We start from the raw sequence: 64,342 nt of genomic DNA, 5'->3' as shown, positions 1-64,342 counted from the left end.
AACAAGTTCTGAATATTTAACTTCCCTGTAGACAAAAAATATTATCCACATAGGTTGTTAACTATAAACACAGGTGAACTTAATAAGGTGAAGAAGAGTAAATTTAATAGAGAAAAAAGAAACAATGTAATGTTAGAATGAAAAGACTGGTGATGGGAAGTAAGGAAAAGAGGAAATGAAAGACAGACTCTTTCAAAACCTTTGCTGTAGTGAAAAGAGTGAGATAGTTCTCTAGATTTCTTTTGGTTTCAATAGATGACATTTTTCAAGACTGAACATACTTATCTGTTTAGGGAAGGGACAGATAGAGAGGGATACTTGAAGCTACACAACAGAAGAAAAATGATGGATCCCTAATCGTGAAGTAATTGATAAAGAGAGAAGAAGAAAAAAATGCTTAACAATGGCTGTGTACCACAAAGGGACAAAATGAAGAAGGCCAGATATTTGCAGAATAGATTTTAAAAGATGAGTAGAAAGGAAAACAGACGTGATCAATTTTGAAGCCTATTTGTGGAGAAATTGCTTAGACATAGATCTAGAAGGGGGAAAAAAAACAATAAAAAGTAAGGAAGAAAAAGCTATCTCTTAATTATAGTGAATATTGAGTGTGTAAGGTATATATTGTTCTGGGACACACAGTCATCAGTTTCTTACACAGTCCTATGAGTTTAATCCTAGAACTAACAAATGAAAACATTACCTGATGGTTGAGGTTAAGGAATTGGTTCATCCTTAGTTACAACCTTAAGTGTAATTCATTACAGATTATGTAACATCATGTTTCAGCTGACACACCAGGTCCTGCATCTAAGAGTAAAGAAGAAAACGCTAAATAAATCAAAACAATATTGCACACAACTAATCGATTCAATGGCAAAGGAATATATCACAATAAATTTAGGGTTATAAAACTAACATTGTATTTGAAGTATTACCCGAAATTCTCTGAAACTCATCACCTAGAGATCTTGAGCAGAATACTTTGATGGTAGAGTTGCATAAATGGTCACTTCAAAGTTTCACAAATATTGCCAAAGAGAGGGTGCAAAGTGGTGTCAAAAATGGAACAAAGCAGAGAATGATGCATTCGCAAATTGGACTAAATCGTATTAATAAATGTGATTTTAAAAACCTTGCAAAGTGCTATGATGATTTCAAATAATTTTAGTGGTAATAATAGTGGTATTAATGGTAATAGTAGTAGTTGTAAGCTATATGAGTTGCAGCTGTCGTATCATTATATTTGCAAACAGAAAAGGTACTATTTTGTTTCCTTACATTATAAACCTTGCCATAGGCCAGAAAGTTGACCAAATGACTGTCTTCTGCATTTCCAGTTTACAAATTCTCCATTTCTCAGATATTTTTCCCACACTTCAAATGATCCTATGATTTGATATTTCCTGGTTCCTATTCCTTGGAAACAGCTTCTTGCTATGTGCTTTTAAGCAATAGATATCTTTCTGACACAAGGTAAGGTTGAGTTTCAGAAAGGTAATGACCTCTCTAGGGGCAAGGTCAGCATCATCATCCTGGGATCAGCTCAGACTTTAAGAAAATCCAGGAAGATAAACAGTTAAGGGCAGATGATGAAAGACACTTAGTTATTCATTCATATCTTTCCAAATCCAAAATCTGGTAGGAAAGAGCTGTTTAATCCATTGTCTTCACGTTTCAACTAGCTGTCTATTTATCTGGGTGAGTTTGTTCTCCTTGCTTTGGGACCTGTTTATTGCTAAGAGTTTCTCATTGTAGCAAATTTTAAGAGGAAGTGGGAGGATTATTGAGTCAGATTAACTTTATCCTGTACCTCTCAACAACAAACCTTTCTTTGGTATGGCCATCTTCTTTCTCTTCTCCCCTGCCCACAGGCAGTGTCTTGGTTTGTTTTATAAACAATATGAGAGATGAACTAGATTCATGTCATTTAAAGATGGAAGAGATGCAAAGGTAATTTAGTACCATATTATTAATTGCATGTGGAGGAAATGTAATGGACACACTCCGGTTAATTAGTAGCAACAACAGGGTATGAATAAGGTTTCCAGCATCCCCTTCCAAATTTTATATACAACGTAGTTACATACACATTGATTGGCTTATTAAAATTTTTTAATAAAAAGATAATTTGTGGTTTGAAAAGTATGCATGGAGGGATGGGTCTGTGTGTCTCTGTGTAGTTTGAGCAGAGGAGTTTCAAAATGTCAAGAGAACTTCAAAGATAGGAGCATCCTATTGTTTTTGGTAGCTTTGTTGTCTGGTCCTACTGCCACATTGATCACAGCTCATGTTCCATCTCCTGAAATTCAAATTTCTCTGTATCAGAGACATTAACACCTTGTGTTTTTGTCTTTTGTCTTATACTTCACTCCACCTCCATTTAAGAAATCCTCTTATTTCTTTCTCCTTCTCTTTCCTTCTAAGCCCAGGAATGAACATTTTCTGATCTGATTATTATAGAAATCTAAATTGCACAAAATGCATACCTTTGCTGTTACAGAAGAAATTTTTAACATAAACTCTTTTTTAAAAATGGTGTGCATGTACGTACTTTTCCCATCTACTTAAAAAAAGGTGTGCATGTACGTACCTTTCCCATCTACTTAGTGAAACCTTTAAGGAGGATATGATTATTCCTCAGATGAAATGACCAAATTAGTTTAAATTAGTAGAGTGTATTGACTCCATCGAGGTCTGTACATGATTGGGACGTCAGTTTTCTATTGTGACAGTGATCATTTGTTCCACTTACATGAATATACAGTCTAAGAGATCTAACTAAGAAAAGCCATTAAGCTTTAGGAAATTCATTTTCTAGTGGCACTTTCTTACTTTTATCAACTCTTTATTCAAAAAAATGTTCTCATTTCTCTATCTGGTTTTACATTCCCTCAAGAAGCCAGTAGTATGTCTTCCTCCTCAGAGAAGTTTATCACAGGCTCTGACAAGCACTAGCTAGCAGACATTGAATAGTTACTCTTTTCCATGAAATTTGTGCTGAGAATTTCATATATAATCTTATTTAGTTCTCCCAATAATTTAGTGGGATAAGTAATATTATCCCCCCTCCATTTATAGTAAGATAAATAGTAGAACCTGCATTAGATGATATTTTATATTTCTAAATTTATATTGCATCATTTAACATACTATACTACATAGAATAAAATTAATTTGATGAATGCATTATCATATATTACAGTGAACCTGGAGCTAATGTTTACTCTATCCTTACATCACCAGGCAATGTAAACATAATTATATAGGATGTATTATCTTTGTAGCTCCTGTAGGCTCTGCCTTTAACAACTTGTTCCACTTCAACAACACATATTTATGTTTATCCACAATCACTTTTAGGCAATCTACCACTCTTCACCTGACATCATTTTATATGGGCATCAAGGGAAATTTCTTTTTATAAAATTTCTAATTGTTTTAATCTATATCTCTTTATTTCCTTGGACACAGCCTACTGATATGTGTGGCTACAGAAGATTGTATAACAAGATTTCCTTCTCTTCATTAACTATTAAGACATTTTATATTTTATTACATTGGGGGCTTTCTAGTTATGTTCACATATGTATTCATATAAACTATGAACCATTCAATTTTTTTTCTATTATTTTACAGAAGCAATCACCTCACTTTTCTTTCAAAGAAAAAAATGTATAAAAATGTGATTCAGAGTGATGCTTCTCATTCAGTCAATATATTTGGCTATGACACAATCATAAGGAAGATAAAATTAAACTGTTGTGTGATGTTAAGCTTGTAAAAAGTTAATGAAAAGGAAAAAAAGAGAGAGGATGTAAGGTTGTTTTAAGCTGTAAGTAGAGGGTTACCAAAGAAATAGAGCAGGCACATTGTTCGAAGATCAGAAGGTGGGTGCACGTGAAGGTAAACAATATATTCAAAGGTGTCAGAAATTATTTTCACTGACAACAGGTATTGATAAAGTAAAAAAGGCACATAGATTGAGCCCCATTATAAACAACAGAACTCCATCCTTTTACATCTGAGACATATTAATATTATCAAAAAATTTAAGTTATAGGGATTATACAACAGGCCAGGATTTGTGGCCTGTTTCCTATCCCAACTTATGGTTTCTTTTAATCCAATTGACCTCTTATCTATCTTCTCAATTTTCTGTCTCCTCTAAGATCTGTGACTTCTTACATCTCCTTCCATCTCATTCTGCTTACACATCAACTTTGAAAACTCACGGGCCAGGTTTAACTCCGTGAGTCAAATATGCCCAGCCACTACTTGTAAAAGAATAGCATGTACTTATCACTTTGAAGAACCTGAATAATTGGCCTGCACATAGGTAATTAAAGCAATATTTATTGGAAGAACAAGCCTCTCACTTCCCCATGTGGAGGCAATTCCTAAGATGTGATGGGAAGAATTGTACTCCCTAAACTAAAGAAAATGGAAAAGACTGGGAAAAGCATGCACTATCGGAAGATTCTGAGCTTTCAACTAAGACAGGGATATGGATTGAGGATTTGTGTTATGACTTCAAGTGTCACAGAGGAATTCCACCTAATCCAAGATGTGTCTGGAGTTTGGAGATGAATATGGACAAAAAAGTTAATGTTGCCGTTTATGAGACCACTTGAGAAGACACTGAAGACTAGCATAATCAATGCTCTTAGAATTATAGCTTCCATTTCTACAATTTCTAGGTGATCAACACTGAATCATATTCCTCATTCACAAATACAAACACTAGCTTTGGGAAAGGCCAAGAGCTCCATTCTGAAATAAACCTAAATTTATACCCAAAGATTCAGTCACATGATCACATTTCCATCCACGTCTTTCGTGTTCTGAGAGGAAATGTGAGGAAAGTGTTCCTCCTTCCCATTCGTAATTTTTCTCTGAATCTGTGTCAGAATTAGTGGTGAGTAAAAGATTTACCAGACTCATGGGATCCACCAACATGTCATATTTGAACCCAAAGACAGTGACCCTGATTGGGATCCCTGGACTAGAGCATGTGCAATTTTGGATTGGGTTTGCCTTCTTTGGCGTGTGCCTGGTGGCCCTGCTGGGGAACAGCTTTTTGCTAATCATTATCTCTATAGAACGCAGTCTACACAAACACTTGTACATCTTTCTGGCAGTATTGGCAGCCACTGACCTAGGTCTCTGTGTAGCCATTGCTCCTAAGATGTTGGCCATCTTCTGGTTTGATTCTTATTCCATGGCTTTTGATGCCTGCCTCACCCAACTCTTCTTCATTCATGCCTTGCAGGGCATGGAATCTGGCATCCTGTTGGTGATGGCCTTGATCGCTATGTGGCCATCTGTGATCCATTGAGGCACACATCCATCCTCACACCTTTCTATTTCGGGTGGTGCTGATGGTGGCAATCCGCACAACAATGCTTGTTGGAATTCTACTCAAACGGCTGCAACTTTTCCACTCTGTGGTTATTGCCCATTCTTACTGTGAACACATGGCTGTAGTCAAGCTGGCTAAAGAAGATGTCCATATTAACAAATCATCTGGGCTCTTTGTGGCTTTTGCAATTCTAGGTTTTGACGTGATCTTTGTCTTCATCTCCTACTTTCTAATTTTTCAGACTATTTTTCGTCTTCCCCAAAAAGAGGCACGACTGAAAGCATTTAACACTTGTACAGCTCATATTACTGTCTTTCTGGAGTTTTATATCCTTGCTTTTTTTTCCTTCTTCAGCCATCGTTTTGGTCTTGTATCAGTCTATGCCCACATTCTCTTGTCTACCGTCTATCTGCTTGTGCCCCCTGCCCTTAACCCCATTGTCTATGGAATGAAGACCATGGAGATTCACATGTGGGTTGCTCAGATTCTCATTATAAAGCCAGACACCCAGAAATGATCCAGCAAGTGATGTGTCAGAGGAAAAACATGCATTTACCTATTTAAACTTAAGTTTAAGCTGAAAATTCCTTGTATTATGTGTGGCTATTTTGGTGAGATATTTACATTACAATGATCTCCCCTAAAGAACATATATTCCTTCAACAAGAGCAGTGAAAACATGAGATAAATCTGGAGAGAGAGAGATATATATATAAATAAAATACAATTCCTGGCCGGGCGCGGTGGCTCAAGCCTGTAATCCTTTGGGAGGCCGAGACATGCGGATCACGAGGTCAGGACATTGAGATCATCCTATCCTGGCTAACACGGTGAAACCCCGTCTCTACTAAAAAATACAAAAACAAACAAACAAACAAACAAAAAACTGGCCGGGCGAGGTGGCGGGCGCCTGTAGTCCCAGCTACTCGGGGGGCTGAGACAGGAGAATGGCGTAAACCCGGGAGGTGGAGCTTGCAGTGAGCTGAGATCCGGTCACTGCACTCCAGCCTGGGCAACAGAGCGAGACTCTGTCTCAAAAAAAAAAAAAAAAAAAAAAAAAAAAGAAAGAAAAGAAAAAAAAACAATTCCTAACATCCCTCCATTCCTTCTCCCTTAATCTTTTATTTTTGGCTTTTTTTCTTCCCTTTTCTTTACTTTTTTTCTTCCTTCATATAAACATATCCGTTGTCCAAGCTGCAGTTTACTCTTTGGATGTACAGCAATGACAAGGATATATTTCATGATTTCAAAGGTTCACAGTATACTGACGCTATAAAAATATTGAGCAGACTGGATGTGGTGGCTCATACCTGTAATCCCAGCACTTTGGGATGCCGAGGCTGGCAGATCACGAGGTCAGGAGTTTGAGACCAGCCTGACCAACATGGTGAAGCCCTGTTTCTACTAAAAACACAAAAATTAGCTGGGCGTGGTGGCGGGTGCCTGTAATCCCAGCTACTCGGAAGGCTGAGGCAGGAGAATCACTTGAACCCAGAAAGGCGGAGGTTACAGTGAGCCGAGAAAGCGCCACTTCACACCAACCTGGGCAACAGAGCTAGATTCCGTCTCAAAAAAAAAAAAAGTAAATATAATTTAATGTTATCTAGGCTATCATAAGATAAAAACAATGGATTTAGTTTCACATGTGAGAAGCAACTAATCTAGATTTTAGAAGGAATGAAAGAAGGCCTCATAAAGGAAATCATGGCATATGTGATATTTGAATAATAAATTTTACTTCAGCCAATGAAATGCTATTTGCCATAATTTTAATTCAGTCTTAAAGCACTTAGTATCATTATGACTCTTGTAAATGTGAGAAGATATGTGCAGGTGTGTGTGAATCTGACATCCTTGAGCACCCAAGTTATGAAAAGCAAGCTCATCTCTGATCAGTGATCAAAATATACAAATCATCCTGCAGAAGGAGATTATGGATTATGTATCAATATAGCGATCTTCTATTATTTAGTTTTACTTAACTGCACAAATATAGTTCTTTTGTTGTATAAGCAACAATTCAACTTTTCAGAGTTGTCATTTAATGGCATAGTTCATAATGTCCTTGAAAAGTGCCCATTCTCTGTTTATGTAGTGTTACAACTCATGATGCACTTATATTTTTGCTAAAATATCATTAGGAGATACTTTGAAAAGTTTTGAAGTGTAATATATTAGATTGATAAAACACTGTGATGAAGGACATGTTAACAGTGTCTTTTCTCCTAGTATCCTCACAGCTCGAAAGGACTTACAAATTAGTGAAAAAAAGTCAAGACATTGAAATTCAACTACATATTCCTTAGTCTCCTTTTCGTGTCAGACTTCCCTTTCCAGGGCCTCTAGGGCTTGATAGCATATACACCACCACAACTACCACCACGTGAGCATCAATAATCTTAGTAAATTTGTCTCTCCTCTTACTGGAGTGGTTTGTCTCCCTCTTTGTGATAGTCTTGTCAATCACTTATACTGTTATTTAGAGTAGAGAATTAATATCAAAAGGTATCTTATGATAGTCTCAATCTACAAATGGGAGCTTATAGCAAAGGGCATCTTAATAAGAGTTCTCAGAAAATCAAATCAAGCCAAGAACTTTAGTGTAAGTGGTATGTTTTGGAACTGATCCAAGGAAAAAGAAAACATGTAGGAGAGGGAGCAAGTAAGACAGTGAAGGGAAAAAAAAAACAATAAAATGTACAAAACTAAACAAGTTATTGCTGTTAATTATCAGTCTTCTTGCATGCTAGCAGTCCTTGAAAAAATTGTAAAAAGCACACCTACAAGTTGTTCCAATTAATGGCTAGAAATATGGGGTGTTTAATCCATTGATCTCTATCCCTTGTTCAGTCAAAACTCCATAACTCCTGAAATATTGCATTCCCAATATTTGTCACACGTTTCATTCATGGACAGACTATGCTTCCCAAGCAAGAGGAAGGTCTTAGACAAAGTCATGACAACCCACTGTTGTGAATAGGAACTGTCTACAGGCAACTTTTGGAGCACTGTGAAGGTATACGGGGAATCTTTTAAAATGCAGCTAAAACTGAAAACAATGTTTTCTGAAGAAAATTGGCAAGAGAAGCCATATTTTCCTGCTTCTTCAAGGAAGAAGAAAATGACAGGATCATCAAGAAAATGACAGGATCTAGGACACTGCTGGATGAATCATGGACTGTGTTCTAGGGAAATAATCCCCATTCCCTATGAAATTAGTTTTGTAAGAGAAATAATATATTGGCATCAGATATTAAGCAGTCTAAGATTTATGGTAGGTATTTGAAAATAAAATGCCAGCTGTTTAGAATAATAATAGGAAACACCAGCTTTCCAAAATGCGGAGACCTTGCAGCTCACCTGGTTGAGTGGGAAGCTGAGTTTGGTTACAGGTTTTTTGTTTTCCTGCTGAAAGGTAGAGGATATCCTTAGATTTCCAGGGAGATGATATCCTTATTCATATAATCCTGTCTGCCTTTACCAGAAGTACTGAGAAATATTGGATCAAATTCTCATTCTAGACTAAAATATATTTATAATAAAATTGTTTTGTATACTTTGTGAATTTAGGATTCCGTCTATAGACTTTTAGCAGAAAGATACATGATGAATACACTAAAGGAGTTAATTCTCCAAACAATATAAAGTAGTGCGCTTTAAGCAAAAAATGGAATATACTAGTGGAGAACATTTTCAGCTCTCCTACCCCACCTGCCCTAGATCCAAAGAAGATATGAGATCTGTTTATGTATTTATCCATTTGTCTATTTGTTCATTTTACTTTAACTCAATACTTGTAATGTATCCATAGTATGGAAGCTGTAGGCTTGACTTTTGATTCGATTATTAGCTGAATGTTATAAAAAGATTAATAAAAATGTTTAAATTACCTGAACCTAATTTTCCTCATGTTTGAATGGAGACAGAAAGAATTACCTTAAAGCAGGATTGTATGGACATAACATAAACTAACAGACACACGCACACACACATACACACACAGAACATGAAGAATTTTTGGAAGTGAGGGGCATGTTTACTACCTTCATTTTGATGATGGTATCACAGATATATGCAAATGTCCAAACTCATCAAAATGTATATATTAAATATGTGCAAATTTTTATATGAATTATACTGCAATGAAACTTTAAAAATTCATTTTAATCCTAGCCTATAAAAATAAAGTGCTTAAAATGATGTTTGTTATCTGGTTGTTACATAAACTTGATTGCATAGTTGCTTTATATTTCCTATAGGTTATATGTGTAAGTGTGCTTTTGTGGTAACAGGTGTTCTTTCAAATCCATATTAGCACTTCATTAAGGACCTCTTGTAAAGCCTGTCTAGTTGAAATATATTTCATCACCAGATGCCAACGTGGTTATAATTATTTCTAGTAGATGGGAATGTGAACTGATAAATGAATGGTTGTTGGGAGTATTTAATTAGAAAAAATATCTGAAGTTCTTTAGTTTAATGAGATCCCATTTGTCAATTTTGGCTTTTGCTGCTGTTGCTTTTGGTGTTTTAGACATGAAGTCTTTGCCCATGCCTATGTCCTGAATGGTACTACCTAAGTTTTCTTCTAGGGTTTTTATGGTGTTAGGTCTAACATTTAAGTCTCTAATCCATCTTGAATTAATTTTCATATAAGGAGTAAGGAAAGGATCCAGTTTCAGCTTTCTACTTATGGCTAGCCAATTTTCCCAGGACCATTTATTATACACCATGGAATACTATGCAGCCATAAAAAAGGATGAGTTTGTGTCCTTTGTAGGGACATGGATGCAGCTGGAAACCATCATTCTTAGCAAACTATCACAAGAACAGAAAACCAAACACCGCATGTTCTCACTCATAGGTGGGAACTGAACAATGAGATCACTTGGACTTGGGAAGGGGAACATCACACACCGGGGCCTATCATGGGGAGGGGGGAAAGGGGAGGGATTGCATTGGGAGTTATACCTGATGTAAATGATGAGTTGATGGGTGCTGACAAGTTGATGGGTGCAGCACACCAACATGGCACAAGTATACATATGTAACAAACCTGCACGTTATGCACATGTACCCTAGAACTTAAAGTATTAAAAAAAAAAAAAAGACAGGATAAATACCAAAAAAAAAAAAAAAAAAAGAAAAAAAAAAGAAAAAATATCTGAGCACGTATTTTCTCTTTGTGTCTTACAGTTTCAACCTGTGTCCAATCTACCTTTGATTTTGGAAAAGTGTCTGGATTGGATTAAGAATTGTTTCAAAATAGAGCAAGAGGCAGCAGAAAAGCTGGTTTTTTAAAAATTATGTGAGAAAATTGCTGTTTGTGTAGAACAAGGAATATTGTCTTGGAAAGTAAGCAATGCCTGATGGTGTGTCCTGGATGTCAAGCATCCCTAAAAGTCTCTCTCTATTCAAGCCAAAGTGTATTGAAACTTTTAGATATACTAAATTAATTCACAAAATTTACAGTAGATCAATAATATGCAAGCTATGGTAACCCAGAAAAATATTCATTGGTGAGGAGTGGTAGAGATGGTTGGAGGCATAGTATTGAACCCTAGAGGGGAGGTATGAATTAAAGAATTATTTATGATGAAATAGAGAGGAAGTTGAGTGACAAACTGCACTTTTTCTTTTTTTAATGGAGTCTTGCTCTGTCACCCAGGCTGGAGTGCAGTGGTGCCATCTCGGCTCACAGCAACCATTGCCTCCTGGGTTCAAACGATTCTTCTGCCTCAACCTCCCAAGTAGCTGGGATTATAGGCACATGCCACCATGCCTGGCTAATTTTTGTATTTTTAGTAAAGACAGGGTTTTACCATATTGGTCAGGCTGGTCTTGAACTCCCGACCTCGTGATCCACCTGCCTCGGCCTCCCAAAGTGCTGGGATTACAGGCATGAGCCACCACACCTGGCCAAACTGTACTTTCCAACCGAGCTATAACTGTATCTATCATTTCACAGGCTCTTCTACTATATGGCTCTCCCACTCCCCTCAAGAATCCACCCTTCTCTTTATTTTTCCATTAAAGTTGAGAGGTGCAACTGCTATGAATACAAAGCCAGGTTGGACAGTTCTTAGAAGAGTCCATAACTTATATCTGTTTCTATTATCATGCCATCATCTTGAGAGATTCCAAGTGAGAACGACACAGTGGAGTTCAGGCAATGTACAGATTGTTGTGAAAAAAAAATCATAAATTGCTATGAAAAGCTGCCACTAAGTCTGAATGTGTCATATTACATGCAATATTTACATGTAAGAAAAAAATGTTATCAGTTTAATCCTGAAGTAACAGAAGTTTAAAACACGCAGCATTGGCTTTGAGAGTGGGTAGCGGGCAGACACTTGATGGGCACAACAAAGCTGTTAATGAAGACCTTAAATAGAGAGACAAAATTGTTATTGTGTACCAGACAATAAAGGATTCAGTGCTTTGTGATGGTGGAACAATAAACAAAACTCTCGCCTTTGTGAAAGTAGGAAAAAAATACACACACACACACACACACACACACACAGATATACACATGCACACATAAACCAACGGATTCCCAATGGATTTGATGAAGATTTCCAGGGACAATTCTGATAAGATGTGTATAGAAAAATATGACTTTTAAAACCCAGTGTTTAATTTTTAAGTAGAATTCATACAATTCATAAATACTACAGGGATTTGTGAGTTTGAACACAACATCTTTTGTCATTCAATTTTTCTGCACCTATCATCGATTCTTAAAGTAGGACATAGACTTTGGATAAAAGCTTGCATTTTTAAGACTACTTGTTAGTCAGCAGCACTGTCAGGTTAAACTGAAAAGGACAGAAACAGCTAACATGAGAAGAATCCTTGGTATATAATACTGTATTGTTAACTGTAAATGCTCTTCTATGTAGTAGATCTCTAGGACTTATTCATCTTACCCTTCGACTAATACCTCCCCATTTCACTCTCTCTCCATCCTCTGGCAACCACCATTCTACTCTCTGCTTCTACATGTTTGGCTCCATTAGATTTCTCATTTAAGTGACATCATGTAGTATTTGTTCTTCTGTGTCTGAATTATTTCACTTAGCATAATGTCCTCCAGGTTCATACGCATTGTCAGAAATGGAAGAATTCAACTCTTTTTTGAGGGCTGAATAATATTTTATAAACCACATTTTTTTATCTATTTATAGACATATAAAAAATTTATTTATTGACATATAAAAATGAAAAAATAGAAATCGCAGAAATAAACCAACATATCTAGGATTTTCTTATTTATTTTAATTCATACATAATATGTGTACATATTTATGAGATACATATGGTAATCTGACACATGAATACAATATGCAACGATTAAATCAGCATATTGAGTTAGTTCATCACCTTGAACATTTGTCATTTCTTTGTGTTGGGAACATTTAAAAACTTCTAGCTATTTTGAAATACACTATAAAATGTTGTTAACTATAGTCACTCCACTATGCTATCAAACACCAGTGTTTATTCCTTCTATTTAACTGTATGTTTGTACCCACTAAACAACTTCTCTTCATCTCCATCTCCCCCTTTCTATCCTCTACTAGCCACCATTTTACTCTCTGACAAAAGTGCCAAAAACATACAATGGGGAAAGGACAGTTTCTTCAATAAATGGTGTTGGTAACACTGGATATTCACATGCAGAACTAAATTGGTCCCTCATCTCACCCTCCCTCAGTACCTGCAAGAGATTCATTCCGGGAACTACTGTGGATACCAAAATCTGTGTATACCCAAGTCCCTCAGTAGGCCCTACCAATCCACAGGATTTGCATCTTGAAAATACTACATTTTTGATGCACTTATCATTGTGGATATGGAACCTGCTGATATGGAGGCCTGACTGTATCTATTGAAAACTAAATGTGTGCATAAGTGGAGGCATGCTGTTCAAATCTGTGTTGTTCAAGGGTCAACTGTATACCATGTTTTTAATCCAATTATCCCTCAATGAACAGTTAAGTTGCTTCCATGTCTTGGCTATTCTGACTAATGCTGCAATGAACAATAGAGTGTAGATGTCTCTTCAAGATAATGACTTTATTTCCTTTGGGTATATACCCAGTAGTGGGACTGCTGGGTCACAGGGGAGTTTTATTTTTAATTTTTTTGAGAAACCCTCATGTTTTTTAATAATGGCTATACCAGTTTACATTCCCTTTTCTCCATATCCTTGCCAATATTCGTTATATTTCACTTTTTGATAATAGCCATTCTAACTTTTGATTTGCATTTCCCTGAAGTTAGTGACATTGAGCAATTTTTCATATACTTGTTCACTATTTGTCTTCTTTGGAGAAATGTCAATTCAGTTACTTGGTCCATTTCTTTTAAGGGAGGTTATTTGTGTTTTTCTTCTGTTGCACTACATAAATTCCTTATGTAGTTTGGATATTGACCTTATGTCAGATATATGATTTACAAATATTTTCCCCCATTCCTTGGGTTGTGTTTTCATTTGTTAATTGTTTCCTTTGCTGTGCAGAAGCTTTTCTTTTCTTTTCTTCCTTTTTTATTTTTATTTTTCTGATGGAATTTCACTCTTGTTTCCAAGGCCGGAGTACAATTCCTTGGTCTCGGCTCACTGCAGTCTCCTCCTCCCAGGTTCAAGCGATTCTCCTGCCTCAGTCTCCCACGTAGCTGGAATTTCAGGCACCTGCCACTGTGCCCGGCTAATTACTTTTGTTTTTAGTAGAGACAGGGTTTCACCATGTTAGCCGGGCTGGTCTCGAACTCCTGACCTCAGGTGATCCGCCCGCCTCAGACTCCCAAAGTACTGGGATTACAGGCGTGAGCCACCATGCCCGGCCACGCTGTGCAGAAGCTTTTTATATTGTCTTCTTATAATGCAATAATAAAGAGGATAGGAAGAAACTTTTGGACAAGGTAAATATTCTTATGGTATAGATTTGGGGTGGTTTAATGGATATATACTTATCTCCAAATTAATCAGGTTGTATACATTAAATATGCACAGCTTTTTGTATGTCAATCATACCTCCATAATATGGTTAAAAATATCGCTTGCTTTTGGATGGATACAGATTAAATTTTATTTTATATTCTTACATGCAGCAAAAATTAGTAATTCTATTCCTTATTCTTCATTCTGTTAATACTTCCACTTCCAAGGCCTAATTATATGTTTTGTAAAGCCCTTTTGCCACTGTGCATGACAATTATATGGCTTTTTATTCGTAATCCCTAGGATAAAAGAGTTTACAATAGCATATCTATTCAAAGTGAAAGTTGGGTTTGTCAGTTTGCTACTTGCTCTTCCATGTGAGGGTCAACCAAGATATTTATCTGGACATGTATGGAAATGTAATAATTAAACTACATGATATTATTATTTATTTTTTAGAAAGGAAAGAAAAAGTAAAGGATCCTTGAAGTGTGGCCAACCTATAGACTTAGAATGATGAGTGGAAAACTTGCCACTTCTTTTAAAAATAATCATGAATCAGACTGCAGATCCTAGATCCCGAAGGGTAAAGCCAAGAACCACAGAAAAACAGAATTATCTTTGTGAAGCAGAAGGGGGCCTTAATTTGAAAGCTGGCACCATGTGCCTACCTATATTTTAGTATGCTATGTACCAGTAATTATCAGATTGCATCTTTATCCCTCTTTTGAAATGTAAGTGTTTTCCCCATCAATATATTGACATTGTATGTTGACAGTGTTGGGGGAAGATGACTTGTCTGTTTAGTTAAAAGCGATTCAGGAAAGAGGAACCATGTTCCAGGAACTAACACACCCATGAAGCCTCACCTACATCTGACTATAATTTGCATGATGAAATTCTAGACAAATGTCATAATGGCTTGAGACCTAGAAGTTTGAGGGAGCTATGAGTTATGTTGCATATGAAAGTAATATGAATTGGTGTAAGCAAAGAGCAAAATATGACAGGTTGAATTACACAAGACGGTCATTACAATATCTTTCAAACTATGTAGTATTCTACAGTTTAACAATCAGGAAGTGAATCTATTTCCCAGCCTCTGAAATTTGAACAGATCCTTTGACTGCCTTGAGCAGTGGATAAGTTTTGGATGTAGATTGTATCTGATCCGGTAGCTTCTGGTTTTCATTTATTAAAGCCCTGAAATACTGTGTGAGAAGACCTGGCTAATTTAATGGAGATAGAGAGCCCACAGGGAACAGCACTAAGGCACAGTGAAGAAGCCATCCTGGTTGTCTATCCTGCTGAACACTCATGGGACTCAAGCTCCAGCCCCTTTCTGTCATGCAGCCATTTGAGGGACATCAGGTGCGAACAGTAAGCTGAGTCCAGTGAACCTCAAACTCTACATTTTGGGATTGGTTTTAATTCAGCAAAAGACCCCTATAATAATGGAGAAGAGGAATCATACTTTAGGTAATACATTGGACCACTGAAGGTGAAAGGATATATCCTAAATTATTTTCAGAAATGAAGTTGAGGAGATTTCACTGAAAAGGATTCTCAGTGGAGAGGAATGTCAGCTGGGACAACAAAATGCGTCTTTCTTCCTTCCCTCTCAAATCTCTCTCCTTTCTTCTCTCCCTGCCTGTATCCATTTATTTTATTCTTCTCTCTTCTTATTCATCTTATTTTTTTTAAGTGGATTGGCTGAAGGTTTAAATGTATGCATTGTTTTATGATCCCTGTTGTCTCATCAGAGAGGCTATTTGAAATGGGACTTACTTATTCAACAAATATTTATTAAACTTACATATAATGAAAATTCTAGATTCTTTGAAAATAAGCATAAATAAAATGCTCATTTTAGTGTAGAAAATGATCATCCTAAAAAGGCAATTTTCATACTGTGTGACATGTTTTGTGACTATGAAAAGACTGGGTGGCACTGGAGACCACTGAAAAGGAAACTGATACAGAGTGGAGAAAAAATAGGGGGTGAGATCAAGGAAGGCTGGCAGAAGGAAGTATTGCATAAGATGTGTTCAAAAAGTTGAATAAGAGAATGTGGAAGCAGCACTCTGAGATGGATCTTAATTTATCTGAGAAAATTTATGTCTTTGAAAACTGGCAGATAAACTGTGAGAAGATTAACAGTGGTTTTTGCGTATCTATTAATAAAATTGAATTTGTGCATCCAGTATATGCACACATACACATTCTTTTGAATGTATGCATATTTCAGATAAGGTGTATGAATGTCATAAATATAAGTATGATAGCATTAGAAAGTGAGAGAGACAAGTAGAGAGATAGAATAAACTAGCTATTTATAGACAAAATGATTGGAAGTATGTATTTGAAAGAAGTGTGTATATTTGTACATGTTTGTGTAAATAAATATCTGTGTGTATGTTTATTAATAACATGGGTGTGATTTACATATATCTGTCTCTTGTTTTACAAGTTGATATTTAATAAAAACCCTGGAACACAACCTAGGCAATACTATCCTGGGCATAGAAATGGGGAAAGATTTCATGACATTGATAACAAAAGCAATCACAACAAAAGCAAAAATTGACAAAAGGGATCTATTTAAACTCAAGAGCTCTGCACAGCAAAAGAAACTGTGAACAGAATAAACAGACAACCTACAGAATGGGGGAAATTATTTGCAAACTATGCATCTGACAAAGGTCTAATATCCAGCATCTTGAGGAACTTAAATTCACAAGAAAAAAACAAATGACCTGATTGAAAAGGCGGCAAAGGACATAAACAGACATGATTCAAAAGAAGGCATCCATGTGGCCAAAAGCAGGTAGAAAAAGTCTCAATATCACTGATCATCAGGGAAATACAAATTAAAATCACAATGAGATACCATCTCACACTAGTCAGAATGGCAATTATTAAAAAGTCAAAAAATAATGAATCCTGGCCAAGTTCTGGATAAAAGGGAACACTTACACGCTGTTGGCGGGAGTGCAAGCTAGTCCAACCATTGTGGAAAGCAGTATTGCAATCCCTCAAAGAGCTAAAAGCAGAACTGCCATTCAACCCAGCAATCCTATTACCGGGTATATACCCAAAGGAATATAAATTACGCTACCATAAAGACATGTGTACGTGAATGTTCATCATTAGCACTATTTACAATAGCAAAGACATGGAATCAACCTAACTGCCCACTAATGGTAGATTGGATAAAGAAAATGTGGTATATATATACCATGGAATACTATGCAGTCGTAAAACAGAATGAGATCATGTTTTTTGTGGGAACATGTATGGAACTGGAGGCTGTTATTCTTAGCAAACTAACGCAGGAAGAGAAAACTAAATACCACATGTCCTCACTTAAAAGTGGGATTTAATGATAAGAGCTTATGAACACAAAGAAGGAAACAACAAACACTGGGGTCTATTTGAGGGTAGGTGGTGGGAGGAGGGAGAGGGACAGAAAAGATAGCTATTGGGATACTGGTACTAGTACCTGGGTAATGAAGTAGTCTGTAAGAAAATGTGGCACATATACACCATGGAATACTATGCAGCCATAAAAATGGATGAGTTTGTGTCCTTTGCAGGGACATGGATGCAGCTGGAAACCATCATTCTCAGCAAACTATCACAAGAACAGAAAACCAAACACCACATGTTCTCACTCATAGGTGAGAACTGAACAATGAGATCACTTGGACTCGGGAAGGGGAGCATCACACACCAGGGCCTATCATGGGGAGGGGGGAGGGGGGAGGGATTGCATTGGGAGTTATACCTAATGTAAATGACGAGTTGATGGGTGCTGACGAGTTGATGGGTGCAGCACACCAACATGGCACAAGTATACATATGTGACAAACCTGCACGTTATGCACATGTACCCTAGAACTTAAAGTATAATAATAATTAAAAAAAAAAAACTCCCGTGACATGTGTTTTCCTGTGTAACAAACCATCACATGTACCCCTGAAATAAAAGTTTAAAACACAGCTTTTTAAAGTTTCTTTTAATTTATAAAATGTCTACCTCACCGGTCTAATCTATTATATATTACTAAGATGAGCATTTTCTTTGAAAATTCTTCAGACAACGACAAGAAGCTCATTATTCATTTATATGTTCATGGATATTTATGTATATTTATTTCAGTTAGGATAATTTTCCATCATATATTATTTTGTGTTGGCAAAATAGCTAAAATCTAAATACAGAAGAAAAAATATAGAAGTATAAATATTTGTATAATTATTTCTGCCCATACATCATGAGAGTATGTGCCTAAACTGCATTTTAATCTCACTTGAAAATCTGTTTTTGATTTATATTATGTGTTGTAATTAGGTAAATAATGAAATTATCAATAAAATATTATCCTATTTTATCACTTGCATAAGCATCTGTGGAGGGTTCTGGCTATGGAGGTTTTATAACTGCATCCTGATAGAAAGACCATGTCTCAGGCCGGGTGCGGTGACTCACGCCTGTAATCCCAGCACTTTAGGAGGCCGAGGCGGGCAGATTATGAGGTCAGGAGATCGAGACCATCCTGGCTAACACGGTAAAACCCCGTCTCTACTAAAGAATACAAAAAATTAGCCGGGCGTAGTGGCGAGCGCCTATAGTCCCAGCTACTTGGGAAACTGAGGCAGGAGAATGGCGTGAACCCAGGAGGCGGAGGTTGCAGTGAGCAGAGATTGCGCCATTGCACTCCAGCCCGGGGAACAGAGCAAGACTCCGTCTCAAAACAAACAAACAAACAAAAAAAAAAACAAAAACAAAAAAAAAAAAAAAAAAAAAAAAAAAAAGACCATGTCTCAGTTATATAATCACTCTAACTGACTAAGTTTTTCCCTTGCCTTGGTTATTCCTTTCCCATGAAGCCCCAAACCTGGCAGGAATTATCTCTACCTTCAACCTAACTTGACTTCCAGCTTAACATCACCAGGTGTCCTGTCCACCAAAGGTATACATTTTAGTCTCCATAACAGTGAAGGATCCGCAGTACCCACTCCCGCATTTGTTTGGTCCTGGCCCCATAAATCAAGGGGTTAACCATGGGAGGCACCAGGAAGTAAAGATTGTCAATGATGATCTGCATATGGGGAGCCATATGGTAGCCTAAAATCTGGGCCAGAACCGAGAAGACAACAGGAGAATAAAAGAGACTAATGACACGAAGATGGCAGCCACACGTACTGAGAGCTTTGCCCCGTGCATCCCAAGATGGTATCTGAAAGACAGCATGAAGGATTAGTCCATATGACAGAATGACAAAAAACAGATAAAATCCCACAGATGCTACAATAACCATGAGTCCATAGACAATGTGGTCAGAGATATCTTCACAGGCTATCTGCACCACAATCATATATGCACAGTAGGAGTAAGCGATTATGGGGGTTTGGAAGCTTTGCAGTCTTTTTGCCAGAATGGGGGCTGGGGTCAACACTGCCACTGCCCTTGCCAGGATAGCCAGTGCCATCTTCACAAGCATGTTGTTACCAAGGATGGTTGTATATCTTAGAGGGTACCAGATAGCCGCAAATCTGTCAAAAGCCATGGCTAGGAGAATCCCAGACTCCATGACATAGAAGGAAGGAACGAAAAACATCCGTGTGAGGCAGCCATTGAAACTGATTTCCTTGGCATTCATCCAGAAGGTAGCCAGCATACGGGGCACTGTGACACTGACAAGGCACAGGTCAACAATTGACAGCATGGCCAGGAGAAGAAACATGGGCTCATGAAGACTCTTCTCTATCCAGGTGATACATAAGATGGTGACATTGCCAATGACTGTAATGAGAAACACCAAGAAAAAAGGCACAGAGAACCAGCCATGGAAAGATTCAAGGCCAGGAATTCCAGCCAGGATAAATATCGAGGGCTGAGGAATGGAATTGTTGCAAGAGGACATCCCTAACCTGAGTTCCTCAACGTCTGATTCCTAGGGAAAAACAAACAAACAAGGAATGTTTTGGAATCATTGATCATTTGCACCTATAAAATGATGGTCCTTACAGTAGTTTATGGTGGTGAAACTCACGATTATTTTGTGTAAACTAATGATCAAACGAATGTTTCAGCTACTTGGGATGGAGAGAGGAATGATCCTTGGCTATGTCTTCTGCAAAAAGGACATGCAGTCTCAGAGATAAATTTTCAATAAGGATATATCAACTCAAGTTTTTTAGATTCTCCTGTAGCTCTGATTCTATCTAACATTCAAGTTTCACAATTCTCTAGGAATTTTTTTCTAGGTATCAGTCCACTGCAGGACAATGTTTTCAACATTACAGACATGGAGTAAGGACATGAACAAGCCAGAAAGCATAGTTTTCACTCAAGACAAGGAAGCTAAATTTAATCCTACCCAGTTTTATCATACCCAATTAATTGTCCCCAGTTTCTGGGATTGGAGTTGGTGCTTTGGTACTCATCCTGGAACATTTAGTTACAAATTGTTGATTTTGACAAAGGAAACCTAGAAAGTCTGCTGATCTTATGCCTAGGAAGCATGAGGGTAATCTGGAGGAATAACAGATGTTTCGGATGACAAATGTGGAATTCAAAATCACCTCACTAGATAATAACTTAGTTAATACTAAGTTTCCAGATATCTCAAACCTCAATAAAGCCAGGTTTGAGAGTGGGTATAGATAAAGTTAATTAATAGTTTTCTTTACATATTTGTATCTGTGTGTTTTTATAAGGGGAGTATAGTTTGGGGGTTAATGGTAACACAGTTTTCTATAGAAATAAGAATTTATTGTATTTGTTAAATATTTTAACTTATGTAACTATTCTAAATAGATACACATATTTACAAATTATTTGTAAAATAAATTAACCAAATTATGGCTTTCATAGATCAAAGAGTATACTCACCATATTAAAAGTTGAAACCAAACAAATATATAATAAATACAAAAATATGTCTATAGAAATAAGACATTTTGTTGATAATATGATTATAATTACATTTCGCTGTTAAGTTTTAGACTTCAGATTTTGTTAGAAACATTCCAACTCTATAAACAACAATAACAGAAAAAAAATTTTTCAATAAAAACTTAAAGAATAAAAAAGTGTACCACAAAGTTGCTTCAAAAATAAAAGTATAGAAATGTTAATATTGTGTTGACTATTTTGCTTTAGTTAATGAACTTGAATTATTAGTGTTTTTATTTATATCTGTATCAATTGAATTCTAAATTCTAATTTAGTATATTCACAATTTTTAATGCCAATTCATCATTTTTAAGTTTCTTCTAACTAATTATATATTTTTATTTTGGCCATAGTGTTACTCTTTAAAACAAAATTTAAGATGCTTAAGGTTAGATTATATAAACTTTGAGTGGAGCTTTTTAAAATTAATTTACTCTAAATTTGTAAGATCCTCAAATAGGGTAGCATATTTTTAAAAACACTACTGAGCATTTCATCATCAATTTAGTTATTCAATATAAGTTTTAATATGCCAACTCCATTTGGTAAAAGGCACACCATAGCTTAGTGATAGGTCTCCTGGAAGGTAACTTGCTGTAGTGAAAATACCAAGGTATTTGAGATAATACATGTCTGGGATAGAATCTCAGCCCTGCCACTTATTCTATGTGATTTGGCTAAGGTATTTAATGCTTTCAGACTCATTTTTTAAAATCTCAACAAAATGGGATGAGGCATATATTGCAAAGTTGGTAGTGAAGATTAAGTCTGTCACTAAATTCCAATATTGAATAAATACATATATATTCATAGCATAATTCTTTGAATGTTTTATTGCCCTAGAAATGCATTTTTTTTACTTTTCTATGAAGTACAAAGTTAAAAGAAATGTGGAAAAAATAATTTTCATTTTGTTTTGTTTGGTTTTTAGAAAGAACTTTGACTAGGAAAGTGGGTCATCTTAAACTGGTATCATAAGAAGAAATATTTGACGATTCTGGTCATTTTGTCTTCAAATATTTTTAGATTCTTTATGTGTTAAAGGGAAAACAACTATATATATGTATGTGTGTGTGTGTGTGTGTATGTGTGTGTGTGTGTGTGTGTGTGTGTGTATATATATATATATATCTCACCAGAGGTAGATACCTGGCCAAGTAAAAGGTGTTAAAAAGTAAAATAATAAATGAATAAATATATACATTTTAGTTTAATAATAAAGTACAGGATTCTATCACAAACATAGGATTTTACAAAAACAAACAGAAAGCCTTTCTTGTAAAACTAGAAGCTCATCATCAGTGGAGTTTTCAAGTAGAAACAAATGATCATTTATCAGGAATACTATGGATAAAAATTATCTGGTAGTAGTAATAGGATAACATTGGAACTTTGAAAGCAAAAAGGCAAGTTTTGGTCTGAATGATCAGAAGCAATTGCCAGCAAGTAAAGGCAACATTAGGTAAAAATTCAAAAGATATTTATAATTTTCTAAATAATGTTATTAGTCATTCTAAGCACTGCAGAAACTAACCATGGTCTTACAAGGGTTAACGATTGTGGCATTTTGGTTGAGAAGATTTGAAAAGACTTTTCCTATATGACTTTTTGCACTTCAGAGTTTTCTAACATTTCCCCCACCCTCTGTTGTCCCTTTTTCTAGAGTAATACCTGTAGATAGTTGTGAGTCTGATCACAATGACTCAAAGACTAACAAAATCCACTTGAAGTATGAGGAAGATCTGTGGATCTCCAGGATAAGATGAAGGTGTGTGGGCTTGAGGCAGATTTATGTTGGTTTTCCCTGGCCGTCCTTCATCCCTAGTGGCCTTTTACTTAACCAACGTGTTTTTCATAGCTTGGATATTCAGGGAACAAATCCCATAGTAAATCATTGAGGATAGCACATGTGGATAACAGCAAATGTTCAGAAGTGCTGTAGAACTGTTAGTGTATTGTAGGAGGTATGCTGATTTGGTTTAGGAACTCCAGAGGGAGGAGTACAAATTGAGAAATTATTTAGGATGAAAATTAAAGAAAGTCTGGAGCCATGGAAGGATTATATTCAAGACAGAGTTGCTTGTGTCTATAATGGCACACAAATTGCTATAGCTTACTTCAAAATCAATAGTCATTTTCATTTCTAGTGACTTTGGGGCTTCCATAAGTAAAACTTACACTTAAATTAAGAGTCTTGGTTTTTTAGATGGAATTAGCACATACCAAAAATAATGGCAAAAGAATTATGTACTAAGTGAAATAATAATTGAAAAATTACCATTGTTTGGTGAATAAGATATATAAAAAAGAAACACGGGAGTGACTGAAGTAAGTACTAGAGAGGAGTCCTAGGGGAAAAAAATATGTTGTATAATACTAGGGTTAGGGAGAACTGAGTTTCAAAAGGGCTTCTTGCAGGAATAAGAAACTAAACTTGTGAGTAGACCTAGAAAGGGAAAGAAAATGTTGGGAACTATTTGGTTAGAGAAGGTGGTGGGATGTCAACACCCTGATGGTAATTTTTTTACATATGTACACACACACACACACCATGGAACACTATGTAGCCATAAGAAAGAACATAATCATATCCTTTACAGCAATATAGATGCAGCTGGAGACCATTGTCATAAGTGAACTAAGACAGAAGCAGAAAATCAAGTATCGTGTGTTCTCACCTATAAGTGGAAGATAAACAAATGGTACACATGGGCATAAAGATGTAGAAAATAGACTCTGGGCACTCCAAAAGAGGGAGGAAGACAGGTAAGGGTTAAAAACTTAATTACTGGGTACTGTGTCCAATATTTGGGTGACGGGCACACTAGAAACCTAACCCCCACCATTATTCATGTAATACCCATAACAAGATAGGGGCATGGCAGGCCAGAGTGATCTTGAAAAATGCAACATTAGGGCAAGAAATTGCCACAGGAGTGCCTTTTCTCATTTAGGTCCATGGGTACAGGCCCAAGGGTGGAGCCCTCCCCAGGGACCTCCCCTTTCTGTACCCAGCACTTCCATGCCCCCCTCCTGAATCAATATAACTTCCTGAGGCATGGACTTCTCTTTTGCTCCCTTTTCCTCAGAGTACAGCATGACCTGGTACAGTTTGCCACTCCAAAAATATGAGTTTTTATTATATGAATTATATTAAAAAGTTGAATATCTCTTAGGTAGAATTTAATGCAGTGTTTTTGAGAATATACTTTCATTGTTATTGAACATTTCCAATCTGATGTTCATTGGCAGATAACCTGAAAGTACAGGTTCCATAGTTCATATTTTCAAACCTAATGTGTAAACAATCTTGTTATGTAATTATATCAGTAAATATAATTAAACTCCATGATTAAGGGTAGTTTCAAATAAGAAAACAATATAGACTGAGGGTCCAGAGTAGGTAGCTCATGGTCAGGAAATGGTAAATAAATAAATAAATAAATAAGATGTAAGTCTTGAAGTTCTCCATGTCCCTAGGGGTTCTCTTCTCTTTAGCCTTGGAGAGATCTGTTCCTACTGTTATTGTCGTGTTTCTCCATTAGCTTAACAAAGATTATTAAACAATATTCTTATAATCTTAATTCAGATACTTAATTAAAACTATCACCTGATTAGGAGTTCTAAAATATATGACAAGTGATTCCAAATATCTTATTGCTTCATTCTTTCCTTCAGAAACATTCATTGAACACACATGGGCATAGAATACTGAGTGGTATTAGGAGTAAAAAGTAAAAAAAGACAGTTTATAAACGTGGGCTTATGTATTTTCATGTTAGTTTAAATCCAGACTGTGTCACTTAATAAGTAACCTTTGGTTAATTAATCTCTCTGAGTTCAAATTCCTCACCTGTAAAATCAGACTAACACATGTTCTTGTGATTGCTGTGATAATTACATAACTTAAATGATATATATATATACACACATGTATATATACAGGCGTGTGTGTGTGTGTGTGCGCGCGTGTGTGCATATGTATAACAAAGTCTGGCATACAATATACATACAAAATTATATTTGTAATGATAATCCATAGCCTTAACTAATGTTTACTTGCTAAGGGCTTACTGTGTGGGACTATTGTCTTATATGCTTTCACTTATTTAATTATTAAAACTCTATAAGATGGCCGGGCTTGGTGGTTCACGCCTGTAATCCCAGCACTTTGGGAGGCTGAGGCAGGCAGATCACCTGAGGTCAGGAGTTTGAGACCAGCCTAGCCAACACAGCGAAACCCTGTCTCTACTAAAAATACAAAAAAAATTAGCCGGGTGTAGTGGCACACGCCTGTAGTCCCAGCTACTTGTGAGGCTGAGGTAGGAGAATCACTTATACCTGAGAGGCAAAGGCTGCAGTAAGCCGAGATCGCACAACTGCACTGTAGCCTGGGTGAAAGAGTGAGGTTCCATCTAAAAAAAAAGAAAAAAAAAACTCTATAGGAAAATAAATTTTATAATCTTCATTTTGTTTACTGTGTCAGCAAGATCCAGAAAGTTTCAGCAACTTGCCTGAGTATATGCAGGACAGTAAGTAACTAATGTAAGTAATTAACTCTGGTATTCTGTCCTCAGAATCAGTTCACTTAACCATTAACTTTACTAATAGTTTAATTGACAAAGTGGGCTATTAAGAATTAACTACAGTACACTGTGACTTTTTTTATAACAGTTGTAGGAAGAATTTCTAGTTAGTATGACTTAAGGAAATAATCTAATCTTTCAAACAAGGTGCAGGAGTTTAAATAGGAGTTATGTCTTGAAGCCTAGTTCTCTCTAGGTATGAAAAAGGAATGGAGTACGGAGTAGAATTCTTAATAGAGACATGAAGGTATGAAGAGATATATTGTTTGGAATGCAGGTGTGAATCTTCATGGACGGTACAAAGACTGCAACTTATGTGGAAGAACATTAAGGGAAAAAGGGGGAAAGTAGTTCATATAGCTGTTCATTGCCATCCTGGATCTTGCATGGGTCCAATATGACCAAGTTTTTATATATATATACACACACACACACACACACACACACACACAAATTTTTAGGAAGATAACTCTGTTGTTAATGTAGGTGCTGCACTGAAAATAGTAATTACAAGCTAATGCCTTGAAGACTTCAGTCGAAACTTGAAGTAGTCCTAGTGAGAAATGGTAAAAGATTAAACAGTGGTATTTAGTAGTGTCTAAACAAGATGGATATAGAAAGGAAGCCGAGATATTTATCTTAAAGAAGGCTTAAGATTAAATAGGAAGCAAATAGTAAGAAAAGAAAGAAGGTGAAAATAATATTTTAAAAATTGTAAATCACTAAAAAGAGAACAACAGTTTAATAAAATTTAGCGTGTATTTATTGCTTGTATCTGAAGTATTTTTAATTTTGTACTAGCCAAAAAGAAAAGAAATGAGTTACATTTTTAAGAAAAGAAAATTCAGATTTTTCCAGTAAAAAAATTTATATTATCTATAATAATCTTATTTTTAATATTTCCAGTACTATAATCACCAATACACTTAAAGTGACTGCTTTGTAATAGATATTTTCTTTCAACAAAAGGTGGTAGCATGTTGCTGATGGCCAGCATATCTGAATCAAGTTCAGAGGGCCTGACAAAGCTCTAGGCAATGTCCCAAAAATGTAGTGTCAAGCATAAAGCTCCTTGTGTTTTCAGGAGACTCTGTGATAAAAAATTTAAAGGATAGTATCTTAATTCAGGTAACAAACCAGTGGCAGACACAAGTTATTTTTGGTAAAGAGATAATATTCTATGAGCGGTAGATTATTTAAAGATATGTTGACTTGATTATTGCAATGTTGATCATTCCACCTTTACCGTTTGGCAACTTGTACCATGTGTCAGTTCTTTTGCACGCATACAAAATTATTTGATGTATGCAGGGGATGTGAAGCCAGTTACATTCCCTCTTCTTCAGAATATTGACAGTTATCATGAATTTATCAGTAACAGGTTCTTTATGGGAATTTTAAAATATTTCCATGGATTTTCCCCCTTTTTCAATCGCTTCTTATTTGAAAATAAATTACTACCCATAGTTATACCAAAGTTCATTAGTAGCAAAGAGTAGAAGGAGATTCCTTTCCCATTCAAGTTCTAAGTAAGCTCCCCAAGACCCAGTTGCACACAAAATATATAACACCCAGCTGGATGCACTAGAATTGGGGAGTTTCTATTACATATGACCATTCTTCCCCATTAAAATTTGATTAAATGTCTGATTTATTTGGGTGACATTTAATGTCAGTTATGAGAAAGGGATCAATCATTTGCCCTCCTCCTTTGTGATTCTGCCATCTCTACAAACAATTTTAGCTTAGTCGAGCAACTTTTATCTTTAGAGAACTAATGACATGGTCTCGAATTTTCTTGGTCCTAATACCATAAACAATGGGGTTAAGAAAGGGTGGTACCAGAAGGTACATATTGGCAATGAAAATATGAATTTGGGGAGACACATTATGGCCAAAGCGGTGGGTCAGGAAGGTAAAGACAGCCGTGGAATAGAAAACGAGGATGACACAGACATGGGAACCACACGTGCCTAGAGCTTTAAGACTTGCTTCCTGTGATGGAAGATGAAAGACAGCTCTGAGGATTAGAACATAGGAGACAGCAATAAAAAAGCCATCACAGGACCCAATAACAGAGGCCACACTGAGGCTGTAGCGCTTGGTGGTCCCTGTGTCTTCACACGCCAGTTTCACCACGGCCATGAACTCACAATAAGTGTGTGCAATGATTTGAGTTCTGCAGTAGGGCAGTTGTTTGAGCAGGATGGGATGTGGAAAAAAGAAGACCACTCCCCTGAGGACCACAGCAGCTCCAATGTTGGCAATGCGACTGTGTGTGAGAATGGCGGCGTGGCGCAGTGGGTCACAGATGGCCACACAGCGGTCAATGGCCATGGCCAGGAAGAAGCCCGATTCCATGGCAGTAACACTGTGGATGAAGTACATTTGGGCCAAGCAAGCATCAAGGGTGATATCATGGGCTCTGAACCAGAAGAGTCAGAGCATGCGGGGCAGCGTGGATGTGGAGAGGACCAGGTCAGTGACTGACAGCATGCACAGAAACAGGAACATAGGCTGGTGGAGGCTTCGTTCTGCCTTCACCACGGCCAGGATGGTCACATTCCCCATCAAGGCCACCATGTACATGCAGCAGAAGGGAATCCCAATCCAGGCATGCAGATGTTCTAGTCCTGGGATGCCCATGAGCAAGAAGGTGTTTGGTGATATTTGGGATGTATTGGCTGGTCCCATGGTGCTGCTGCTTCTGCCTTTGCAGTTGGGTTTCTGTAGTTTAAGGCAAATTTTTTCTGCCAAGGTCATTACAACCAAATCTGAAAACAAATGAAAAACTAATCTGAAGATACAAAAATACCACATTGAGATACTTTCAAGTTTGTATTTTAGAGTGAAAAATACCATGACACAAAGCAAAAACTGTGTAACCAGATAGAAAGTAGTAATTTTAAATTGTCATGAATCTCATGAAACTTTTAAAAGAAAAAAAAACTTTGTTAGCAATCAATGTACAATAAAAATTTTATGACATTTTTTGAATTTGCTGTTTGATTTAATCATAGGACAAATGAGCTTTTGATAGAAACATCGGATTTTACAAATGGAAAAAATCTTATAATTAATCTATCCCAAATTCCTGTTTAACATTATCCTAAAATACAATTCTCTAGCTGATGTCTGAGTGCTGTCAGGTATAGTTGTTCATTTCTTAGACAGTCCAGTACGTGTTTTGTTTTCCTAGTGCTGTCACAGAACCAGTCCCTAGGATCTGGGAGGCAATATCGGCCCTTTCCTCTGGAGTTCTACAGACTGCGTATCTTCTGCATGGCAGTCTTCCCTAAACAGGAGAGTAAGTCACGTATTCACTAAGTTCTCTCTTTTTCAAGAGAAACATTCCCATCTTATATGCCCAATTATTTTAAGCCTGGTTTTAGGAAATCCTAATTTTCTACTTCTATATATTCTCCAGTGTGTCCTGTGATTCTTAATTTTCATTATTTGTATCTGAACCTATTAGTCACAAGATGGATCAATGCACCTGGCATCTCTTGATTTTTACGCTATTAGGGTGAGTTCAGTTTATATCGATTTTTTAATGTGAAGTAAGGGATAAAAGTAATATTTAATTTCTCTTAACATGAAAAATATATTTTCCTAAAATCTACCTATATTATTTTTTAGCTGGAAAGCCTATGCAAGCTAAGTATCATATTTTCAATTTTAGTAATTAGAAGCTGAAGGTGTTACAGATGATGCAATGACATTACAAAAAACGTGGCTGAGACACAAAAAAATCTAACATATTTCTTCATGACTGCAAAGTTAAGCTGTTTTGTTATGTTAAACTCAAAAGCTCTTGTCACAGAAGTTAAATGCATAGTCAGCTATAACCTACCAACACTTTGATGAATTTTTAATGTTAATTTTTTCATGATTTGAAGCAAATGCCTATACTGACTCTGCACTTAAACTTGTTTGTATTATTTTATAAAACACTTTAAAATAATCATTAAAATGTGTTTCTGTATTATTAAGCACTTATCACTGATCATACCTTGAATTTAATCAGTATTACTACTGATTTTATAAATATGTATTGTACATCTACATCAAAGCAATTGAAATATAATTTTGAAATAAGTTTAGGCTAATTACAAGGTTATTTATATCCTCTTACAAAATTTTGATTATCCCTTTTACAGCATGCTCTGTATACTGTTCATTAATTGGTGAAAAATCTGTTGAATTTAATAATAATGAGATTCCAAATAATGAACCCTGAGTACTTCATTATAATTTATAAAATCTCACCAAGTGTCCCATAAACTGAAATATGACTTACATTACTCAGTATTTGTGTTTGAATATAGAGTACTTTATACTGAGTACATATATGATTAGAAATACTCCCAAAGGTATTTTGAAATTTTCCCAATTTAACCTGTGCTTTATAAAATGATTTTTTACACAATACTTTAAATTACTGTATATAGCTCAGAAGAAACAAAGTCCAGTGAACCTTAAAATTTATCAGCTGTCACTTGTAATGCTATCACTTCTGGCTTTTGGTTGTTTTCTTTCTTCTGGTTGTTTGCTTTCCCATCATAGGCTTTTCCTGTGTTATTTTATTAACTTCATTTATCTCCACAATAAGGCTTAAGTTGCCCAAATCATACTAACACTATCTCATTTTTCAGGTTTTTAGTCTATAAAATGGTGATATCAAAAGGTTGTAAAGATGATTAAGTCAATTAAAACACGTTAACTTAGAAGATTATCTTACATAAAGAAAGAATTTAATACAGCAAGCCTTGGAATTTGATCATTATTCCACAGGTAATATAGAAAAATATCTAAGCAAAGGCACAGCATAAGCAGATTTTCATTTTAGCTAACAAAACAAACAATTCTTTCTAGCCTTTTCACCAGGCTACTCTTTATCTTCTCCACAGGGTAACACCAAAATTATAACTATTCCCCAAATGCACCATGCTTCTTTGTAAAATTCTGACGTTTTCACATACCCATCTTATTTTAGTTTCCTCCACATCTTTTCCCCCCCACTTCCCCTTGCAACATACTACACATCCTGTAGTACTGAGGTCAAAGTAATCTCCTCTATGACTCTTTGTTGAATTACTTTAGGCAGAAATTTTCTCTGCTCTCATTGCATTTTTATACATTTTTATATTTCACTTTGACAGCTTATTAAATTGTGGAATATTATATTTATTCATATATTTCATGACATCTCTTTTACTCATAAAATTAAATTTTCCTCAGTGTAGGAACTGTAGCATACCTAGGTATTACCAAGAGCCAACCCAAAGACTGGCATGAAATGATGTTTAGTAGAAGGAAAACACGAGTAGTTGCACAGCCATGTGACCCCAAAACCATGTTCTGAACACTGTTCCATTGATGCTTCCAAATACTTTCCTAAATGAAATTACATTTCTATTACTTATTACGATTTAAGCAACACACATAGGTATTAGAGTTAAGACAAGTGTCCCTGCTATCTCTTCCTGCAGTAAAATAAAAAGACTTCTGTTCTTTAGTTTACCTTTATCACTGCTTTGTTTTGCCATGATTAGAAAACAGGACTCTTAGAACAGGGAGATAGTACCATTTGTTGAAGGTTGATTCTGTGTAAATTACTGCTTTAGCTGAGGGTTCAAAGAGCTTGATTACCCAGATTTCCACTTCCAGGTAAACATAAAGCTATTCATGCATCTCTGTTGGCTCTCAGAATTTTTTTAATTAACATATTACTTCTGAGAAACATATTTCATGTTGTACCTACACACATCTAAGACTTTCTCCCGTGTTGCCATAAATTATGGTATACTATATCCAGAAATTCAAGCACGCAGGGACTTTTAAAGGTTTTCTAACATTATGTGAAGGCTCTTTCAGCAAACCATATCTATGCTTAAATAAGTGCATTCAATATGCACATATTGATTTAAATATTATTAGATTTAAATGTCTTTCCATACTTTCTACTCCTTCTTATCTCTATAGATTAACTAGTTTGAGGATAAATACATGACAAACAATAAGAGTTAATGTGACAAAAGAATGTAATGATTGCCCACCTGATCACTTCAACAAATAGACACATTTTTTTTCAGGTTACTCCTAAATAATGTTCTTTGCACAGAAGTTCTGATTGATCAACTTCTAATGCTGAATGGAAGGAAACCAGGTGTTGTTTGTTCACAGCTGTCTCTTCTTCCACGGCCTGTCTTGTTCAAGCAGTTTTAATGCTATTTTAATTTTAATTTGGAGTATCTCTGACCCTATGCTCCTTATATTTTAGCTAATTAACAGGTAACTTAACTTTCATCAGTTATGAAAGGAAGGGTCTATTTCTCCTTGTTAGTATATACCTGTAATCTTTATTTTTAACTTTACAAAGGACATTTAAAGAGCTGAGCATTACCTTTTTGCAGTTCTCATAGTTCTATAAATGCCGTTGTTTGAATGTAGCTCTCTCCCCTCTTTTCTTGCCCTGTGTCTCCTTTTTTTTCTCCTCTCTTTTCCTGTCCTGTGTCTCTAACTTAACTCATCCAAATTAAAAGCTGACAGTCATCCATAAAGCCACCTTCTAAAAGGACCAGATGCAAATAAACGTGCTGAATGAACACGAGCTGGAATAAAACTGACTGCAGATCCTACTTGATGAAAAGCCCTAAGTGGAAGGAGAATCAGTGGTCCTCTGGGATTAAAGGGCCTTTCCCCAAACTAAAGGTCTATTTTACTTTTAGATGGAGTAATTATTCTGAACTATCCTTTAAGATAATAAAAATGTTTTCCCCAGAGGTCTGTTGAGTTATTTGGTATGAAATACATCTGCTGAATATATCAAGAAAAAATATTATGAAACAACTTGATCTTCAAAAATGTATTTGGAAAAAATACCATGAAACAGGTGAGAAAAAAGAAAGTTGATAAATGTAAAAAATATAAAATGGTGCAAAATTTTATAGGTAATAAAAGGTGACATCAGGATCTGAATTCATGTATCTCTGGCTCCATATTTATTTACTTAACCCCTATGTCACTAAAATTAAAAATGATTACACCTGAATTAAAGTCCATACTTTTTCTTTTACAAAGTGCTTAATTCCATGGATTATAACAGACAATATCCAAAGTGATTAATAAGTACCTTTGTTTTTTTTTTTTTTGCTCTTTTTTTTTTCATTATTATACTTTAAGTTCTAGGGTACATGTGCACAAGTTACATATGTATACTTGTGCCATGTTGGTGTGTTGCACCCATCAACTCGTCAGCACCCATCAACTTGTCATTTACATCAGGTATAACTCCCAATGCCATCCCTCCCCCCTCCCCATAATAGGCCCCGGTGTGTGATGTTCCCCTTCCCGAGTCCAAGTGATGTCATTGTTCAATTCCCACCTATGAGTGAGAACATGCGGTGTTTGGTTTTCTGTTCTTGCGATAGTTTGCTGAGAATGATGGTTTCCAGTGGCATCCATGTCCCTACAAAGAACACAAACTCATCCCTTTTTATGGCTGCATAGTATTCCATGGTGTATATGTGCCACATTTTCTTAATCCAGTCTGTCACTGATGGACATTAGGGTTGATTCCAAGTCTTTGCTATTGTGAATAGTGCCACAATAAACACACGTGTGCATGTGTCTTTAGAGCAGCATGATTTATAATCCTTTGGTTATATACCCCAGTAATGGGATGGCTGGGTCATATGGTATTTCTAGTTCTAGATCCTTGACGAATCACCATACTGTTTCCCATAGTGGTTGAACTAGTTTACAATCCCATCAACAGTGTAAAAGTGTTCCTATTTCTCCACATCCTCTCCAGCACCTGTTGTTTCCTGACTTTTTTTTTTTTTTTTTTTTGAGACGGAGTCTCACGCTGTTGCCCAGGCTGGAGTGCAGTGGCGCGATCTCGGCTCACTGCAAGCTCCGCCTCCTGGGTTCACGCCATTCTCCTGCCTCAGCCTCCTGAGTAGCTAGGACTACAGGCGCCCGCCACCGCGCCCGGCTAATTTTTTGTATTTTTAGTAGAGACGGGGTTTTGTTTCCTGACTTTTTAATGATCGCCATTCTAACTGGTGTGAGATGGTACCTCACTGTGGTTTTGATTTGCATTTCTCGGATGGCAAGTGATGATGAGCATTTTTTCATGTGTCTGTTGGCTGTATGCATGTCTTCTTTTGAGAAATGTCTATTCATATCCTTTACCCACTTTTTGATGGGGTTGTTTGTTTTTTTCTCGTAAATTTGTTTGAGTTATTTGTAGGTTCTGGATATTAGCCCTTTGTTAGATGAGTAGATTGCAAAAATTTTCTCCCATTCTGTAGGTTGCCTGTTCACTCTGATGGTAGTTTCTTTTGTTGCACAGAAACTCTTTAGTTTAATTAGATCCCATTTGTGAATTTTGGCTTTTGTTGCCGTTGCTTTTGGTGTTTTAGACATGAAGTCCTCGCCCATGCCCATGGAATAAAACTGTCCTGAATGGTATTACCTAGGTTTTCTTCTAGGGTTTTTATGGTTTTAGGTCTAACATTTAAGTCTCTAATCCATCTTGAATTAATTTTTGTATAAGGAGTAAGGAAAGGATCCAGTTCTACTTATGGCTAGCCAATTTTCCCAGCACCATTTATTAAATAGGGAATCCTTTCCCCATTTCTTGTTTCTCTCAGGTTTGTCAAAGATCAGATGGATGTAAATGTGTGGGATTATTTCTGAGGACTCTGTTCTGTTCCATTGGTCTATATCTCTATTTTGGTACCAGTGCCATGCTGTTTTGGTTACTGTAGCCTTGTAGTATAGTTTGAAGTCAGGTAGCGTAATGCCTCCAGCTTTGTTCTTTTGACCTAGGATTGTGTTGGCAATGCAGGCTCTTTTTTGGTTCCATATGAACTTTAAAGCAGTTTTTTTCAATTCTGTGAAGAACGTCATTGGTAGCTTGATGGGGCAGTATGGCCATTTTCACAGTATTGATTCTTCCTATCCATGAGCATGGTATGTTCTTCCATTTGTTTATGTCCTCTTTTATTTCACTGAGCAGTAGTTTGTAGTTCTCCTTGAAGAGGTCCTTTACATCCCTTGTAAGTTGGATTCATAGGTATTTTATTCTCCTTGAAGCAATTGTGAATGGAAGTTCATTCCTGTTTTGGCTCTCTGTTTGTCTGTTACTGGTGTATAAGAATGCTTGTGATTTTTGCACATTAATTTTGTATCCTGAGACTTTGCTGAAGTTGCTTATCAGCTTAAGGAGATTTTGGGCTGAGACAATGGGGTTTTCTAAATATACAATCATGTCATCTGCAAACAGGGACAATTTGACTTCTTCTTTTCCTAACTGAATACCCTTTATTTCTTTCTCTTGCCTGATTGCCCTAGCCGGAACTTCCAGCAATATGTTGAATAGGAGTGGTGAGAGAGGGCATCTCTGTCTTGTGCCAGCTTTCAAAAGGAATGCTTCCAGTTTTTTCCCATTCAGTATGATATTGGCTGTGGGTTTGTCATAAATAACTCATTATTTTGAGACACGTTCCATCAAAACCGAATTTATTGAGAGTTTTTAGCATGAAGGGCTGTTGAATTTTTCAAAGGCCTTTTCTGCATCTGTTGAGATAATCATGTGGTTTTTTTTTTAACCAGATTTACAACAATAACCTTTTACACTCAAAGTAATTATTCATGTGCTTGGATTTGCTTCTCCTACTTTATTTTGAGTTATATAGTACATTTTCTGTTTTTTCCTAGATTTATTGTTTATGGTTCCAGGTTTCGCTTCATTTTTTTAAGTAAATATATTAACTAATATTTTTTAGTGGTCTCCCTTAAGAGATATATAAAATAGTTTAACTTATTTGAATAAAACCAAAACATATTGATCCCAATCTTGAGTTTGAGTTAAATCTTCAAAAGTAATTCATGAAAATTCAGAATTTTCTTTTTAAATTTTTTATGTAACTAAGTTGGAAGTTCCTTCCTTTTGTTTGTTGAAAACTTTATTTTACAAACAGAAGACTTTAGTTTGGATGACGAAGTTAAGACAAAAATTATTCAAAATAAGACAGGCTATTCAGAGTCTTTTTTTCAGAGGTTGAAGTGAAACTGGATTTAGAGAAAGGCCTTTAAAGTCTTTCAACTAAGTCTACCAAAGTACCTGTTATGTGTGCATATGTGTGTGTGTCTCTTTTTTCTCTTTTCGTCATCAGAATAGTATTTTGACTTTCTTCTTTTTATACTTTCTAAGTTATTTGACTTTTTTAAAGTGAAAATATATAAATTGCATATCAGAAAAATATAGTCATTATCATTGTGAAGAACGTTTCTCTTCAAACTTGACATTAGTTTTAAATAATTTTTATTGAAGATAAATGTCTTTAACACGCTACTTTTAATGATTAAGATTATTTTAAGAAGTAGTGATTACTTTAATGATTACACTAAGGATATTAAAATAAAATAGAAAATGTACAACAGAAGTAATGATTACTTTAAGAAGAATATTAAAATAAAATAGAAAATTTACATGTAGATTTTTAGCTGATAACCATTTTTCTTTTTCTGCTCCTTCTTTTATAATTTTCCCAAAATTAAGATAATCTAACTATCTAAATACAACACACACACACACACACACACACAGACACTCCTCCAAAATATCCAAAGGATACATTATTTATGTGGCAAAATAATTTCTAAGCTCTAGCTGTGACATGCACTGACATATAAAATCTCTATAGTAGTCACAGAAGTCTGTTCTCTTAAAATAAATTTTTTAAAAAAGACTATGAAATTAGCTAAGTCTCAATCACGCCTTTAGTTTTATGATAGTATAAAGATACCATGATTTTCAAGTATATGCTGTACCAATAGTTATTCTTCTATCTTCAGTTCCTAAATCATAACTGCCACTAAAGAGAAAAAATACAGTGCTTCTATAAACTTAGACTAACACCTAGAAATTAGTTATTGCAGGTGAAAATCCGTGTGCTTATGCCAGGAATTAATGGAATAGGTGAGTTTTATTACTTAACAATAGTAAATGGCTAATGTGTTGAACTCAATTCTTGATATTGGGCATATACGAATTAAGAAATGATGCCATACAGTAGTTTTCCCTTATCTGCATGAAATATGTTCCAAGGCAGTGGATGCCTGAGACCATGAGCAGTACTGAATCCTATATGCACTATGTTTTTTTTTCCTAAATACACAATAACCATGATACAATTTAATTTATAAATTAGGAACAGTAAGAGATGAACACCAGCAATTAATAATAAAAATTAAACAATTATAACAATGTACTATAATAAAAGTTATGTGGATATGGTCTCTCTGTCTCAAATATCACATAGTAGTGTATTTGCTTATTTTTGGATTGCAGTTGATTGGATTGCACAGGTTATTGAAAACATGGAAAGCAAAACTGTCAAAAATGAAAGTGCAGATAAGAGGGGACTACTGAACTGAAAAATAATAAAGTCACTCACAAACTATTATATATTGTTAACTTGTCAAGATCTACTCTATTTCATATATTAACCATATTTTAAAAATAAACATGAACCTGATGTTTATCTGGAAAATCTTTGTCTGCTCAAGGCCTTGAATCTAGTGTGATTTTTCACACTAGATTCAAGGCCTTGAGCAGACAAAGGCCTTGAAAATCTTTGTCTGGAAAATCTTTGTCTGCTCAAGGCCTTGAATCTAGTGTGAAAGTATAACAAAGCCTGAGTAGTCTAAATATAAAAGATGACTATTGGCCAGGCACAGTGGCTCACACCTGTAATCCCAGCACTTTGGGAAGCCGAGGAAGGAAGATCACCTAGGTTCAGGAGTTTGAGACCAGCCTGGCCAACATGGTGAAACTCCATCTCTACTAAAAACACAAAAAATTAGCTGGGCGTGGTGGCACATGCCTGTAATCCCAGCTACTCGGGAGGCTGAGGCAGGAGAATCACTTGAACCCAGGAGGTGGACATTGCAGTGAGCCAAGATTGCGCCACTGCACTTCAGCCTGGGTGACAAAGTAAGATTCTGTCTCAAAAAAAAAAAAAAAAAATTATTAATATGAATTTCATTCCACTGATAAGGAAGTACTAAAAGAAGCCATAAAATCTATGGATCCTAGTGATATATGAGTTAAAAAGAAATTATTTCAGCAGATAGTGAAGGTAATGAAATCCTCCATAAGATTTTCCTTTTAACGAAAAGCATCTCCCAAATCATTTTGTTTTCTAACAAAGAGCAGCCTGCAAAATCAAGCTGCAGACATAGAAAGGCAAGCTAGAAGCTTGCACAGGTGAATGCCAGCAATTGTGCCAATAGGAAAGGGGATATCTGGGAACTAGGCATGTTCACAATGGCGGTTATATCTTCCCTTTTCTTTGCCAACCACGTGTACAGTAAGGAGTAAGCAACATGGCGCTGGCCAGGTACAGAAGCCATTTGCATAATAGAAGATTAGGGTGGTGCAGCCAGCTTCTTCCAGTGCTATGTAAACGTCATATCCATTTGGGCCGACCAATCTTTGGGCCCTATGTAAGTCAGACACCTCCACCTCAAGCCGGCCTACAAAACCTTATGCACTTCACCACAAAAAGGGAAGATCCACTTAAGTGCCCCTCTCTCTCTGCAGGAGGGAGAGCTATTCACTTTTCTCTTTCTTTCACCTATTAAACCTCTACCTCATCCCACATGTGTCGGTGTCCTTGATTTCCTTGGCACAAGGCAAACAACCTCAGGTATTTACCCCAGACAATGACATTGCTTCACTAGTATTAGCAGAGATTAGTTCAATCAGGTCAGGAATTCATAGTAAGTGTGGACAATGACATCAGTTGTGTAGTAAGGAAGCCTCAGCAGTAAAAAGAATGAGGAGTCCATATAGGACTGTGGTCACACTCAAAGCCAACATTATTCCACAGATAAGGATAGCAGAATAGCTCACAGAGTTGCAGATGGCAACTTACAGGTCAAAGGTCATGGCCAACATGAATCCCAACTCCATGGTGAACAGGGAGTAGATACATGACATCTAAATAAGACAAGTTTTAAAGCTTATTTCTCTGTCACTGAAGAAGAAGATAGTAAGAATTTAGGGAAGGACTACAGTGATAAGCATCAGGTCATTCATAGGGAGCATGCATAGGAAGAATACATGGGCTAATGCAGACTAGATACTGTATTGATGTTGAACACAAAAAACACAATTACCCATCATCGCAAGAAGGTAGACCAGGCAGACAGGATGGAGATGCATGTGTGGGCAGACTCCAGCCTTGGATTTCCAAAGAGGAGTTAGGTGGTTGGGTGGAAACTGATGTATTGGTTCTAAGAGATAACATTGCAGGAGAGCTATAAGCCAATGTTATTTATGTATAATATATATAAATGTATGGAAATAGAAATTAATTTTAGTCATGGAGTAGAAAACTGAGCCATCCAATGAATGTAATAAAGCTCGAACGCTTATATACAGAATGTAGATAACTAGCCATGCCTTTGAAATCTGTATGTTGAAAGATAAATAAGTAATAAACTCCACTCTGGGAAGAAAAAAGGGCAAACTCCCAAGCTGTGTGTGTGTGCATGCATGTGTGCATTTGGGAGAGTATATGATTGCTTAATAATTTTCCTTTTACATTATCTTATAAGCACTTAGAACATTATCTACCTTACAGTAGATTCTCCATACTTTTGATAAACAGGTTCATAAATCTTTATAAATAAATGAGAATTATTTAGTGTAGTAGTGTAGCTTTGCTTTCATATAATTACAGACTCTTAGAAACTCTAAGAGATGATATACAAGAATATCATTTTTGTTTTTAAAAACTGTTTTAGTGAAGGCAAAAAAGCTGATTATACACTCTATTATAATAAAACTGGAGACATAAATGACAGAACTTTAAGATTAAAATACGTATCCAAGTTCTCCTGTCTTTGCTTCTGAGTTATATGCCTTATATATCTTGTTCTCTGTAGGAAGCATACTGGCCTGTGAGAAACAATGGTTTATGAAATTTATCTCATTTCTCCCTGGTTCAAACTGAACAACATATCTGCATATATCATAAGAAGTGGCAGATATGCTCTATGGGAGGAAAGAATGGTTAGAAATTTCAATGGAGTTTACTATTTCCTACCTATGGGATTTTATAAGAATTGCCTCACGAGAAAGAAAATTGAGGGAGAGGGTATTTATGTAATAAAATACTCTGTTTCGTTGTATGCTGGAGCACATATGATATTTGATATAGCTCCACTATCATCATCTTTTTCATATGTAGCAAATTTTCTTCATATCTCTGGAGTTTTTGCACAGACTGTTTTAGTTAATGCAATGTCCTTTCCCCTTTTCTCTACTTATTCATTGCATTCTATTCTTACATGCCTCCTTTTCAATGATCTTTCCTCCTGTTAATTCTATCGACAATAAAATTTGGATATGGTGAGATCTCATAGGCCTATGTTGCTACTTTTGATTCACAAACACATCGATTGGTAGAAAAGTTTTCTGAATAGGGACCTTAATCACCATGTTAATTGAAAAGTAGTTGATTGGCATAAATATAGTACATTTTCAAAGTTGGGATATTTAAACAAAGGGTCTCCTCTAAATTTACTTAGAATGTGATTAAGTCAGATCAACTTTAAGGACAGTAGATTAATCATTTTTAGTATACTGAACTCATAAATTTGCTGTAATTTTATGAAACCCACTTTAAATACAACAGTTTTCCTAAAAGCTTCTGTGTAAAGTGTACAGTTGATAGGTTCTTAGACAAACCTCCAGGGGATTGTTCAGACTTCCATCACTACAGAGTTTCTAAAATATAATCTTTTCTGCCCTTCTATTGGAAGCACAGAGTTACTACCACATAACTGCAAAATGACAGCATCTGGGACCTGTGCTTCTACCTATGCAACTGGCTAGCTCCTTTTACTGGAATTCACTCAGTTCTCAGAGAGCTACCAGAACAACAGTTGACTGCCCACTTTTCTAACATCCAGAAGGCCTATGAGGTGGCAGCTAAATGGACAGTATCTCATAAAGATGCACAGAAACAGATACAGGACTTCTTATGACAGGTTCTCACTAGGGTCTTCTTGTCTTCCCAACCTTATGTCCTGGTCATAGAAAATATCTTACAGAACAAAGAGCTGTGCATGGGAATCACATGGGAAGACTCTCTGAACATCAAGTTTTAAGAATAGTTGTTTAAAAAACATACATAGTAGGTATATATAAATATTGTGGATATGATCATGGACAATAATCATTGGCACAATCTGTTAAAAATATCTAATCTGAGACTCCCTAACCCACATACATCATAAATGTACTGGTATAAAAATGTTAATATTGAAATTTGAGACATTGATGTTTCACCGACAAATGTAAAACAATTGCTCCTACGGTATAAAATAGGACTTGCTGTTGTCTGTCAGCACACTTTCCATAGAGGAAAGAAGGGGAAATTTCTGGAGGTGATAAAAATGTCTTACATCACGATTTCAGGATGGTGTACATGGACTATGGGCTACGCATTGTTCAAAATTGCCTAACAGTTCAGTTACGTTCTGTTCATTTTACCATATTTTATTACACCTCAAAGAAGATACGTATGTCTGTTACTGGTGTATAAGAATGCTTGTGATTTTTGCACATTAATTTTGTATCCTGAGACTTTGCTGAAGTTGCTTATCAGCTTAAGGAGATTTTGGGCTGAGACAATGGGGTTTTCTAAATATACAATCATGTCATCTGCAAACAGGGACAATTTGACTTCTTCTTTTCCTAACTGAATACCCTTGATTTCTTTCTCTTGCCTGATTGCCCTAGCCAGAACTTCCAACACTATGTTGAATAGGAGTGGTGAGAGAGGGCATCCTTGTCTTGTGCCAGTTTTCAAAGGGAATTTTTCCAGTTTTTGCCCATTCAGTATGATATTGGCTGTGGGTTTGTCATAAATAGCTCTTATTATTTTGAGGTACGTTCCATCAATACCAAATTTATTGAGCGTTTTTAGCATGAAGGGCTGTTGAATTTTGTCAAAAGCCTTTTCTGCATCTATTGAGATAATCATGTGGTTCTTGTCTTTGGTTCTGTTTATATGCTGGATTATGTTTATTGATTTGCGAATGTTGAACCAGCCTTGCATCCCAGGAATGAAGCCCACTTGATCATGGTGGATAAGCTTTTTGATGTGCTGCTGAATCCGGTTTGCCAGTAACAGACAAACAGAGAGCCAAATCATGAATGAACTTCCATTCACAATTGCTTCAAAGAGAATAAAATACCTAGGAATCCAACTTACAAGGGATGTAAAGGACCTCTTCAAGGAGAACTACAAACCACTGCTCAGTGAAATAAAAGAGGACACAAACAAATGGAAGAACATACCATGCTCATGGATAGGAAGAATCAATATCGTGAAAATGGCCATACTGCCCAAGGTTATTTATAGATTCAATGCCATCCCCATCAAGCTACCAATGAGTTTCTTCACAGAATTGGAAAAAACTGCTTTAAAGTTCATATGGAACCAAAAAACAGCCTGCATCTCCAAGACAATCCTAAGTCAAAAGAACAAAGCTGGAGGCATCACGCTACCTGACTTCAAACTATACTACAAGGCTACAGTAACCAAAACAGCATGGTACTGGTACCAAAACAGAGATATAGACCAATGGAACAGAACAGAGTCCTCAGAAATAATACCACACATCTACAGCCATCTGATCTTTGACAAACCTGAGAGAAACAAGAAATGGGGAAAGGATTCCCTATTTAATAAATGGTGCTGGGAAAATTGGCTAGCCATAAGTAGAAAGCTGAAACTGGATCCTTTCCTTACTCCTTATACAAAAATTAATTCAAGATGGATTAGAGACTTAAATGTTAGACCTAATACCATAAAAACCCTAGAGGAAAACCTAGGTAGGACATAGGCATGGGCAAAGACTTCATGTCTAAAACACCAAAAGCAATGGCAGCAAAAGCCAAAATTGACAAATGGGATCTCATTAAACTAAAGAGCTTCTGCACAGCAAAAGAAACTACCATCAGAGAGAACAGGCAACCTACAGAATGGGAGAAAATTTTTGCAATCTACTCATCAGACAAACGGCTAATATCCAGAACCTACAAAGAACTCAAACAAATTAACAAGAAAAAAACAAACAACCCCATCCAAAAGTGGGCAAAGGATATGAACAGACATTTCTCAAAAGAAGACATTCATACAGCCAACAGACACATGAAAAAATGCTCATCACTGGCCATCAGAGAAATGCAAATCAAAACCACAATGAGATACCATCTCACACCAGTTAGAATGGCGATCATTAAAAAGTCAGGAAACAACAGGTGCTGGAGAGGATGTGGAGAAATAGGAACACTTTTACACTGTTGGTGGGATTGTAAACTAGTTCAACCATTATGGAAAACAGTATGGCGATTCCTCAAGGATCTAGAACTAGATGTACCATATGACCCAGCCATCCCATTACTGGGTATATACCCAAAGGATTATAAATCATGCTGCTATAAAGACACATGCACACGTATGTTTATTGCAGCACTATTCACAATAGCAAAGACTTGGAATCAACCCAAATGTCCATCAGTGACAGACTGGATTAAGAAAATGTGGCACATATACACCATGGAATACTATGCAGCCATAAAAATCGATGAGTTTGTGTTCTTTGTAGGGACATGGATGCAGCTGGAAACCATCATTCTTAGCAAACTATCACAAGAACAGAAAACCAAACACCGCATGTTCTCACTCATAGGTGGGAACTGAACAATGAGATCACTTGGACTCAGGAAGGGGAACATCACACACCGGGGCCTATCATGGGGAGGGGGGAGGGGGGAGGGGGGAGGGATTGCATTGGGAGTTATACCTGATGTAAATGACGAGTTGATGGGTGCTGACGAGTTGATGGGTGCAGCACAGCAACATGGCACAAGTATACATATGTAACAAACCTGCACGTTATGCACATGTACCCTAGAACTTAAAGTATAATAATAATAATAAATAAATAAATAAATAAATAATAATAAAAAAAGAACATGACAACTCTGGAGGAAAAAAAAATAAAAAGAAATTATAGGGATAATAATTGTCATTGATTCAGTGGTGTTGAATCCTAAAGAAACCACAACAGTATTGTGAGCAATGTATTTCTGGAGCTCCAAGAATGAGAATGTGCTTAATCACCAGAAATGGTGAGTCAGACAAAGATAAATGCTATGCTGTGCATGCAAGAACCTACAAGAGACTTCATGTTTACTGCCAAGTCAATAACCATAAAGTATTGAACCTACTGCTTATGCCATATTATAAATCTGTTAAAGTTTATAGTTATTATTGTTATTACCATTAATAGCCCTACAAAACCATGATAACTTTAATGTCAGTGAAGTCTCTCTGACTTATTTATCGTCCTTGAGTCAGGAGTAACCACCAATCCTTTCTTAAGGTAATTACTTTGCTGCAATGCCAAGGTTACATTTATTCTGATAAAATAACTCTAGTCCTTCATTTCTCTCTTTCTCTCTCTCTCTCTCTCTCATATTCCAGGATGTCTAGTATTAGAGGACAATCTAAAAGATGACAGCATTTTCAAATCACATTAACCTAAGAGACATCTGGTACACTATGACTGGGATCCTAGGACTGGAAGATGCACACACATGAATCTCCATCCCAATCTGTTGTATGTACATAGTGGCTATTGTGGGCAATGCCCTCTTGTTATTCCTGATTTTTACTGAGCACAATCTTCATGAACCCATGTACCTTTTTCTCTCCATGTTGGCCCTAGTGGATGTCTTTCTCTCCACAGTCACTACACCAAAGATGCTAACAATCTTCTAGTTCAAAGCTGGGGGTATTTCTTTCAGTGGCTGTGTATCTCAGATGTTTTTCCTACACTTGGCATCTTTGTGGCAGAGTCGGCCATATTGTTGGCCATGGCATTTGACCGTTATGTGGTCATTTGTTACCCACTAAGATATACTGCCATTCTGACCACCTCAGTCATTGGAAAAATGGGTATTGCCTCTGTGATCAGGAGTTTCTTCATCTGCTTCCCCTTGGTTTTTCTGGTTTGTCAGCTTACTTATTGTAGGAGGAACATTATTCGGTACTCATACTGTGAACATATGGGCGCTGCCAGGCTGGCTTGTGACAGCATCAAAGTCAACATCTACTATTGAGTGATTGTGGCCTTGTTATCCACATGCCTGGATGTGGTGCTTATCATCATCTCCAATATTTTTATACTTTGTTCTGTGTTTAGAACTCCTTCCCAAGGCACCCGTCTCCAGGCTCTGGATACTTGTGGCTCCCATGTGATTGTCATCCTCTTATTCTATGCATCAGGTTTCTTTTCCTTCTTTGCTCACCGATTTGTGGGCCACAGTATACCACTCCATAAACATATCCTTCTTGCTAATCTTTATGTGGTGGTAACACCCACTCTCAATCCCATCATTTATGGAATTAAGACCAAACAAATTCAGGAGAGAGTTATTCAGGTCTTTTCCTTGAGCAAGATATCTTATTGATATAGAATAACAGCTTGGTTCTTTATTTTTAAAGTAACTCCACAACTGAAGAGACCCTAAAGGTATAGTCAACATTTTATTCCATGCCAGCATTAGGAATGGCAATAACTGAACATTTTTGAGTAAATGAGATAATATTAACATCTTACTATTTATGCTTCTCTTGTTCAGTACAGCATTAGATGAAAGTCATCTATTTTTTTTGGCAACATGCAGTTTTGTTACAATAGGGTTAAAGAATAATAGTTCCACAGATAATTTTAATTTTGTATGGACACAGAAAAAGATGTGCATTAAAGATATAGTCCACTCCCACATACTAAACAAATGAAAAACAAAATCCCAAATTAACCTAACAGATTTTTAGCCTACTTCACTATAATATTACATCTGTAGTTCATAGAAAATAGTACTGACATATTTAAATTCATGACTTAGCAACTGAGTATTTGGACTCTGAATTCAAGTTTGATTTTCAGATGTCCCATTTATTCAAGAATATTTACTCTTTCTGAGCTTCTCCATATTTATCTTTATAAGGAGCATAAAATATCATATACCTTACAAATTGTCAAAAGGGCTGAATGAAATAATCTATATTAAACCCCTAAAATAGAGCCTAGGACAAAATGAAAATAAAATAATGTTGCTTATTGTCATTTTTAGCACTTATATAATCAGTTTGCATACTCCAAACACTGGACCTGCAGGACAAAGAAAGGAAGTTGCTTTTCTTTCTTTTTTTCCTACATATAATATCATAAATTATGGCCCATAATGACTTTTGGTAATCTTGGGGTATGAAATCACCTTAATTACTCATCGTGGAGATAGGAGAAAGATTTTACCAGAGATATACATTTCAAAATTGTTAGTATACATGTTAATTAAAACCATTGAAATGAACCAAAAATCTATACCTGTTCCTTAAATAAATGTAAAAGTAGCAGTTTTCCTCTTGGTCATCGTATGATATTGCTACGAATAGGGTGTTATCACCATACAGGCAATAATTACTAATGTTACTGGCAACAGTAAATGATATTTATTGGGAAATGAAAACAAGAAATGAATGTCTGATAAGATAATAAAATAATTGTTAATAATTAAATAATAAAGATTTTACATGTTCACTAGTGCAAACATGCATGGAAACTCACAAACGTGTATATATTTACTCACAGCATTGTTGACAATGAAAAGCTGAAATAGTATAAATGCCCAGGATGAAGGTATTAAAATATTTGTTAAAAATACTACAGTGCAATTATTACAGAACAAGTTACCAGTAAGTGCTTACATGGAAAGAAACTTAAAAAATATTTTGAAGAGGAATTATAGGTTGCAGAATAATACATATGATGTGATCACAGATTTAGGGATGTACACTGACATTTACATTTGGAACTCTACATACAACATATGTGTATAGAATTATGAAAAAAAGCCAGGTGCAGTGATTTGTGCCTGTAGTCCCAGCTATGGAGGATGCTGAGACAGGATGATCACTTGGGCCTAGGAGTTCAAGGCTACAGTGAGCTGTGATCATGTCACTGCACATCAGCCTGGGCAACAAAGCAAGGCCTCATCTCCAGAAAAAAAAATTAAGAAAGAATATTTGGAATTGTACTAGTATTGTGTAAATCTTAAAATAAATTATTTAATTTATAATCAATTTGAGTATTTAAAAAAATTATATGTATCAATTCTTTTCGAGATGAGATATATAACATTAATTTTACTTTATATTACTTCACCTGTTATATAGATATTCTGATTTTTTTCTTTATATAATACATACTCTTATACTCAAATTATTATGTTACATAAATTTTCATTTAATGATTACCTAGGGAAATTCTATAGGCTGTATATATGATTGCTTTCATTGCCTTCTGAAATTATTTTAACTCTTTATTCCGATTTTTCTATTGCGAGATAGAGGACATTTTAGGTCATTTTTGTAGGAGGATTGCCAGATAATGCTGTTATGCTTGCTTGAGAATATTTATAATCAGTTTACTATTAAGCATGAGCAATGCAAACACGTTTATAGAATTATTAATTCAAAATGTATTTTTTCCAAAATTATAGACATAGGTTGTTTTAAAAACTTTACACAGGTATCCAAATGGCAGAATTTGTTAAAGTATTCCTGTTATAGCCTGGATACAAAGTCACATCAGTCTGCCAATCTTGAAATAGAGAATTTTTTGAAAGACAGAACTTCTGTGACTCCCACTGTTTATATATTTTGCTATAACTTAATTTACTATTTGTTTTCTTCATAGACTTTGTCAAAATGTGTAATTATTTTATATATTTTACTTTTTAATATCTTCTTTCACCTTTTTTTTCATCCTCAAAATGTAAACTGTATATAGTCGCCCTTTGGTATCTGTAAGGGATTGGTTCTAGAACCTCCTGTAGTTACCAAAATTTGAGGATGGCGAGTACTTGCCCCAGCCTGATGGCACAGTATTTGCATATACCTTCTGCACATCTTTTCATATACTTTAAATCATCACTAGATTATTTTCAATACCTAATACAATGTAAATAGTTGTTATACTGTATTGTTTAGGGATTAATGACAACAAAAAACATCTATATGTATTCAACATAGACACAATTTATTTTTTTCATATGTTTCATCTGAGGTTGGTTCAATCCATGGATGTAACATTCTTGGATATGGAGGGCTGACTATACATGCAAACAACGTTTATTTTGTTCAGCATTATATCTCCCTGTCTATGATGGGACGACCGTCCTGACACAATAATTCAATCTGTTGGATAAATATACTCATTCTTATTTTATTTTTAACCTCAATGAAGATAAATTGTGAATGACTGAGTTGTCAAAATATCATTGTAATAGTTTATATTATGAATAAATTGAATTCTTGGACAATTTTCTTCAAATCCATCAAGCAAAATGGACAAACCAAGGTGGGATACCATATTGAGCATGAAAATTTTGTGTATCTGAAGCACATTCGTTGTGAAGCATAGTTTTAGTATATACTCCACAACACCAAGACCTATGTTCTTCATGGTAACTCTAAATTTACTTGAAAAAAAATTTATAATGTATACATATGATATTTAACAAATTTAGTAGACACAATATACATTTTTTGCTGGCAATGAGAAAGAGAAATATAAGTTTATCATGATTTTCAAATATTTATATCGTCAAAACTTAGTTTTATTCTTACCGTTGCCCTGGACTTGGTTCTCGATTTCAATGTTCTGTGTTAGGGCTATGTTAATACATATTCATATTGAGAAACATTATTTTTTAATTGTTGCATGTTACAGATATCTCCTTGAAATTCATAGGAATTAGAGTGTTAAATGGCTCTTTGAAAAGAGAAAAACTCACAATATTACAAACTTCTCAAGAAAAAACACATATCACCCATTACATAATTAGGAAATATTATGACTAAACTTATTCCAATATATTTAATAAGTTAGATAAAATAGGAGAATTTTTTAGAATAGACAAACTACCAAAGTTCCTTTCAGAAGAAATAGATAACCTAAGCAGTCATTTACGAACTGGAGAAATTGTAATTGGAAATCTTCCAGCAAGAAATTTGCCAGGCTCAGATGGATTTTTTTAGTTGAATACAACCAAGTATTTAGGACAAAAAGAATATCAATTATACAGAGACTTTTCTTAGAAAATGATAAAGGAGAAAATTCTTCCCTAATCCTTTTATAAAGGCAGTTTTATGTTGATACAAAACTGATACTATGTCATTACAAGGTAAGAAAACTTCTGGTGATATCTTTCACAAACAAAAAGTTCTCTTTCCCAATTTATAACAATTTTTCTTCTTATCTATATTTGAGGCCAAAATAATTGTGACTGCTTTCCTGCTGCTGATCCCCATTTTGAAAAGTTCCCATATTTCAAATTCTAGAAAGGGCATCCTTGTGGAGATAAGCACTTCTTGAGCTCTGATCATGCACTCATACTTTAGGTCAGAAATTTAATTTCTGGCCAGGTTGCCAATCATAAACATTCAGAACAAACACCATTTCACAAGCACAGTCCTTAAGTAGTTATGGATCAGCCTAAGTTATAGCTTTGAATGAGTGCTGCAACATTGACCTACAGGACAGGAGAAGAGTTACAGGAACTTCCTTTTTTTTTACCAGGAGCCTGTGTCAACAGATTCAGGATCTTCAGCAAATTGGTATCTTAATGCCAGACTCAGAATCTCATTGATCACTATTCTTGAAGACAGAATTAAATGATTAAAGCATGAATCATTGTCAAACAACATGTTTATTGGGCACAGTGTGAACTTTCTGCATGTTATCTCTAAATCTACAAAATCCAAGAGTAACACTCCAGTGATCCTTCAGGTTTGTAGATGGGCTAAAGAAACCTGAAAAGAAGCCAATCCATACATAAGACAATAGATAGAAAAAGGGAAATAGAGTACTTTAGTTAAAATGAGAGGTCCAGTTTGAAGATACTAATTCTCAAGAAGGTTGATCCAAGGTCCAACTGCATACCTTTGAAATAATGAAATTGACATAGTAAAAGGCGAAATGACCTTGCAACCATAGATACAGGGAAGGCTGTGAGATCTGATGACTGAATGAAACAATTAGTCAGGTCTCAGACAAAGTGAGTTTAGCAGATTTATCATTCCAAGAGGAAATATCAGCCCCCAGAAAAGCCGTGAGGGAATTGGAAACACTGGAGGAGCTCCCTACAGGAACAAGACCAGTCTATGTGTCATAGATCTGTGCAAGGGTTCTTAGGACCTGGATAACTCAGCTTCTTCTTTCCTTTCTTAGGCATCTCAATACAACAGTCAATAAATTTTTCTGAGTATCTGGATATCATGTTACTTAAAATGAACTTTAGAACGTGTACCAAAAATGTCAGGAGGAAACTGGGGACATGTATTTCAGAAAAGGGACTGTTGTTGAAGAGTCAGGAAAGAATAATTGTTATTGGAATTACAAGACAGAATCTTGCAGAGAATGTACAGGAACATAGTGAAACTTAGAATGGAAAGAGATGGGACTTTAAATAATTTTATTGAATGCCATTATTTTCAGTTTATTAATTAGGAAATTCATGGTTTAGACATTAGTACACAATGAAGGTTGTTAACTAAGAGAGGGATCTGTGGAGCCAGACTACCAACAATCAAATCTCTGTCCCACTACTTCTAATTATGAAATCTTAGGAAAGTTCTTTTATCTATTTGCCCATTTTTTAAATTGAGGAAATATATATAAAGCACTTAAAATAGTGTGAACATAATACATGTTCAATAAATGTTATTAATGATTTATAAATACAGTAATAACATTTAGTTTGCACATTTGCAGGGTCACATTGGGGTTGACAGCTGACTTAAATGTGATATGATGAATGTCATATAGTGGAAAAAAGCTTAACATGTCAAAAACGTGTTAGCATTATTTTATAAGTAGAAGTTGCAACAATTGAGATGCTGCAAACAGTGAACATAGACACACACACATATACTCACAAATATGTTATATACACACACATATATGTTATATCTATATATGTGTGTATATATATGACAGATATGTATATATAGACGATCTTTTAACGCAAAGACACTTTGCTTTTTGGATATTTTGATTTTCCTTTTCTTTCTCTAGAGCCCTACTGTCAAATTGATTCAGCTAGAGAGTATTAACTAGAAAAAGGTTAAAGAGGAAAGAAGTTTGGATGCAGAGATAAATTCCTTTCAGCCACAAAAGAGAAGCAGTGAAACTTCTTTCAGCATGAAATAGGGAAGTGAGACACATAGGGAAGGAGATAAGTAAGATATAATCTTCAACGTCCCTTCAGCTACACATACTCTGGTCCTCACTCAAAGTATCAGGTTATGAAAGAATAGGAACCCAAGGTGTTTTCAGAGGGAAGCTAAAAACAAGGAGACATTAATACTTGTATCCTATTTCCTGCTTGAACATCTGAGTAAGATTTTCACGCAGAGTGCCTCATGAAAACATGGGAAAGCCATGTCAGAGTAAAAGTGACCATGCAGCATATTTAGTCAGAGAACTTGAAATTCGAGTGCCCTCTTGTTTCCTTCTCTTCCATGAGGTGCGAATGCTCACTAGTGAAGCTGTCAAGGGAGTTACCTTGACTTGGGACAAATGACTCTAAAGAACATAAGACTGAATGTGAGAGAAAGAGAAGTAAGAAAAAAAGATCAAGTTTCAGGACTTTTGGCATAAGAGCGATGGCTATGGGTGGATCACTAAGTTGTTCCAAGAGAAAATGTTCAGTCAAAATTCAGCAAAAGGTGCAGAAAGGATTATGTTTTACACAGATCAAGGAGGTAAGATGAGATCTTTCAATGTAAGTCAGCCAAATGATTTAGCACTTAGATCAGAGGCTCACCCAGTTGGCTCACCCAATCATCAGAAGACATGTCAGCTTCCCCTCTCACACAACTGATAAGGAATGTGATAGGAATGACTGGGTAGATGCCTATGGGGGAAAGAATTAGTCTAGCAGAGAAAATCAGGTTCCAATGGACAGAAAGTTATTCGAATAAATTGTTGTGACACAGCAAATGTATTGATTAACTCAAAAGCATTAATTGACCTTTAAGTGGAAGGTTGATTCAGGCAACTATTAGCAAAAACAGGGTCTACTGGAGCAAGATAACACTACAAAAACAAACAAGCAGGCAAAACACTCACCACTTCTGACTTTAGAGTATAAGGTACAACACCTACTACATAGGAATTCAGTATATCATAATTTTGACTAAGAAAAGAGAGGACTATTAAATAATTATTTCACTTGGTAACTCACCTGGAGACATAAATTTATATCAATACATAATTTAAAATTATTTATATTTAACTTTTATATTTAGTTCAGGGGTACAAGTGCAAGTTTGTTACATGGTAAACTTGTGTCATGGGGGTTTTTTGTATAGATTATTTTATCACCCAGGTATTAAGTATAGTACCCATTAGCTGTTTTTTCTGATCCTCCCACCTTCCACTCTCTGAAGGGTCTCTCTGAAGGGTCCCCCTCTATGCATCCATGTGTTCTCATAATTTGACTCTCACAAGTGAGAACATGCTGTATTTGGATTTCTCTTCCTGTGTTAGTTTGCTGAGGATAATTGCCTCCAGCTCCATTCATGTCCCTGCAAAAACATGATCTCATTCTTTTTATGGTTTTATAGTTTTCCATGGTTTATACATACATTTTCTTTATCCAGTGTATCATTGGTGGGTATTTAGATTTATTCCATGTATTTGCTGAATAGTGCTGCGATGAACATACACATGCGTGTGTCTTTATAATAGAATGACATATTCTTCTGGGTAGATACCCAGTAATGGGATTGCTGGATTGAATGATATTTCTGTCTTTAGGTCTTTGAGAAATCTCACACTGTCTTCCACAATGGCTGAACTAAATTACACTTCCACCAACAGTATATAAGCATTTCTTTTTCTTCACAACCTCATGAACACCACCAAAAATAAGTAACTAGAACAATGGAGAAATAGCTATAACATAAAATGAAACAGTAATAGCCCTGGTAAAAGTGCCAACTGTGAAAACAAATTGCCCTATCATTTTCTAGTTATTTAAAATCCCTTTATATCAATTCTCTTACATCCAAAATTTAATTATTAAAGTTTACCCTATAGAGTTTCTCAAGGATTAATAGTTAAAATCACTACCTAGTGTTTCCAAAGTGCCTGGCAGATAATAAGCATCTGATAAATGTAAACTATTATATTTATGAGACCATTATTATTATTACTGTTGTAGATTATTAATAGTAAAGATATAAACATTGAAATAAACTCTACCAGTTTTAGGGAAATGCTTTATAATTGTATGGTTGGCATGTTTATAACAGCTTTATTAAAAATCAAACTACAAAACAGCGAAATGTTAATCCATCGATGAATAAATAGTTTGGTGTATATAATACAATGAAATAGTAGTCAACAATAAAAAATAAATTAACTATAAATACAGTCAACAAGAGTTAATCTCTCTCAAAGGCATTATTACAAGTGGTAGCATCCAGACAGAAAATATGACATTTATTACAATTTAATTCACGCGCCCTTCTCAAACAACAACAACAAAACCTACATGACAGAAATCAGATCGGTGCTGCCAGGAAATTGGGGTTGTGGAAGGGAATTGACAAAAAACAAGTATAAAGGCATAAAGGCAATTTTGAGAGTTACAAAAATATCCTATATCTTGATTATGGTGGTGTTACATAACTAAATATTTTTAAAAGCTCATCGAACTGTGAATATACATATAACATGACTGAATTAATGTTTCTAAGTTTACTTCAATAAACCTGACTTAAAATATAATTGAATTATATACATTTCATTTTAGAAATAACATTTTGAAAAAATTTACAAATGGCAACAAGAGTTCAAATATGTACCATTTATCATTATTCATAATTTACTTTGGTGAATTTTTTCTACCTTTATTTATCATAAAAGTGTTTTATGATGGTTGTATAATCATATAAGAATTTTATACTAAAAAGAAGTACAGAAGGGTGATAGAAAAGAAAGCTGTCATGGAAATTGAAATTAACTCAAAAAGAGAATATATCCAAATCTATCATTTATTACCTTTTAACATTTGACATGTTATTTAGTCTTTCTGAGCTTAAAAAGGTCAATTTGTGTAATAGAAAATAATATCTTTCTCAGAGTCTTGATGGGGAGATTAAATTAGAAACATTTACATTATTTGGTGATAGTAAAAATCTAAGCTCTATTTTTGTTATCTGGGGCAGGAGATTTAAGTGAGATAAGACAAATAAAAAAGGCAGAGTCAAGGTAAACATTTAAAAATGATTGAAAGAATTTTCAAATGGTAACTGCAATTGGCATTATTATTTGGATAAACAAACTAATCACAAACTCTATTTTTTTCTACTCTGACAATTACTGGTTGTCTGTATCTCCTATAAAATTATTGTTTATAGGAGAAAATTTGTTTGGTTGGTGGATAACCTAGCATCAAGATAACTTTTTTTGCTATTTGTTTCACTACCTTTCGATTGATCTAAATAGTCCAATTACCTCATGATGTTTACTCCACTTTATGGCTGCTTGGAAAAGCTAGAAGGAACCATAAACAAACAATAAATAAGAATGTTGCTTAGAGTAAAAAGTTAGCTAAGATCATGGTTGATCTCTCAATAATTACTTGAAGGATGTTACCAAAATTTACTTTTGCCATAATTGGTAGAACCAAAAATATCTGCAATCAACTGGCCATAATAAGGTATAGATTATAATAGCTCATCTGCCTCATCCATTAATATGATGTCTATTCCAGTCTATATGCATTTTCAGATTTATAAAACTGATCACAATATTACACATCAATGTTACTAACATGATGATTGTGAGATAATGAAGAGGAAGGTATTTGTAACACGTAAATTATAACTAACAGAAGTTATTAACTTTATGTTTAAATACTTACTGACTTGGACATTTTTACAACCCATTTGTTGGCTTGTAAATACATAAACTTTGATCTAAACTTAGGCTCTTTTCAAGGAGAACAATCTCTGGACTCTTCTTCGTATCTGTTGGGTCTTGATACTATAAATAATAGGGTTCATCATGGGTGGGAAAAGGATATAGCTATTGCCCATGAGGATGTGAACCAGTGGTGAGAGGTGTTTCCCAAAGCGATGCACCATGGTCAGACCAATGATTGGGATGTAGAAAACCAAAACAGCACAGATGTGAGATACACAGGTCTGCAAAGACTTGAGTCTCTCCTCCCAGGATGCAATGGCCACGACTGTATGCAAAATCATAACATAGGAGATAAGTATGAGCACTGCATCTAACAACAGGCTACTGATCACAAGGGCCAGACCATAGACATTGTTAAAGCGGATGTCCGAACAGGCCATTCTAATTAAGTCTTGGTGCAGGCAGAAGGAGTGAGAGAGGATGTGAGGATGGCAATAATTCAAGAATTTCAAACGGATGATGACTGGAGGTATTAGCAAAGAACTCCTACATAAGATTGCCACCCCAATCTTCATGATTTTGTCATTAGTTAGGATGGAAGAATAGCGCAGTGGGTTGCAAATGGCGATGTAGCGGTCAAAAGCCATAGCGAGGAGGACAGAGGACTCCATGAAGGACAGACCATGTATGAAATAGGACTGGGCAATGCAGGAATCCAGGCTGATCTCTTGAATGAACCCCAGCAGGATCCCCAGCACCGTGGGCACAGTAGAAAACCCCATGCACAGGTCAGTGAGGGCCAGCATGGCCAGAAAATAGAACATAGGCTGGTGGAGGTTTGACTCAGTCCGGATCACATGGAGCACCATGCAGTTTCCCAAGAACACCAGAGCATAGATGGAGGAGAAAGGAATGCAGAGCCAGGGATAGTGAACTTCTAGGCCAGGAAAACCAGTGAGAACAAATCTGGAACTACTGAAGTTTGAGTTAGAGATAGACATTAATAGAAGATTGAAAATACTTCCAGAAACATGCAAATTACATAGGTTTGTAATCCCCTAATTTTTAGTAATGTGTGTCTGCCTTTAGGAAGAAAATAAAATACAATTTCTCTAATTGTCATAAATTCAGCAAAATAGAGACCTTATTCCTTACCCTTTAGGGCAAAAACCTGGTTTTCTAGACATGGACAAAAACCCGGCCAAAAAAATTACTTGTCTAGACAGTCCAGTGCTGGTGACTAGGAATAACAGAAGACTGGGGAGTTTTATGAAGAAACAGTAATGTTACTGGTCACATGGGAGTTAGGTTTTAGGATAGACTTCTGGGAGTCTCTGTTCATTCCTAAAGGAAGACAGTGTATGATCACAGGTGTGTACCACTGCTATAGGTGGCATCATCCTTAAGAGAATATGAAATTAGATCATTTATTCTTGCGTGCTGCAGCTGTTTCTTTCACTTTCCCCAAAGGATAAGATCCCAAAAGGTATATACTGTTTAAAATAACCAAACTTTGTGAAACATAAAGTTTATTCAAGAGAAACTATATAAACCAAGTGGAATTGGAACTTTTTTGCACATTCCACATTGTTTAGCTCCTCTGCAAATTATTTACCTATTTAAAATGGACTTTTTCTTCATTTTCATGCACTTGTTTACTCTTTGTAAGATTTCTTCCTTTCTAAATCTCACAATACTGTTATTTCTTATGTCTTTCATATGTAATATAATTGGCCTGCATTTTAAACAAAGTCCTAGACAAATATTTGTTATTATCTGGTTTATCTATGACTATGTCAGCTCTTTATAGGTAGAATAAAGTCAGTTATATAAGCAAGCAGTATTTGATAATAACTAAATAGTCATAAAGTAGCCTTAGTCTAGATTGCTATAGATCTATGTCTACTACCCCATATTTTCAGCATGTCCCATATGAAGTAGATAAGGCAGCATAATATGAGTTTCTTTGGTTAAGAAAATCTATGAATAATTAGAGCTTGTAAGAATAATTCTAGGATATCAGATTATAAATGGAATTTTATAAAAGTCTACTAAAATGACTTATATCATTGGGTAATTAAAAACTATTTTTTAAGAGGTAGTGATTTGACTTTTTAAAGAATGAAAATTTATAAATATAAAAAAACTAATTTATATGAGCACCTAAGCATTATTCTCAGTATACAAATGAGGAACTAAACAGTAGTTTTAGAAAGGGGGAGCTAACAAATCTAATATAGATAGATAGATAGATAGATAGATAGATAGATAGATAGATAGATAGATTCTGAAATGAAATTACATTCAAGGTATGCTAATATTTTGATAAGGATTCAGTCAAAACAAACAGCAATGACTAATGCAATGTGTTTACTAACAAGGTTGAGATAAAAAGGTTAAAAATAAAAAGATAAAGTAGCTAAAATGGTTGGAAAGTTCAAGTTACAAAAGAAAAGAAACATCACCATTTCTGTGAAGTCATTCCTAGCCTTCAATGACAGAGTGAATTCTTTCCACCCAAGGTAATTTACTCCTGTTCCTAACATAGAATTAATTAAATGCTTGTGGTGCAACTATTTTTCTTTCTCTCTCTCTCTCTCTTTTTTTTTTTTGAAATGGGGTCTTACTCTGTTGCCCAGCTAGAGCATGGGAACAGGATCTCAGCTCACTGCTACCTCTGCCTCCTGGTCTCAAAGCAATCCTTCCACCTCAGCCTCCTGAGTAGCTGGGACTACAGGCGTGCTCCACCACAACTGGCTAATTTCTAATTTTTGTATTTTTTGTAGAGACAGGTTTTTCCATGTCACCCAGGCTGATCTCGAACTCCTGGACTCAAGCTATCTGCTCCCCTTGGCCTCCCAAGGTGCTGGGATTATCTGCATGAGTCATCAAGCCTGGCCATGGTGCAACTATTTTTCAATGTGTATGTCTTCATTATACCATGTGATTGAGAGATATTTTATATTTATAAACATTTAAATACAGTACACCATGTGATTGAGAGATGGTTCATGTTTATATACATTTAAATGCAGTCTCCGCTGTAGGTAGCTGTTTAATATATATTTACTGAACACAGACATAAATTGATTATAGCAATTTTTTTTTTTTTTTTGAGACGGAGTCTTGCTCTGTCGCCCAGGCTGGAGTGCAGTGGTGCGGTCTCCGGTCACTGCAAGCTCCGCCTCCCAAGTTCACGCCATTCTCCTGCCTCAGCCTCCCGAGTAGCTGGGACTACAGGCGCCTGCCACCATGCCTAGCTATTTTTTTTTTTTTTTTTGTATTTTTAGTAGAGACAGGGTTTCACCATGTTAGCCAGGATGGTCTCGATCTCCTGACCTCACGATCCGCCCTCCTTGGCCTCCCAAAGTGCTGGGATTACAGGCGTGAGCCACCATGCCCGGCCAGTAAATTCCATAGTAATTTTGACCACATACAATTTCCATAGTGGATCATAGATGTTAATATAAATCACTAAGATAGAAAACATACGGGAAAAATGAGTGACTTCTGCATGGGTAGATTTCAGTCAGGTGTATTATTTTTCTGCAACTGCAAGATTACAATAGTATTTTTTCTTTAATCTCTCTGTGTGCTATGCTACATTGACTGTCGTTTGAAAGTTAAATAACTGGATCGCATTTGCTGAGATTTTTGTCTTATGTTTTTACCAACTATCTTTGGGAGAAATATTTATCTGCAGTTTAATTTTATTTTAATGCATTTTCCTGACTTTGAAACTGCCTGCATAGAATGAATTGGAGTTTTCCATCCACTTCACTTTTCTGGAAGACTTAATGCAGAATTGGTATTACTTTCTCTTCCAGCTTTTATATAGAATCACAAGTGAAGCCATCTATATGTGGAGTTTCCTGTGTGTGAGGGTTTGCAACTCAACATTTAATGGCTTTAATATATTTAGTTATAATCACTTTATATTTTTCTTTTTTTTTTTTTTTTAAAGTTTTAAGTCTGGGATACATGTGCAGAACTTGAGGTTTGTTACCTAGGTATACGTGTGCCATGGTGGTTTGCTGCACCTATCAACCTGTCATCTAGGTTTTAAGCCCCGCATGAATTTGTCCTCATGCTCTTCTTCCCTTTGCCCCCAACCATCCCCCCCCCCGACAGGTCCTGGTGTGTGATGTTCCCGTCCCTGTGTCCATGTGTTCTCATTGTTCAGCTCCCACTTATGAGTGAGAACATGCAGTGTTTGGTTTTCTGTTCCTGTGTTAGTTTGCTGAGAATAATAGTTTCCTACTTCATCCACGTCCCTGCAAAGGATATGAACTCATCATTTCTTATGGCTGCATAGTACTCCATGGTGTATATGTGCCATATTTTCTTTATTTAGTCTATAATTGATGGGCATTTGGGTTGGTTCCAAGTCTTTGCTATTGTAAATAGTGCTGCAAGGTGTTTGTGTCTTTCATGAAATGTGCCTATTTCTTCTAAGTTTTTGAAAAATTTATTGGCAAAAGATTGCTCATGACATTCCATTATTTTCTTTTACATATCAGTATAATCTATAATAAATTTTAGTTGTATTTTTAAAACAAAAACTTTGTTTAATTGATTCTTCTCTGTTTGTATTCTATCTAATTTATGTCTGCTTTGACATTTTATTCCTTCTGCTTACTGTGTGTCTAATTTGGTCATTTTATCCTTTTATTCTCTCTGATTTTATTTGATTTATTTCTATTGTTATGTCAAGTTGACTGATTTTTTATTCGATGTCTTATCTGCATTTAATTTTATTTATTGTGCATTTCATCTATGACATTCTAGTTCTTATTTATAGAAGTATTAATTACGTCTTTTTTATATCTTTCCAGCCTTAAATATGTGAGTATGTAAAATACAATTATAATTACAATCTTGAATTTTTTTCCACTATGTCTAACCTTAGTGACAATTGGGCTCAATTGACTGGGTATATTCTTCATTAAGTGACATTTGTTGCTCATGCATGCATGCCAAATTTTTTTATTGCATGACAGATGTTGTGAAATTTACTTTGGTAACTGCTAGATAATGGTATGTTCCTATACACATTCTTGAGAGTTGTTATGGAAGAAAGTCATGTTATATGGAAGCAGACTGATCATTTCTGGTATTGTATTCAAGGTTTCTTAGATGGCACCAGATAATATTTAGTCTACTGCAAATTTCCCCCAGCCAATACTTTTTTGATTATTCTACCAAATACTTTTTGAGTTATAAAGTTTTCCATTTTGACCAACAGAAATAAACTTTATTCATGTTCATGAGTGAGTATTAATCATAGTTATTTATAAAACTTCTAGGGTGATATTTTCCCCACCCTAAAGTCGTTTTTTTCACATGTACATGCTAATAAGTACTATGCTGAATTCTTAAACGCTCTTTCCATGTCTCCAAAATTTTCACAATATGCAACTCTCTCCTTTTTGATACTCTTCCCTTCAAAGTATGGCCGGGCGCGGTGGCTCAAGCCTGTAATCCCAGCACTTTGGGAGGCCGAGAAGGGCGGATCAGGAGGTCGGGAGATGGAGACCATCCTGGCTAACACGGTGAAACCCCGTCTCTACTAAAAAATACAAAAAAAAAAAACTAGCCGGGCGAGGTGGCAGGCGCCTGTAGTCCCAGCTACTCGGGAGGCTGAGGCAGGAGAATGGCGTAAACCCGGGAGGCGGAACTTGCAGTGAGCTGAGATCCGGCCACTGCACTCCTGCCCGGGAGACAGAGCAAGATTCCGTCTCAAAAAAAAAAAAAAAAAAAACCCACAAAGTATGAATACTTCATATCCCTAGAATTCAGATGCTCCACATAATTCAGTGTCCACCCTGCTTCCTTTTATTTGTCTTTTTCTGTTCTGTGGCCTCGTAATTTCTTTAACACAGAAACTTACATAGAAACTTTGGAGCATCCATGCCAACTATGGATATGACATTTTCCTAGTACAATTGTAACCCAGGTTCTTTCCTGAAGAATTGAAATAGTCTCAAAATGTATTTCTCTTCACCAGGTTTTTCCTGTGAAGTAATTTTCCACGCTGTAGCTAAAGTAAATTGTCTAAAATAAAAATTTGATTATATTATCATGCTATTTAGAAACATTTGGGGACTTTCTAGGGTTCTTCACAATCTGGACCTTGCAAAACATGTCCAGTCTCACTCCATCACCATTTTAGCAAGATTCTCTATTTAAGAAACAAGCTTTTCCTTTCAGTTTCTCTCACTCCTAAATATCAGAGGCCAGTCTACTGGTCTCTAATTTGACTAAAATTCTCTTCCTATGCATTTTTCTGGATGAGTTTTAATTATTCTTTTTCTGTTAATACAGTACCTGGGTTCTGTTTGAGAAGGCACATAATTAGTGACTTATAAATGACTATTGGTATTTCTTTTTCTGAAATCTAGACTGTTTCAGAAATTAAAACTTGTATCTCATCCCTATATTATCTTGGTCATAGATTGGATAACAATTAGATTCAAGAAATTCTAAACTAGAGAAATGGAAGCGAATTTTCCTGATAATAGTTACAGTAATTCAAATAGTAACTGCACGCTTTCATATTTATCTTTCAACTTTTAGTGTATTTTAAGACAATAACTTTATCTATCTAGCCAAAAATATTCTGTATGACAATGATTGCATGATGCATAAAACCTTGTTGAATTTAATTTTCTTTGCAGAGATTTTGAAACCTTTTCAGAAAAGATTGAGGAAAGATTACTTGGCTCAACTTTTAGAATTATAAATGTATTACCTTTTCAGATTTTAATATAAATTGATAATAATAATGTCTCAATAAAATGAAGGTTAAAAAGTAGATTTAAAAAATACTATATGCAGTATGTCAGAAGCAAAAAATACTCTTCCAACAAATCCTAAGACCATAGAACAATCTCTTGTATATAATGAGTATTTCCAATAAATATTTACTTATTCACTAAAATGTTGAATACATGGATTCCAAAAGAGAAAGGACACATGTAGTTTACAGCAGAGACATTACACAGGGAACATCAGGCTGCATGAGAAAGATTGGAGAACCTGCTCCTTTTAGAATTTCAACACATTAGAAGAGGTGTGTATCTTTTAATTTTTTTTTTTTAAAGTGGAAATTTGCAGGGTTGGAGGGGGCAGGCAGGAGTTAAAGAAGGGTACCCTTCCAGCCTAAAAGTTTAACATGATTAAAGACTTTTTTCCTTTTTTTTTTTTTTTTTCCATACTTTATGTTCTAGGGTACATGTGCAGTGAGATACCATCTCACACCAGTTAGAATGGCGATCATTAAAAAGTCAGGAAACAACAGATGCTGGGAGGATGTGGAGAAATAGGAACACTTTTACACTGTTGGTGGGACTGTAAACTAGTTCAACCATTGTGGAAAACAGTGTGGCGATTCCTCAAGGATCTAGAACTAGAAATACCATTTGACCCAGCCATCCCATTACTGGGTATATACCCAAAGGATTATAAATCATGCTGCTATAAAGATTTTTTTTTTCTATTCATCAGCCAGGATGTGACATTCTTGTCTTGTGCAGCGCTAACATATGTGAATCTATTGCTATTTGTTGTTGTTGTTGTTGTTATTTGTTTGTTTGATTGATTTTCTGGTTTCCTTTACCTCGTTTTCTAAATAATTCACATTTTAATTCAATTTATCTTTTTGCCACAATCAACAGTCACTCTAATCTTACTTTTTTTTTTTTTTGAATCCTGAAATTCTACTTTATGCATCTTTCATTTATTTTTGCTGGTCTTATTATTATTGCAAGGATCCCTTATTATTCTGGAGAACATTATATTCAGGTCAAAATTTTCTGTTTTTATATGTCTGAAAATATCTTTATTTTATCTTCTCTCTTGATTGATAACTAGATGTCTATAGAATTCTACATCTAAAAAAAGAAAAATAATACAGATCTTTAACATCAGGGGTGTATTTTATTATTTACGTAAACAGGTTTAATAACTAGAAGTATGACTTCTATCTTGTTCTCTCTGTTATACAAACATTTTCCTTTTCTTTTGTATGTGTATGTTGATTTCTTTTTCTTATTATCAGTAAGTATTTATCAATAAATATTTAAGAGATTTTCATTTTTCATTCAAATAGCATGATAAAGTAGGTTTATTTTCATCATTCTTTGTTACCCCATGTATTCTTTCAAAGTGATAACAAAAATCTCTTTCTAGCTAATATATATAAGTGTGTACACATGCACATATGTATATATATGCACATTATATATACACATTATATATACATACTACATATAATTATATGAGAAATAGATATAAGTCTATATCTTATATAATTTTTTTTATATAATCCTTCCATCAATATCTCTCTTCTCTTTTTTGGAAATCTGGTTCTCATATAATACATTTCCTTAACAAATCCTTTATATTCTTATTTGTTTGATATTGATTTTTTCTCCAAATATTTGCTTACTTTTCTCTTATCATTTTTCTTTGTAACTTGTATTTTATTTATATTTAATATATTTGCCTAGAATTAATTTATAAAAGAATTTCTTATCTTCAGATTTTTTTTACATCAGTGGAATTCAATATACTTTCCTATTTTAACTTTTAATGCACTTTTGTTTTTATGCTTTATGTTCTAGGGTACATGTGCACAATGTGCAGGTTTGTTACATTTGTATACATGTGCCATGTTGGTGTGCTGCACCCATTAACTCATCTTTTACATTAGGTATATCTCCTAATGCTATCCCTCCTCCCTCCCCCCACCACACAACAGGCCCCAGGGTGTGATGTTCCCCTTCCTGTGTTCAAGTGATCTCATTGTTCAATTCCCACCTATGAGTGAAAACATGCGATGTTTGGTTTTCTGTCCTTGCAATGGTTTGCTGAGAATGATGGTTTCCAGCTGCATCCATGTCCCTACAAAGGACATTAACTCATACTTTTTTATGGCTGCATAGTATTCCATTGTGTATATGTGCCACATTTTCTTAATCTAGTCTGTCATTGATGGACATTTGGGTTGGTTCCAAGTCTTTGCTATTGTGAATAGTGCCGCAATAAACATACATGTGCTTAATGCATGTTTAATAACTTTCATTTTATTGAAAACATGAGAGAAACAAGACACAAAGAGTTATCTACAGTTATGGAAGAGATTAAAGAGAAATAAAGACTTGTTTATAGACTTTTTTTTTTTTAATTTGAAGTTCTCTACAACCTCATTAAAAAAATTTATTAGTGTTCTAATATTTGGAGTTATAAAATTTTATTTGTTCAAGTCCATATTTTTGAACATAGATTGTCTTCTTATTAAAATAATACTTTTTCTTGCCTTTTCATGCTGTTACTGTATTCTTCAACAAAGAGTAAAGTTAAAGTTCAGGATTAAA

The 64,342-nt window shown here is 35.4% G+C and overlaps 2 protein-coding genes and 3 pseudogenes across 2 annotated transcripts; 2 read left to right on the top strand and 3 right to left on the bottom strand.

Moving 5' to 3' along the window:
* Positions 1-4,942: 4,942 nt before the first annotated feature.
* Positions 4,943-5,879, top strand: LOC105468916 (olfactory receptor 52A1-like; annotated as a pseudogene).
* Positions 5,880-19,294: 13,415 nt separating this feature from the next.
* Positions 19,295-20,239, bottom strand: LOC105468915 (olfactory receptor 52K1-like). Its single transcript, XM_011719411.2, has one exon. The coding sequence runs from the start codon at positions 20,237-20,239 to the stop codon at positions 19,295-19,297; it is 945 nt and encodes a 314-aa protein (XP_011717713.2).
* A 7,360-nt stretch (positions 20,240-27,599) lies between these two features.
* LOC105468914 (olfactory receptor 52M1-like) lies at positions 27,600-28,553 on the bottom strand (annotated as a pseudogene).
* Positions 28,554-44,473: 15,920 nt separating this feature from the next.
* LOC139357338 (olfactory receptor 52Z1P-like) lies at positions 44,474-45,432 on the top strand (annotated as a pseudogene).
* A 9,592-nt stretch (positions 45,433-55,024) lies between these two features.
* Positions 55,025-55,966, bottom strand: LOC105468913 (olfactory receptor 51V1-like). Its single transcript, XM_011719409.2, has one exon. The coding sequence runs from the start codon at positions 55,964-55,966 to the stop codon at positions 55,025-55,027; it is 942 nt and encodes a 313-aa protein (XP_011717711.1).
* Positions 55,967-64,342: the final 8,376 nt, after the last annotated feature.

Source organism: Macaca nemestrina, chromosome 12, assembly GCF_043159975.1.
Source record: "Macaca nemestrina isolate mMacNem1 chromosome 12, mMacNem.hap1, whole genome shotgun sequence".
In the NCBI taxonomy this organism is placed as follows: Eukaryota; Metazoa; Chordata; class Mammalia; order Primates; family Cercopithecidae; genus Macaca; species Macaca nemestrina.
This window is presented reverse-complemented; position numbering and strand designations above follow the sequence as displayed.

Bases quoted from the DNA above. Each gene is read 5' to 3' on its own strand.
- LOC105468915 (XM_011719411.2), bottom strand. From the start codon at position 20,239: ATGTCCTCTTGCAACAATTCCATTCCTCAGCCCTCGATATTTATCCTG.
- LOC105468913 (XM_011719409.2), bottom strand. From the start codon at position 55,966: ATGTCTATCTCTAACTCAAACTTCAGTAGTTCCAGATTTGTTCTCACT.